This window comes from Lissotriton vulgaris, chromosome 11, assembly GCF_964263255.1.
Source record: "Lissotriton vulgaris chromosome 11, aLisVul1.2, whole genome shotgun sequence".
Lineage (NCBI taxonomy): Eukaryota > Metazoa > Chordata > Amphibia > Caudata > Salamandridae > Lissotriton > Lissotriton vulgaris.
Genome location: NC_141699.1, coordinates 621,403,243 through 621,475,331, shown reverse-complemented (window position 1 = coordinate 621,475,331; position 72,089 = coordinate 621,403,243). Strand labels below are relative to the sequence as shown.

The following is a 72,089-nucleotide window of genomic DNA, read 5'->3' as shown; positions in this document are numbered from 1 at the left end:
AGGCTTCAAAATGAATTCAGCCAATTTGAAACTTCTAAGCCTCACCCTGTTAGAAGAGGTTAATAAGCTGAAATCAATCTGCCTCTTTAAAGGGATGACAAATACCTCAGATACTTGGAACTGATGATCACTAGACATATAGACAAAAGGGCCCTAATTTGTAAAGTCTTAGCACAGAGTTTGCATTACTTTTTTAATGCAGACCTGACATAAAGTCTACTGATGGGATTTACAATCCAAAACAAACTATGATTTTCACTGTTAGTCAGTCAGTCAAACCCACTTCATTTGGTTAATAATACCCATAAAAGTAGAACACATACAACATAGAACACCACACAATAAAAACATCTAAAATACAAATCATCAAACAATTTCAGAGTCAGATTTCATAGACACACTAAAAAACATTAATACATTCATAGTGACAAGCAGCTAAGATGAAAATTAAACATTAAAAAACAGCTTGAGAAAAAGTGTCAGCATTAAAACAGAGATCATTTGGTCATACAGGTACAATCGGAGCATATTTCAGGAAATACCGTTTTCTCCTAAGTCTAACAGCAGCGACTAAGTAGATCGCAATGTTAAAAAATTCCCAAGGATAATTCAGCATCTGAAGATAAAGTAAAGAAGGTATAACCCTTATAAAACCTTTTCCCCTTAAGATTGGGATTAAAACCTGCTACGAATAACACTATATTGGTCGCAAAACATTGTAAAGTGCATAGTGTCCTGGGTTGAAAAGTTGACACATGTGAAAGGGCCTAAGTAGCTCACCCTGCTCCAGCCTTGTGAGTTGGCTAGTAAAAAGTGAATCAAATTAAAACAGAATCTAGTTAAAAGTAGGCGATGGAAGGGCTTAGTGACAATAGTCATATAAGGTTCAATCTGGGGAGTGGTTTTTAGCAGAAGATATGCTTTTACTGAAGGTTTCGTTAGCTCAATCGCCTCTCTCTCTACAGACAATAGCTTTAAAAAATGTGTCTTTACCCACACCAGATCCTCTTATCTTATTTTTTCCGGAAAATCAAAGAGATCTGGGCGCCCTAGTTTATATAAAAGTTGCTTAACATGTTGTAACCGCAGGATACAGCTAACTCTCTCCATGGAGACACAATCCCTAATGACTTTATGATTCAGAGTTAGTTCTGAATTAGTCCAGGCCTTAAGCCAATATACCAACGTAGCCAGCCTTATCCAATCTGATACGTAGCTAATGCCTAACTCTTGATGTATTTCGAAAGTTGTGGTAGATTGGGGGACCGACAAAGGAGAGTGTAAAAACTTATTTTCAACTGTCTGTAGCCCCTCCATCAATTTATAACACTAGATAGAAGACCCATACCATGCAATGGCTATGCATTTAGACCTGTAAATATTAAGCATAGCTTCGATAGGCCTGGCCCCAAGTCGCTGAGCAAACCATGGACGGCAGCTGTAGACCTAGCCATAACATTTGTTTTTGCTTTCTGTTGGGAGACCAACAAGCCCCTCTTGTCAAATAGTACTCCCAAATAGGTGAAAGAGGTCACCCTGGACAGCTCTACACCTTCACAATAAAAGGTTTTTGGCTTTCTTGGTCTCTGTCCCATGGTCATTGTATGTGATTTAGCTATGTTGACTATTAAGTTCAATGATTGCATAAAGGCCCCAAAAGCCTCTGGTGCCCTACAGCTGTACAGGCCAGGAATACAGTGTCATCTGCATATAGGAGGGCAGGGATAACTCTGTCCTACTTGACGGAATATCTAAGATGGCATAGTCTAAAAACTTTCCTAGGTTATTTATATAAAGGGTAAAAAGCAATGGAGCTAAAATACAGCCCTAATGGACGCCTCTTCCAGTACTAAAGTGCTTTGTGCAAATGCCTTCTTGACTGACTCTCACCCTTGCTGAGAGATCCCTGTGTAAGTCAGCCAAGAAATGAACTAAAAATTGATCTATTCCCATCTCAATAAGAATGGACCATAGCTTTGATCTGTTTACCAGGTCAAAAGCTGAGGAAAGCTGTAATGCCCCCGCCATGGCCTATGTGTATTTCCCTGCTAATAACTGTAAATGTAAACACTGATCCAGTGAACTCATTCCTTTTTTAAAGCCATATTGAAGGTTTGTTAAAAGACCATTCTCATTCAGCCAGTCCATTAACTTAGTTAAAATCACTCTCCCTAATACTTTTACAGCAGAGTCAATTAAAGATATCGGCCTATAGCAACTTGGGTCTCCTCTCTGGCCTTTTTTGAAAACTGGGTGATGATGGAAGATTACCAGGATGTCGGGAAACCCTGTTGACTTGCCACATTGAAAAACTTTTGTCAAAATTTTGGCCCAAAAAAGTGGATTTTGTTTATATAAGTCGGCCGGAACACCGTCCGGACCGGGGGCCTTGCAATTGGTCATTTGCTTTATAGCCAGCTCTACTTCACCTTCATTAAAAACCACTACAGAGGAGTTCCTTTTATGTTCTAAACTAGCAGGGAATCTACAATGGTAGGGGCCTCATATGTAGATTCAAAAAGGGAAAACCATTGTCCTTCTGTGATGCTACATTCTAGGGGGCGTTCTCGATTCCAGAAAAAAAGGTTTATTTACAATAGACCAAAATCTAAAACCATCTTTTAGGACCTCCACTGCTAATAATTCATTACATGCATCCTCTTTAATTTCATTTTTATGGGTATTTAGGGCACACTTCTGCACCTTTCTCAACGAGGCTATATAGAGTTTGTCTCATAGGACCTTTTTTTAAAGCGACTACCAATTTACGGTGTGCTTCAGAGCAATTACTATCGAACCGTCTCTCACCGGTGTGTTGCCGACTTCTACTGGGCAGGGAGAGGCCTAACCCTAATGCCTTCAAAAGCTGCGAGTACCTCAACCCCCCCATTTAGATTGATCAAGGCAGATATCAAACTTCTCATCCCCTTACTCCCAGAGGTTCTGAAAGAAGAGATCCGGGATTACTGTGGTCCATTTTAACCTCCGTCCTTGATCAGTGGGATTTAGGCAGATATCGGTAGGTTGCTTTTCCTGCATACCCTTTAGCTTTGCACTATATTGTAACCCAAAGTAACACAGCTCAGTGTGCTGCCTCTCATTACTTTGCATAAAGGAGGCATTCCATGGGTAGTACATTGGTGTTTCTAGGCAACCATCCATGAGTTGTGAGACAAATCCCTCTGGACAAAGACTTGTAGAGAGGGAGTCCTACCAAAATCCTGCACCTGGTCAAAGCTGGTGAAATGAGGAGAAACATTTTTATTGCCTTAAAGTATATTTTTGTTCAGATAGAGAACCCTTTCTGCACAAAAAAATGCTGATCACAACACAGGCACCCTTGAAGCACGGAGTAAGGGTGTATGTCCTGGATTATGGCTGCCCAAAGTGTGCCAGGGCATGAAGAGAGCAGAACTGCACCACTTCTTACTAGATACGAAGGAGTTCTGCTCTCTCCCAATCATACAACGAAGTGCAGTATTTCTACTTGTTGTACTGTTTTGCGTGAACTGTTTGTAACAGTGTAAAGTGAATTGGGTAGAGTTAAGGAATGAGATTAATAAAGACCTGAACTCCTGGAACCATAATTATATATACTAGAGTGACAGATTAGTGCCACCAATATAACATTTTGCCTTGATTGCTGTGATTTTCCAAACCCCACATGTTACCATATCAGAGGGAGAGTTATGATCTTTGCAATGAACTATAACCTCCTTCATTTGGGTGGAAAAAGAGACAGAATAATCACAATATTGCTGAGAGGCTTTCAACACCCCAATAGTGTGACCTATTACAGAGTAGTCCATGTGTGAGTGATTGTGGCATGGACTGCGGTAAAGAGTGAGATTAAATGTAAATGAATGGGTGGCGAAGTGTTAGGGAGGTCACTTAATGAGCTTCTCTGGTTACCAAAATCTCAGGAACCCCAGAATGCTTATTTCGTCCTGCAGGTTAAAGCAGGTATTGAGGTCTGGGACATATTCTCAAGAGAATGGAAAGGGGCGACCATTCGGTCCCCCCGAACGTATGGTGGAGTACCTCGATCCCCCCGGGAAGCCATCTTGGGCGGGAGGCGAGTCTCGGCTGGTATGCCCGAAGCGGCGTAGCCGGGGCGCGCCTTTTTCCCGCCCTAGAGTGGGCTGGCCTAGACACCGACGCGGCCGGCCACGCCCTCGGAGGCAGGCGGGGGCGGGTTCACGCCCACCCTGAAGACGGATAAAAGGAGCGGAAGCCAAGAAAGCATCCTCTTGTTCCTGTGCTCTGAAGCTGCACCTCCCCGCTGCACGTGAGCTCGAGACGGAACGAAGAGCCAATTTTGAGCGTTGTAATCTCTCTTTTTGTCTTACAGATATCCCGTCTGAGAATGCCCAAGAAAGTCGGAAAGCGGGTCGGTACCGAGGAGATGCTCCGCATACTCATGAAGGAGATAGCCGATCTAAAGAAAAAGGTTGAGGCTAAGGACGGGGAGGGAGGACCGAAACGGCCTTTACAGGGAACAATCCCCGGTGGAAAAAGCAAGAGGCCCAGAAGGGGAGCACTTGGGGGAGAGACCCCGGTTCCCGAAACCCTTCGAGAGGAGCCAACCCCGGTGCCGAAAGAAGGGAATCCAATCCCTGTGGTGGTCACCCCCGTGAACAGGGAGGATATGCCCCCCGAGTTAGCGGCACAATTGGCAGCGTGGTTGGGAAACGATAGCGAGGGCGCCACGGCTGACGACGCCCGGGCAGTGATGAGGCAACTGCGGGAATCTAGGGTGGCTGCGAAGGCGCCATCTTCTGTTCCCCCACAGGTTCCGGCGGCTGGAAGTACAGCAGGCCCAAGTTCGGCGACAAGCGTGGGGTCTACTTCAGGTAAGCGGCCATTGCCGATTGCGGGGGAGGGGTCTGTACCTTCTAGAAAGGAGAAGATTGCCCAGCACGTCCCACAAGAAATCAAGGAATTGATTTGGGCGGATAAATATGTAAACATGTTTTCATTGCTTACCGACCATTACGAGATCGAGCATGTGAAGAGTCAAAAGGAGCTCATGCATCCGAGTGTTTGGCGCGCAAAAATGGCCGCCTTTAAGGTCGACGAGACCATTGGTACTTGGGGCAGAGCGTGGGGCATTTTTACTTCCATTATGGGTGAGCGCAGGCCTGAGTTGTTGACCGAGTTACCCATTTATCAGTCGCGTATTATGGAGTATTCTGTGGCATATGGGGGCAATCAGTGGTTCTGCTATGATAATCTGTTTAGAAAAGCTAAAGAACACAACCCATTGTTGTCTTGGGATTGTTACGACTCCGTGTCTTGGCAAAAAATGGAGAGTACGGGGATGTTGAAGGTGCCATTGGTAGGGAGTAACGGGGGGGAATCCTCCCGCCAAAACTCTGGGACACCCTTTCGGACGGGTGCAGGTAACGAGTACCACTCAAAGCCGAGTGGCAACACAGGTAAAAGGGGGATCTGTTGGAATTTTAACAGAGGCAAATGTACCAGGCCCCAGGGGTCATGCAAATTCAGACATGAGTGTGGTGGGTGCGGGCAGCCATCCCATCCTGAGTCCATGTGCAGAGCCAAAACGGGTGATAACGGTGGTAAGGGAGGCGCCAAACAGGTCTAATATAGTCCGAGGGGCGCCTTTACCGACCCCGATTGATACCATGGCAATGATTCCTTGGCTCAGCGAATACCCGGATCATGCTTCCGCTGGGGTGTTACGGAACGGGTTTTCATATGGTTTCCGCATCCCAGTGGGGGATTTTCAGGGGGTACCAAACTGTAAGAATCAAATGTCGGTCTTACAGCACACGGCGGTGGTGCAGGTAAAGATTGGGAAAGAGGTGACTCGAGGTCGTGTCGCCGGTCCATTCGATTTGCCACCGGTTGCTAATTTTGTGTGTTCTCCTCTAGGGGTGGTCCCCAAGAAGGACCCGGGTGAGTTTCGGCTGATACATAATTTGTCAGCCCCACGTGGTCTTTCCGTGAATGACGCGATAGACCCGGAAGTATGTTCGGTGCGGTACGCATCTTTCGATGAGGCCGTTGCCATGTTGAATCGCCTGGGGCCCGGGACGCTGATGGCCAAATCGGACATCGAGTCAGCGTTCCGGTTGCTCCCGGTACACCCAGACGATCAGCGTCTACTTGGTTTTCAGTTTCAGGGTCGCTATTACATGGATAGATGTATGCCAATGGGATGCTCGATTTCATGTGCCTATTTCGAGAAGTTCAGTTGTTTTCTGCAGTGGGTATTCACGAGGAAGACAGGTTTTCAACATGTGATGCACTATCTCAATGACTTTCTGTTTTTGGGGGCAGCCGGGGATTCTGAGTGTGGACAGGCTTTACATGAATTTTGTGTCCTAATGAATCAATTCGGTGTGCCTTTGGCGCCAGGTAAGACTGTGGGTCCCTTGACCTTGATCGAGTTTCTGGGGATCGAGCTCGACTCGGTGGAAGGTTGTTTTCGATTACCCAAGGAAAAAGTGTTAAAATTCAGGTTATCCCTTGAGACATGTATTCGTGCAACGAAAATAAACCTGCATCAATTGCAACAGGTGGTGGGTCAGTTGAATTTTGCCCTAAGAGTAGTGCCGATGGCGCGCCCTTTTTCTCGCTCGATTGCACAATCCATGGTCGGCTTGAAGGAAGGACATCATCGCACGAGACTCTCGGCAGAGGTTCGCCAGGACATGCGCATTTGGATTGCATTCCTGGCGGATTTCAATGGTCGAATTGTCTGGAACAAACCAGCGGTGTCTTCCGAGGAGTTGGGGCTTTGGACAGACTCGGCGGGGAGTATGGGTTTTGGCGCCATATTGGGTACACAATGGTCGGCTCAAAAATGGCCGTCATGGTGGCATGAGTGCGGGTTGACGAGTAACATTGCTTTTCTCGAACTGTTCCCTATTCTGGTGGCTTTGAAAACATGGCCAGAAGGGTTTAGGGATCACTCTGTGGTGTTCTGGTCTGATAACATGACCGTGGTTGAGTGTATCAATAGTCAGGCAGCACGATGCAAATTGATTCTGAGACTGCTCAAGGAAATTGTGTTGTTGTGCATGCAACTGAATGTACTGTTTAGGGCGCGACACGTGCCGGGGGTGATGAACCAAGCGGCTGATGCGCTTTCTCGTTTCCGTATGCAGGCCTTCTGGGGTTTTCTGCCCACAGCGGACCCGGTGGCGGCACCCTTTCCCGAAGCTCTCTGGTCTCTCGGTGCCCCGAACTACAAGACCTCGTGGGAGAGAGTTTAGCACCCAGGACGAGGAAGGCATATGAAGGGGCGTTCCGTTCCTATTGGGCCTTTTTGGGTACTGCCGGGGGGGAACTTTGGGGTCAGGAAGAGTTTGTAGTAAGATTCCTGCTCTCTTTACATCAGGCAGGCAAGTCAGTAGCTACGGCCCAGAGGCATCAGGCCGCCATTTCCTTTATGGCAAGGGCTCATGGGATCCAGGACCCGACAGCGTCTTTCGTTGTGCAGAAAGCGCTACGTGGGTGGCATCGCCTTGAGGGTCGCAGAGTAGACGATAGGCACCCGATAGGTCTGGATAGGTTGGCCCTGTTATTGTCCGTGCTACCGGTAACATGTTCATCCCAGTACGAAGCAGTGTTGTTCCGAGCCGCATTTGCATTAGCATTCCATGGGGCTATGCGGGTAAGCGAATTAGTGGCAAAGAACAAGCAGGATACGATGGGGGGACTGTGCCGGGAACACATTCAGGTCAGGGAGGAGACAATGACGGTCTCGTTTGTCAGGTCCAAATCCGATCAGGGTGCAATCGGGGACTGCGTAATCATCCAGAGGATCCCCGGGTCTTCCATGTGCCCTGTTGTGTGCGTAGAGGAATATTTAGCGCAGAGGGTGGCAGCATGGGGGGGGACCTTGTTAAGACACGCTGACGCCACCCCACTGACGAGGTTTCAGTTTCAGCGGGTGCTTGCGATGTCGATTTCGGCCGTGGGCTTGAACCCCGGCGACTTTGGGACCCATTCCTTTCGGATAGGGGCTGCTACGGAGGCTACAGCCAGGGGTCTGAATGTTGAACAAGTAAAACGTGTGGGGCGTTGGTCCTCGAACTGTTATAAGAGGTATGTGCGGTTGCACATGTTGTGAAGCTGTAATGATGTACTCACGCTTCTTGTTTTTGTTTGATTTTCAGTTGCGCAAGCCTACGAGGCGGGGCGGACTGTGCAGTCGACCCGACACCGGGAGGCCAGCGGTCAGACATTACCGGCTGTGAAAAAGGAGGTGTGGGTCGTGGGCCACTCATACGTGAGGCGTGCCGCGGACGTATTCAAAGCAGGTGACATGATTCATGTGGCTGGGGAATACGGGTACAGTGTGTCCTTCTACGGAAAGGGCGGGCTCGGTATTGACCAGTTTCGATCATTTTTCGAGGGTTTGTTAGGGCGGACGAGGTCACCGCCGTCTGTAGTCATAGTACATCTTGGGGGCAATGATTTGGTGACCACTGGTAGACGACTTCTTCTTGAGGCGATGCTTTCCACGGTAAGTTGGTTGGCGAGAAGAGTTCCAGGGTGCACAATTGCATGGTCCCATATGATCCCACGAAAAGTGTGGCGGGGGGCTATTTCTATTTCTGCTCTGAATCATTCAGTAAGGAAAATTAATAATAAAGTGAGTAGATTGTTCCGTTCAAGTACACTGCATTCTATTTCGCATGGTTGTATTAAAGGGGACAGTATGTATTTGGGGGATGGTGTTCATTTGTCCCGGATGGGGAACGAGTTACTCATAGGAGACCTGATAGCCTGGCTAAAGACTTTATGACATGACCTTTAGGCAGGAGTGTTGTGGGGGGTCCGGATAGCCGGTCAACTATCCGGCCTGTGGCGGTAAGGTCATGATCGGTGAGCAGTAATTCGAAGATCCCTATGAGGGGGCGTCACCCATTACGGATGGGAGCGCGTGGGGGAGGTGGCCAATTGGCCCCTCAACGGGGAGGCGGTCCTGTCTAAGGAGAGGCCGCCGGAAGGAAAGGAAAGGTGGTCAAGGCCCCTTCCTGGATAGGAGGGGCTACGGCCCCTCCTGGGGAATTTCCCGGGGCCAGGACATCTGCGACGGCAGATGGGTAAGTTGTGTGGGGTGCGGGAGGGGGTTTACGCTACCTTTTAGACACCTCACACGAGTCCTCGAACGACCGTTAAATGGCGTCGAGTTTATTGGGGCCCCCGTCAAGTACAAAGGGAAATTGGTAGATGCACTTGAGGTACGCCTCTGTGCGGTCACTCCTCTCACAATTGAGGGGGGTATTTCTGGTTTAGGGATCTGACACCGGTTACGACCTTGCCGTTGGCCCTTAACGTTAGGATGTACAATTTCAAGTCAAATGTTTTGTAGGATGTTAGTTCGGCTAGGAGAACCTTTGTATTAGAGATCTGTTAAGGTTAGCCAAACATCGTAATGTGGAAATGAAATTGTACATAATATGAAACTCTTATTTTAATGTTTTAATTTTGTTTCATATTTTAAATAAATACGGCCGGGAAGGGTGACTCCCTTCCCGCCTTCCAAAAGTTCAAGAACGGTTTCCGGTTTCCCAATTCTTGGGGATTGTGTTGAGAGGGTGTGGCGGGTATCTCAGCCATATGGAAAGGGGCGACCATTCGGTCCCCCCGAACGTATGGTGGAGTACCTCGATCCCCCTGGGAAGCCATCTTGGGCGGGAGGCGAGTCTCGGCTGGTATGCCCGAAGCGGCGTAGCCGGGGCGCGCCTTTTTCCCGCCCTAGAGTGGGCTGGCCTAGACACCGACGCGGCCGGCCACGCCCTCGGAGGCAGGCGGGGGGGCGGGTTCACGCCCACCCTGAAGACGGATAAAAGGAGCGGAAGCCAAGAAAGCATCCTCTTGTTCCTGTGCTCTGAAGCTGCACCTCCCCGCTGCACGTGAGCTCGAGACGGAACGAAGAGCCAATTTTGACCCACCCACCAGCCCCTGAGGACAGCGATTCGTTGTGAATACAGTTGATATAGTATCTTTTGTTTTCTCTGTTTTCTTACAGGTTGTGATGATATCTGAAATTTCTTAAGATGCAATAAAGATTGGTTATTTTCAGTATATTTTGCAAATAAAGTTTTGGAGCAAGGATTGAACAGTATTCACGCTTGGTAATAAGTGATGTTTGCTTTGAAATCTTAATAGCTTAGTTAGACTTGTCGTATTTATTTTGGTCGGGCGGTAAGGTCATGATCGGTGAGCAGTAATTCGAAGATCCCTATGAGGGGGCGTCACCCATTACGGATGGGAGCGCGCGGGGGAGGTGGCCAATTGGCCCCTCAACGGGGAGGCGGTCCTGTCTAAGGAGAGGCCGCCGGAAGGAAAGGAAAGGTGGTCAAGGCCCCTTCCTGGATAGGAGGGGCTACGGCCCCTCCTGGGGAATTTCCTGGGGCCAGGACATCTGCGACGGCAGATGGGTAAGTTGTGTGGGGTGCGGGAGGGGGTTTACGCTACCTTTTAGACACCTCACACGAGTCCTCGAACGACAGTTAAATGGCGTCGAGTTTATTGGGGCCCCCGTCAAGTACAAAGGGAAATTGGTAGATGCACTTGAGGTACGCCTCTGTGCGGTCACTCCTCTCACAAGTGAGGGGGGTATTTCTGGTTTAGGGATCTGACACCGGTTACGACCTTGCCGTTGGCCCTTAACGTTAGGATGTACAATTTCAAGTCAAATGTTTTGTAGGATGTTAGTTCGGCTAGGAGAACCTTTGTATTAGAGATCTGTTAAGGTTAGCCAAACATCGTAATGTGGAAATGAAATTGTACATAATATGAAACTGTTATTTTAATGTTTTAATTTTGTTTCATATTTTAAATAAATACGGCCGGGAAGGGTGACTCCCTTCCCGCCTTCCAAAAGTTCAAGAACGGTTTCCGGTTTCCCAATTCTTGGGGATTGTGTTGAGAGGGGGTGGCGGGTATCTCAGCCATATAGAGGATAATCAGATTACCTTCCCCAAATACCCCTTTCCATGCCAACATGAAATTCACATCTGCTGTATGTGGAGAGAAGTTCAAACACCAGGGGGATGCAGGATGTCGAGTCATATCTGACATATTTAACCAAGGTCGTGTCAAATCATTTGATCAATGTAAAAATGAATTTGTCATCTCTGAATTTGATAAATTGCAAGAATTTCAGATACAGCACAGGGTAATCATTCCTCCATAAGACATATAGCCTGCAGAGAACTTATTCTGAGGGAAAGGTTTGAGGACTCACCTATATACCTGAGGGATGGTCTCAACCTTAAATAATATCCCAGCAAGATGTCCCTAAGAAGACTATTTGTGGCTTTCACACTAGGTAGGCAAAAGCACGCCTCTATGAGATCTCAAATGAGACTTGGAAATAAACTTGACTAAACTGTTGCAAAATCTGCAAGAGTCCTTCTTCAAAAATTGACCTAAACGTTTTTATGTCAATGATATATGACATCTGATTGGTTCACACAGATCTACTGAGAAGTGACTGGCATCTGTTGTTTGTGCTCAGATATCCATCATCCATATCCGATGGGAATGTTCTACCTTTTGGAAAGAAGTCTTAAGCCACTTAAAAGGGGACCTGGACTACGAAAATGCAGCTGACCCAGGGGTGACTATAATTGGACTAGATGAGGAGGGCCCAGGAACCCAGTAGCCACCGCCTGGCCCAAATATGGCATATGTTGAGGGCAGCCTAATTCTTAAAACAGCTACACCGAAGGAAAAAGATTCCACCAACCATTGCACAAGGGTTGAAGAAACAATAGCAGCTGGTAAGCATGGGCGAATTTTGCGAATCTCGCATTCGCGAATTTTGCGGATTTGCGAACTCGCAATCCGCAAAATCCGCGAATTCTCGCGAATTTGCAGATTTTTTTTTTTTTTTGTGTTTGCCACTCTCTGTCACCACTGCCACTCTCTGACTACTCATGCCACCCTCTGGCCCACCCATGCCACCCTCTGTTTCATCACAGCACCCTCTGGTTGTCCAGTCAGTGTACATTATTGTGGCAACCTTCCCTGCCTCAAGTGACCTGAATTAATTTGGGGCTGATTAATGTGTCACAGAATTTTTTTTTAGCTGGCACCTGCTTCCTTAGTGCTTCCTGATTAGTGATCTTTTGCACTTGCTAAGTGCTTTCATTGTTGCAAAATTAGTTACAACACCTGCCCTGCCCCAACTGACAATAATGAATTAGGGGCTGATTAATGGATTTGAACTTCCAGCCTGGCTCCTGCTTGTCTCCCTTAGCTGTAATTCAGGACCTTTGTGGCATATGTGTAACTATTCTGAGGTTCAGAGCAGGGTCACATAATAGTTGCAACTGGCAACTGAACTCTGGAGGGGCCCCTCAGGAAGCACTACTAATGATGAGCCTGAACTTTTGAACCTGGTAAGTAGTTTCAGTTTTGCTAAGATCATATTTCTGCAATTTAGCGCTTATTCGCGGGGCGCGAAGTTGTACTGGGAAGCCGCGAACTCACGCGAACAGTGCGAGCAAGCCATAAAATCCGCTGCTCGCGGATTTGCGGATTTTGCGGGAGATTCGCGAATCTCACGGATTGCGAATTTACCGAAAATCCGCAAAATCCGCGAGCGAAATGGATTTTCCGCCCATGCTTAACAGCTAGCAGCTTTGAAGAAACATTAAGCACACAGAGAAGAAATGTACTTGAATATATTCATTCCCGTTGACATATATGTCCAGGCTTAAATTTTTTACTGCCAAGTAAGTATGAGCGCAAAATCCATTCCGCTCGCGGATTTTGCGAATTTTCGGTAAATTCGCGATCCGCGAACTCCCGCGAATTTAACGCGAATTCGCAAATCCACGAGCGGCGGATTCCGGGGGCAAAAGTTGAAGCCTGGCTGGCCTGTCAACTTGTAACTATTTTAGGATGGCGCCGGCAAGCTGCCAGCGCCATCCTAAAATAGTTACTAAGTTAGCTTCAACAGGAACCTCTAATAGATAAAATAAAGCAGGTGCTCGCACCTGCTTTATTTTATTTATTAGAGCTTTCTGTTGAAGCTAATTTAGTAAGTATTTTAGGATGGCGCTGGCAGCTTGCCGGCGCCATCCTAAAATAGTTACAACATGCCCTTCCTGTGAGCCCAAAAACAATTGTGAGCGTCGTCGAGGCAGGTGTGCCTTCTTCACAAATCAGCTGTGATGCTGGATAGAGGCTTTTGCATCCTTGACTTTCACGAGCGCAATACCCGTGCTGTTTCTGTGACCAGGAGCTTATTTCTCTTCATCTGCTGAACTGATCTTTCTCTGACCTTTTATACACACAAGAAGCATGTGTGAACTCGCATGGTAGCCCTGCCCGTTTGGCCCCGCCCACACACTCGCGGTTTGCACCGTCTGCCCGCCATTCACCCACTATGATGGACAGCTCACTCAAGGGACCCCTGCGCCCGTCGGGGCGATTGCATAGTAACACACACATGGTCGCTCAAACTAGTTGATGCTCAAATTCAGTGACTGCACTCGCATGGAAGCCCCGCCCCAAATCCGCGGATCTGCAAATCCGCAAAATCCGCGGATTTTGCGGATCCACGATCCGCAAATCCGCAAATCTGCAAATCCGCAAAATCCGCGGATCGTGGATCCGCAAAATCCGCCCATGCTTACTGCCAAGGCTGAGAGCCTTGCAGATGTCCACTGCTCAGAGGCAGCTGTTGGTACTATCTCGCTGTATATTGTTGTGGTCCAATAAATAGCCTTTTTTTTAAAGGGGAGTGGGGAGGCAGGACTCATTTCTTTGCCCATCTACATCCTGTTTTGTACGACTCAATGCCTATGAACCTGCACATCACACCTCCCTGGGATTCTTTGTGTTGCATCAGATGCCTACTGAGGACACTTAGTTATAGAAAGAGTGTTACTCTGTAATGGATCATTATTCTCCATTTTGACTGTGGAAAGACAACTGTGTTTAAAAAAAGAAGTGGTCCTAAGATCTGGACATGGTGTTACATCGTCAAGGATACCCCTAACTGTTAATTAACATCCTATTAAATTCATTACTGACATTTCTTTGACTCACACACTATGATGTAGATAGATCACCTTAGCACAAAGGCTATATATTAATGGAAGGCAATGCTATTCTATTCAGCCCCGCAACAGCCTGACTGAATTCTCTTTTTGTGCTTTAAATTAAAACAGCAAATTGTTTGCATATCAATTGCCAGTTTAGGGCCATATGTATCAAAATCCTCTTTTGCGATTCTCAAATAGCGATTTTTTGCGAATCGCTATTTGAGAATCGCAAAATGCTATGTATGTAGGATTTGCAATAAATTTTGTGAATCCTACATATTTCTTAATTGCGAATCTCAAATTGAGATTTGCCATTAAGGAATATCTCCCCATTCATTCCTATGGGCCTAGAGGCCCATAGGAATGAATGGGAAGATATTCTCAATTATCGATTAGCAATTAGAGAATCGCAAATTGAGAATGCAATTTCAAGGGTGCAAGTGTGTCAAAAGGACACCCTGTTGCACTCCTGAAATAAGCATGGGTGCACATGTGGCGCACATACATGCCCTCTAAGGGCATGTATGTGCTTCACATTGCACTTTGAAAAATGCAAAAATTTGCATTTTTCAAGGAAATCGCAAATTACCACCAACTTGAAGTTGGTGGTAATTTGTGATTCCTTAAGGCCAAATTACACTTTTTTGGTGCTTTTTACATTGCATGTAAGAAATTGCAAAATGTGCGATTCCTTAAATGCAATTGCAAAAGAAGGAATTGCAAATTTTGTGATTCCTTTTTTTTGCACGCAGATTTGCCTTCATACATACCATTTAGCAAAATTGCGATCGCAAATGCCGAAATTCTGCGAAATTCAGCGTTTGCGATTGCAAATTTGCTTGATAAATATGGCCCAAAATAATTTACGTCAGAAGCTAATTTTGCCTATAAGGTGCAATAATTCTTTATTTTTATTATGTCCCTGATATAGTAAAGATTTCAAAGGGATATTTCATCACTGAAAGATGGTTTCTAATATGACTTGCTTTTGATTTAAATACGGCTATTTTAAATTATTCTAATATGGCTCACCAGCAGGAGTGGGCCAGTAACATATGCAATACGGTGCCCAAACATTTCTGTAATTGAGAGTAGCCTCTTAAATGTTTGTCACCTAAGAATGAAGGGAAGGTACAGTATTTAAATGAATTGCACAATGCAGCAAGAACTCTTTTTCTTTACCTTGTCAATTTGCTTTATGGGCTTGAAGTTGCATAGCGCAAGTTGTGTATGTCTGGTATTATTTTCACATAGATGACACTGGAAATGTAAGTTCCTAGTTGACAAAATAGTGTATTAAACTACGTTTTACCCTTGATCACATAACGGTACTTTGGTATAGAGAACCTTTAAATACTCATTTTTTTAAATTTGTGGCTAAGCACACCACGTGATTAATGGAAAGTGAAAACACACTTTTAAAAAAAATATATATAGGGTAAGTGGCTATTTCATTAATTTTAAAGCACATTATGTAATATATTTCTTTTTAAACCTTTGTTGTCTTAAGCTTATACACATAATAACAGCATAAATGCATTTGTGGTAAACCTGGACTCAATATATATAAATTTACATGAATCAATTAATTTGGCACATGTTATTACATTGTAAATATTCTAAAATGGAAATCTAAAACCATTTACTATGTACATCTTAAAAACTGTATAAAAATATATATATCTATATACAAAATTTATACTATTTCTAGAAAAATATATGCACATCTATTACACACAATTATAAATAATTATGAATTCTAACAGCATGAATGCTATTTTAAATATGTGCAAAATAATGCCATTCTGTAAACTTCACTATTTTGTATTCTGTAGTGCTCTGCCCAGTACTACCTTTTGTGCAAATCTCCTGCGTAAATGCAGTTACCCATGTGCAAATAAGCAAAAAATGTGCAAAAATATACATATACATATATCCATGTGCAAAACATTACTAGATTTAAATATCTTAAATTCCTAACAACTGGTCCCAGTTGTTATAAATCGCTCACTTCAATTCCTATATCAAATAAAGTGCTGTACAAAAAAAGGTAAGTTGATGCTAAAATATACAGTATTAAAAATTCATACATGTATAGAATATAGCTGATTGTGCGATTTATTATGCCTTATCTATAATCCATCAAAATAAACATATATTCAAAAACACATTATCTATAAGAAGTGAACAAAGAGAGCTAAAAAATGGATATCTACATATCACTTGTAAGGCCTCTATCCTTATGATCTCAGTCATTTTTATGTGACTCATTTCCTCAGTTTTATCCAGGTCAATCAAAGTTCTGCAATCCTGCTGAACAAGTCGTGTAGTTTGTATGGATATGTAAGAACTTGATATTGTTTACTGTCTTTTCCTCTCTTTTCTCTTTTTTAATTTTCTTTTACACTGGATTTTCCAGAATTTCTAAAAAGAGTAAAATTGTAAATATAAAGAGAAGGTGGTAGTCACAAGGCTGTAAGTCCAGAAACAAATAAATACAAAAATACAGGACTAAAAAGACAAATTGTTTTACAGAAATGTGTGTAAATCCTCTGTATTATTGAGGCCCTGGGGAAACTTAGAATTAGGATTCAGAATATATTTGTTCTCTAGTTGTCGCAAGAGAGTTTCCCTGTCACCTCCCTTCCTGGGCATAAGGACGTGATCAATTACAAAGTACTTTAGGCAGTTAATGTCCTTATTATGCACAGATTTAAAATGCCGTGCTACCGGATAAGCCGGATCACAATTGATAATAGCTCTTATGTGTTGCAAGATTCTCACGTGCACTTGTTTCTTCGTACTGCCCACATACCTGAGCCCACAAGTGCACGTGAGAACATACACAGCATAATCAGTGCGGCAATTAAAGTTACCTCTAATTTTAAGTTCTTGTTCCCTGAATGGGGTGCTGTATTTCGAAGTGTTGACCCCAAAGTTACACGCTCTGCAGGTTGCACACTTAAAAAACCCTTGCTTTTCTGGTAACCAAGTTTTAACCGAGGTCCCTTCTCCCATGGATTTAGATAAATGTGCTTCCATGGTTTTGCATCTTCGAAATGTCACAGTTGGTTTATCAGGTAATCTGTATTTTAAGACATTATCTGTTAGTACTATGGGCCAATTCTTAGTTAAAATTGCCTTAATCTTGCGTTCCTGCATACTATAGGTGGTCACTAATCTTGGGGTTACGGGTCCGCGCACCGTACGCATACTGTACGCGTACGTGCACGTACCCTTACGTGCGCGAGAGCGATCCTGATTGGCTGGCAGTCGACTGTCAGCATTACAAACTGTCCAAACCAGGAAGAGTTGGCCACCATCTTGTTTCTCAGGAGAACTGAGGCACAAGAGAGCCCAAAACAAGAGTGGGAAACACGAAAAGGGGGCAGGGTAGAGACCCCCCAACCCTCTAGCCCTTCTCAGGGGGCCCCAGAAGGACCCCCAAGGGCAAAAAACAAACAAAAAAAAATCACGGGGTGCGCGCACAGTACGCGTACAGGTCCGCGTACGAACGCGTACCGTGCGCTTACCTTGCGATTGGGGGTCCTTCTGGGACAACCTGAGAAGGGCTAGGGGGTCAGGGGGTCTCTACCCTGCCCCCTTTTTGCGTTTTCCACTCTTGTTTTGTGCTCTCTTGTGCCTCAGTTCTACTGAGAAATGAGATGGCTGCTCAGGTGGTACCAGAAGTATATTAACATATAAAAACGTTATTCGCTAATAGAATTTGCATTTACAAAACCTTTGAAGTTTTTTGAAAAAAAAATAGGTTTCAGGCCATATATAGTTAGGAATTAGCATTTAAAAAACCTTTCAAATTCACTTAAAAAACCATAGGTTTCAGGCCTTATGCGATTTTATAAAAAAAAAATTATAATAATTTTGCCCTTGGGGGTCTTTCTGGGACAACCTGAGAAGGGCTAGGGGGTCAGGGGGTCTCTACCCTGCCCCCCTTTCTGGGTTTTCCACTCTTGTTTTGTACTCTCTTGTGACTCACTTCTCCTGAGAAACAAGATGGCTGCTCCGGTGGTCCTAGAAGGATAATAACATATATAAACGTTATCCGCTAATAGAATTAGCATTTACAAAACCTTTGAAATGTATTGAAAAAAAATATAGGTTTCACGCCTGATATAGTTAGGAATTAGCATTTAAAAAACCTTGCAAATTCACTTAAAAACCATAGGTTTCAGGCCTTATATAGTTAGGAATTAGCCTTTAAAAATCCTTGCAAATTCACTTAAAAACTATAGGTTTCAGGCCTTATATAGTTAGGAATTAGCATTTAAAAAACCTTGCATATTCACTTGAAAAACCATAGGTTTCAGGCCTTATGTAGTTAGGAATTAGCCTTTAAAAAACCTTGCAAATACACTTAAAAAACCATAGGTTTCAGGCCTTATATAGTTAGGAATTAGCATTTAAAAAACCTTGCAAATTCACTTAAAAAACCATAGGTTTCAGGCCTTATATAGTTAGGAATTAGCATTTAAAAAACCTTGCAAAATTACTGAAAAAACCATAGGTTTCAGGCCTTGTATAGTTAGGAATTAGCTTTAAAAAAAACTTTGAAATTCACTCAAATTGCTCCTATATAGTTAGTTGGACTAACTATATTTCGCGCACCCGCAATGCACTGCTGATGATGTCACATATTAGATCATTCTTGACATGGTCAGTGGCATCACTGATGACATCTCAAATGACATCACTGATGGCATCATCCAGTGAATTTGGTTTGCTTCTTTATTTAAATATGCATTATATATATAGCAATTTGCAGGGGCCCTGCTCGTACCTCTGACTCGGTCCACAAGTGCTCCTCATTGATTCTATCTTTTTTTGTCTCAGTGAGTTCATAGTTTAGCTTCTATGGAAACAAGGAAGACTAAACCTGAGGTTACCACTCCACAACACAGACTACCACACCACATATTTACTTTTCATAACACACAATCCTACTCTACACAATTCCTATACACTAAATACCACATACTTTCTATCCACATAATTTCCCTGCAGGACATACTAAAGAATTCCACTACACACAACGTACATCCACTCCACTCCAAAAAACATTAATAAAAAACGTTTGCATTTACAACGCCAATAGCTCTAATTCTTGCAAATGCGAAACCTATTACAATGCAAACACTTCTTTAACTAGTAGTCACGTCTGCAGAGTGGTGGAGAAAGGGTACTGGGCCTCCGACCAGTGCTCAGGAATTCCTCTGCGTAGGGCTTACAGGAGGTACCAGTAGGGTTTCTTGGCCCTCCAAAGTCCTTCAGGAGTAAATTGGACTTCATCCCCCATCCCGTAGTCTGCCAGGAGGTGCGTTTGCAGAGTGGAGGAGAAATGGGGGGCATGGCCTCCGCCTGTAGAGCCAATAGATAAAGCCATGGATGACCAACCGTGTTAAGGGAATCCAATATACCCGTACGTCTATCGGAGGAGTGAACAGCAGGGCAGGGAGAGGCTTAGGAGCGGCAACTATCATCTCTATCCGCACATGCGGAACGTCAAATGGGCCATGTATTCAAAGATATGCCTGAGAACTTTGAGCAGCTCTATAATGTAACTCCAAATCGGGAGCACCCAGTCCCCCCCATCGAGTACGGCAATGTCAGTATTTGCCAGCCGACACACGCCTGCTTGCCTGACCAGGCCAGGTGTACCATTAGGGACTGGAGGCACTGGAAGAATACACGGGGCAATACCAGGGGATTATTCGTAAAGAGGGAGAGAAAGTGCGACAGCACAATCATTTTCATGAAGGGCACTCTGCCCATCAACGACAAAGGGAGGCTCACCCATCTGGTAAAATCCTCTTCTAACTTGGAAATAGCTACCCCATAGATCTCCCTGAGGACCACCTCAGAGTCAGTGTGCAGTTTAATTCCCAAGTACTGCACCGCCTCTGTAGACCACTGCAGTGGATATCCAGACTCGAAGGCCGCCGTGGCAGGGGTTAAGGGGAACATAATAGATTTGTTCCAGTTTACCCTGAGGCCAGACAAGGAGCCAAAGAGCACTACCTCTCGTAAGTCCGGGGAGAGATTGGTCTCAGGGTCTCTGACATAAAGCAGTGTGTCATCCGCATAGGTGGAGACAATCAAGCGGTAGATGCCTCTATAGCTATGGTACTCCAGTAGGGCACCTGCCAAAGGCTCTGCAATCAGTGTGTAGAGAATTGGAGATAAAGTGCAGCCCTGTCTCTTGCCCCTGTATATTCGTGTAGGGTTGGTGACCATTGAGCCTATTTTGACACGCGCTGTGGGAGAGAAATACAGTATGACGAGGAGTTGTAGAAACACCTCTCCAACCCCGATGCAGCTGAGGACTTGCCTCAGGAAGGGCCATTCAACCGAATCAAATGCCTTCTCCATGTCTAAGAAGACTGCAATAGCCGGCACTTCCGGTCTCGTATGCTGAAGGGCAGTAAAGACCATACACAGATTGTATGTATGGAACAAATCCGGCTTGCTCCGGGACCCCCAAAGTCATGACCAGTGGTGCCAAACGATTCATCAGCAGTTTGGCAAAAATGTTGGTGCCCACATTCATCTAGGACAGAGGTCAATACGAGGCACATTCGCCTGGAGGCTTTCCCGGTTGGAGGATGGCCACTATGATCGCCTCCCGCATAGATGGGGGCATCTCGCCTGTGATACACATGTCCTCAAACAACATGAGCCGGTGTGGTACCAAAAGATAAAGGAACGCCTTATAAAAGGCAACAGTGAGGCCATTCCTCCCGGCACGCTTCCCGCCCTCATGCCAGAGAGAGACAGAACTATTTCATCCCTTTCAATCGGCCTCATCAGGAACTCTAGAAGTCTGGTTGGTCATAATTAGGTCCATAAACGTTTAAGAGAAGCAACTCCATTCCCTTACCGCAACATTTGGTGAGGACAAACCGGCCCTCCCTATCCGTCTCCAAGGGCGACAGTCGGAACGCCGTCTTTGGTTTAACCCACGTCAGGACCCCCCTAGCATGCGTGGTGAAGTCTGCCGCATGAAAGTTGCCTAAGAGCCCTTTAGTGCGCAAGATGGGACTATCTAGAGGAAGGTGTGTCTCCTGCAGTAGTGCAACATCGGTATTGTGCCTATATAGGTAACTCAAAAATTTCCAGACTTTCCTATAGTCATTAAGCCCACACACAATTCACGTAAGTACTGCGACCGATTCCGGAGGGATTTGAGCACGTGTCTCAGCCCTATCTGTCATGAGGGAGTAGCCAGCTCAGGGTCCACTGTGCCGGCCCTGCCGTGCCCACACAGCCATTGTGTCACAATTTGTAAGTTGTCACAGCAGATATTATGTCAAAAGTCAGTCTCAATACAGTCCCATCCTGACCCACGCCAGGCCTATCCCAACAGGGCCCGTACAATTCAAACCCCCATAGCTTGCAGTGCAATACAGAGAAACCACCTCATCAATCATGCCAAACATCAATGTGCATCTCCAACCCCACCCTCCCCCACCCACGTCACCCCCTCCCTAACTTGGCCTCGGAAGCAACCTTCCCTCCAGTTGAACTGCCCTACCCACATCCCAACAGAAAGAACACTCCCCACTGTAATTCACTGCAGAGTGGATGTAGCTCGACAAACAAATAGAAAGATTCTGACCATGTAAGGCCGTACTCCAAATACCGCCAAGTGCACACTATGCAACTGGTTTTCATTATGTACCACCAGATCCCAGGAGTGACCCCCAGAACTTTACAGTAATGGTGACCAAAACCCTATGAATTACCATGTCGGCAGTTAAACATGAGGTGTTGCAGAAGGAAGTTAACATCCCAGCTGAGCGATAGCCACTATTATCACCATGTCCGCCTACCCCAGGCAAAAAGGCTGAGCTTGTCCCATACAGGCAGTGGAGTTTACCAGTGAGAAAGACATTAAAACATAGGCATCATGAGGGGAGGTGGAAGAGACACAGCCCCACACCCAGGGCCCCTCGCAGTCGCATCCTTAAAACATAGGCATCATGAGGGGAGGTGGAAGAGACACAGCCCCACACCCAGGGCCCCCCGCAGTCGCATCCTCCCCCATCTGGGAACCTTCAGGGCGCACATATCTAACAATATCCCCAATGCGCGGCTAGTTCTGTTCCTCCATCAGGCCCCCGGTCGCTTCATCGTGCAGGTGCTTCTCCGGGCTACGTTGCCTCTCCTTCAACCAGTCTTTCAGCACCACCTGCAGAGCCTTTGGGTCCGTGAAAATGTGGTAACGGCCCTGCCTGTTAAAGCGAAGTTTAGCTGGATACAGCATTGCATAATCCACCCCCAGGTCTCGGAGCTGTCTCTTCATGGGCACGAACATGTGCCGTGCTTCTTTGACCCGGATCGTGAAGTCCGGGAACAGGGAGACCGTGGACCACTCAAACCACAGTGGTCGTTTCTCACGGGCCAGCTTCAACGCCACATCCTGGTCCCGGTAGTTGAGTAACTTTGCTATGATAGTCCTAGGGGCAACTCCCGGGGCCGGCCTCGGGCCCAGAGAGCCGTGTGCCCTATCCACAACAAACATGTTGGAGAATGAGTCATCACCAAGCAGGGTCTTCAGAAGCTTTTTCTGTACAGGGTGGTCTGTGCTTCCTCCATTTCCGTGAGCCTGTGCTCTGACATATCAAGTCTCTCTGCATGCTTATCTAGCTTTTCAGCCATACGGTCCATCCTATAGGACAGCACATCCATCTTGGTGCCAAGAGATGTGATACCCCCTTGTAGGTTCTTCTCCATCGCCAGAAGCAGGCCGCAGATGTCCTGGCTGGAGTCTGCAGCAGGTTGATTCTGCTCCCCGGCTCCATCCTCGATGGAAACATCAGTGGACTTAGACCTCTTCTGGTCAAACAACAGTTTTGGTTCCGCTCTGGCCACTCGGCCCATCCTGAGCCCCCACAGGTGTCCACACACCCACTTCACCGTACCTGTGCGCAAAGGCAGCTGCAACGACCTGCCCGCAAGGGCAGTAGCAACTACAATGCTTCGCCTTCATAAGGGGTATAGTGGGTGACTCCTAGTGGCAGAACCAAGACTCTCCCAGACAGGGCATTCACTGCTAGGCCTTCGTCTCACCTGTCTCCCACAATAAGTGCCTCACCTCATACTTCCAGGCACAGTCAGCACAACACGGTATAGCAGCGCCCACCGCAAGCACCATAGTGGGCCCCCCTGTGTCTCAGGCCCTGAAGGGCAGCAATACCCCACTTCCCGGCAGGTAGATTCTTCAGCTCACAAGGGGAGAAACACCACAACGGTCTAGTCAGCCAGGACCCACACCAGCTGCCACCCGGGTTCAGAGGCAGTAAGCAGCATGCACTGGATTGGCGCCAGGATCCTAGCAAGGAAACAGCATGAGTCTCCCCCGGCTGTCGACAGCATTCAGTTAAGGCTGTCTACAGGGGGGTCAGCGCCCAGCCATCCAGCTGGTCCTCTACCACATCAAGGAGCAGTAAGAAGGCCCATCCACCCCGCTCCAATGTGCAGCGTAATGTCAGCCAAGTATCTCTCAGGGGTCTCGGTAAACGTCCATTAGGCAAATCCCACGCCTCCTCCTAGCACAGCCAGTAAACCTGGCTGCCGGCACAAAACAAAATGGCAGCAGTTGTCAAGCTGATCCACCAGGGTGATTCAGGGCCACTTCATTCTAACCGACAGAGCTCCTGTATGTCCAGGCACAGCGGCAGGGGCACAGAGGGTCACAAGCCTCGGGTCACCCAATTGCGCACTTCTCCGTCAGCACAGCCCCGCTCACCAAGGCCAAACGCAGCACAGTCCTGCAGCCTGTGTGAGGTACGCCGATCCTCATGGGATCCAGCAGCTTCAGGTGTCCCTCTGCTTGACCGATCCCAGCAGGGCCCTGCATCCGCAGTCTACTCTCCTCAACTCGCCTCCACCGTAGCCCACCGGGAGCTCGACGGTCTCAGTTGGAACGAGGGCCAGCAGGATCCGCTTGTCACAGCCTTCACCGTTGACTTTTCGACCCTAGAGTGCCCCAGTTGGTGGTCACGGCGGGTCTTTATCAAGACAGCTCGAACCTGCTGCATTCAATGACAGACGGCGCTCGGTGCATTCAGAGACAACGCTCTCCTTCCGATCCAGGGATAGACCTCAGGCTTCCGTCCAGGCTGTGATAACTACCTCCTGTGATTTCAGACCCCCTTGTCCTTCCCCCTTCCCTGTCTTGATAAAGACCCGCCGTGACCACCAACTGGGGCACTCTAGGGTCGAAACGTCAACGCTTTTCATTGGTCAAAAAACCTCCGGGAACAGGCGCAATAATCATCTGTGTCCTTGGAGTATTTACTCAGAACTCTGACCTCCTAAACTACAACTTTGCCCCCCCACCTACCTATGTACAATACTGTATAAATTTGTAAATGATTGTCACTGAATTTGTTTCACTATTCACTTTGTTCACCAACAGTCACTCTTCACATGTTTTTAACAGTTATTGAGTTTAAAAAGGAATGAAGAAATTCCAGTGTATTACAATGGTGACTTTTTCTTACATAAAAATCTTGAACTAAATCTGTTCTCAGAGAGGTGTATTTGAATGTAATTAACCATCATTCTTCTGCATAATGTATGAGCTACCATATCTTCACTTAAAGTAATTTGTTCAACCACCCGACAGAACCATTTTTTGGATTCATTTTAAAGCCTAACACTCTCCTAAATTCCCACAATATATCAACCACTGCTGGCAAAGATGTCCTAGGTTTCAAGAGAATCATTAAAGCATTGTCCACAGGCAAGATTTATATGGCACTATCCTAATTGTTATCTCCTGAGCCTCTCTATTTTCCCTCACTAAAAATACAAGGCGTTGAACTGCTAGATTGAAGAGGAGATTGTATAGATAGCACACTCCCTTTTGACTCCTTCGGACTGGAATGAATGTTATGGGACATGATTAAGTCAAATTCTTGCCTCTGGATCTTTATAATTAGTCATGATCATGCCCAACATATTTAAATGAAACTCTATTTTGAGTAAGAATACTTCAGGGTACTTTTAGCCCACCCTATCAAATATTTTTTCAGTACTAAGACTCAGTATGACAGCTGGTATATTTGTGTGTGTGACTTTCTTGACCAGATGACAACTCTCTGGACATTGTCATTTCCCTGTCTTTTTGCCACAAACCCCACCTGTTTAGCATCCACCAGGACTGGCATATATCCCACCAGTCTATCTGCCAGGACCTTGTAAATATTTTTAAGTCAATGTTGTGAGGAGCAATCGGCAAATAGGCTGCACAGGATTTATGGTCCTTTCCAAACGCATGTATGTTATGTTATGTTATTTTATGGGTGTCTTTTATAGCGCTCGGCTACTCTGAAGAGTGTCCCGGCGCTTTCTAACCCACAACAAACTGCAGAGGGCAAGCACAAAGGAGAAAAAGAGCGAGCAAATTACTGACCAAAGAGCCACATCTTCAGACCCTTTCTGAAGGCCAGCAGATTAGATGTACTGCGGAGCGGCAAAGGAAGGGCATTCCAAAGCTGGGGCACCAAGAGTTTAAAGGAACGTCCCCCCACCCTTGCTTTCCTGACAGCAGAGACAACGGCAAGACAGAGAGATTCCGATCTTAAGGCTCTAGCCGGTTTGTAGAAGGCAAGCCGTTTCTGGATATATTCACCTCCCACAACATGAAATGCCTTATGCGCTAACGTAAGTGCTTTAAAAACAATCCGCTTCCGAATAGGCAGCCAGTGTAAAGAATGTAAAAGGTCCGAAGCTCTCGCTCGGCGATGTAGGCCAAAAATGGCCTGTGCCGCCGAGTTCTGGACCACCTGTAGTCTTTGGAGAAGGTATTCGGGCAGACCCAAATATAAGACGTTCGAATAGTCCAGCCTTGAACCAATAAGGGCCTGGACTGTGATCTTCCTATGCACCAGCGGGAGCAGGGGAAGGAACTTGCGTAGCATTTTAAGGAGGCCATAACAGGTGCCGGCCAATCCAACGATCTGGGACTTTAGCGTCAAGCCATTGTCAATCTTGACCCCTAAGTTCTTGGCAATCAGAGAAGATGACGCGGGAGGGAACATATTCACCGGCCACCACTCCTGCCAGCTCGGGTCAGACTGATACCCGAAGAAGAGCACCTCCGATTTATCTGGGTTGCACTTGAGGCTTTTTCGCTGAAACCATTCGAAAACCGCCCAAGACACCCACGGATGCTCTCTCCGTCAAACTCAGCCCCCTTCCCACAAGTGAAAAGGAGCTGGGTGTCATCGGCGCATGACACGATCTGAGCCCCAAAAGACTCCGCCAGCACCGCCAGAGGGGTCATAAAGATATTAAAGAGAGTCGGGCTCAGCACCGAGCCCTGCGGGACTCCGACCTCCAAATGCGGTATTTCGGCCGAGTACGGAGGGGCCCAGACCACCTGCCGGCGACCAGCCAAATAAGATCGAAACCAGCTCAACACCGTCCCTCTCAGACCGATCTCATGGAGCCTGCTGAGGAGACCCTCATGAGGGACGGTGTCGAAGGCCGCCGGCAGGTCTAACATTACCAACATGGCTCTTCTTCCTGCATCCAGCACTTCCTTGATGGCCTCATTGACCTCCAATAGCGCCGTCTCAGTGCTTAGGTTGGTCCGGAAGCCAGACTGGGTGGAGTGCAGCAAACTGTGGGTTTCAAGGAAAGTAGAGAGCAAAGTGTGCACATGCTTCTCAACTATCTTTGAGAGAGCAGGCAGGAGGGAAATCAGCCTATAATTGACATGTAGCTCAGGGTCCAGACCAGACTTTTTAAGTAGTGGGACAACCGTAGCCTGCTTCCAAACCGCGGGAACCACACCCCTAGTCAGTGACAGATTGAGGATGGGATTAACCAGCGGATTCATAACCTCCGCTATCCTAGCCAAAAATTTTGCAGGGCAAGGGTCTAAAGGTGAACCCGACATAAGCTTGATCAGGAAATCCTGAGATGCGGAGTCATAGAGAGATGGAAACTCCGAGAGAATGGGTCCAGAACCAGCTGTCAGATTCAGCTGGTCCCCCGGGCTGATGACATCACTCGGGCCCAAAGAAGAAAATGAGTCCTGAATCCGCTTGATCTTGGTGGTAAAAAAGCTAGCTAGTGAGATCATCCACGACTCAGAGAACTCATGATGTGACGCATTTGCATTAGGGGTCATAAACTCCTTCACAATAGTGAAAATTTCCCTGCAGGAGTTCTAAGCTGTCTCAATTCTCGCAGAATGTCAGCATGATAGGCCAGCGCTGGGATGCTTACGGGTTACTACGCGCTCTACAAAACCCTAATAATAATAGCCGCCCTATAGACTGCCTTGGCCCCAGTATCATACTGCTGGCGCCAGAGCCTCTCTGCTACCTTACAATTGCGCCGTGACAGAGCCAAAGCCTCCGTATACCAAGGAGCAGAGGTCCATCTAGATGTTTTCCGGGGCACAATCTCAGGAGCTAATTCGTCCAATCGCTCCACTAACCACCCCTGCAGCAGGTCGAGATCCCTCTCTAGGTCTCCTGACAGAGGACAGGGATGATCCAAACAGGCCTGGGTCAAACTTTCTGGGGTCACCCGATGGTATGCCCGACAGGTCTGCCTAGGATGACTCGACGTTACACAAGATGATTTACTGATATCAGGGATATGTCTCTGCACTGAATGGATGGCATGATGCTCAGATCATGTCAATGGAGTTAAACAATGCGGTCAAGGGCTGATTGAGACATAGCTTTTGTAAAATGACACTCACTCCATTGGGCCATGGTTTTTTACCTGACCTCCATCAACCTCACTGCTTTTTGAACAGCAGAGGGGTCTTTGGGCAGTTTCAGGTTTCGATTTATGGGGAAACAGTGTAGTGACCTGGGCATTTTGCAAAAAATGTATTATTGCTTCACTGTTTTGGGGACCTTGCATGTATAAGTGTTAGAAGAATTGTCTAAATGTCTCCAACTTGTAAGTCTCACTTTGGATGATCCCTCCATTTGGGTTCTGCATCCTACCTAATCGATTGCATAGCCAGTTGGACATGTTATTGGTTTGCTAATATGATGCTCACTTTATTACCCAGTCATAGAACATACATCCCAACCTCAGTAACGCTGCTCTGCTCTGTTAGTCTGGAGAATGTTCAGCTTACTGAGCAGCAACCCCAGCTGTCCTGAAAGACGGTTGTTTCCTGTCTGGTTGTTTTAGGGCTGTTACTTCCACAGTCAGTTTATCCTCTTGCAGTTGGGATTCTCTCCTTTTGATCACCGTCATCAGGATGGCCTCACCGCTCAACGTGGCATTAAAAGCATCCCATCTAATGGCTTAGGTGGTATCACCTTCTTTACTCATCTTAAAAAAGTAATGTTTCTTCTGAGCCTTTTCCCTCCTCGTTGCTGGGTCTATAAGTAAGTTCTGCGAGGAATTACCATAAAAGCCTTGGCGAGGCCCGGGACTCCTTATTCCACATTACTTCAACATGGATGTGATCCAGTATCAAAATCAATACCTAGAACTTAAAGATAAAATTAAAATTAAAAATGGAGGGTAGCCTGCAAGTCAGTTCAGTTTCTGGTATTTATTAGTTGTCAGTTTTAAAAAAATACATTACACATTGAACCCAGTTTAAAAAAAATTCATTTACACATTGAACCCACAAAGGGAATACATAAAATACAGTCAAAACACAATTAAAAAAGTTTACACAATTACAATTAAAGAAATAAAATTAAAATCAACAGGTGGCACAATGTTACTCGACAGGCGTTTCGGCGACCAGCGCCTTCTTCGGGAGGAGCCACGTACTTTCTAAAAAGGTAAGTCATGTAGGAAGATTTTAATGTTACATAATCAATTACATTCTCTATTTTAAGATTAAAAAGACAATTTAATCAAATAGAAATTACAATTCTCTGAACTTTTGACCAGTAGCCATATTTACACCTCCATCGTTAACATAAGTTCAATGATGCAAATAAAAATTCATTTCATTTCCTCGTATATTGTCAACCATCTTGGGGAAACATGCCACTAATAATATAGTAAACAGGAAAAGGACAGGTAGATGGTTACATTTTCAAGTTCTTGGATATAGCAACCAACGTGTTGGGAATCAATATTATTGGTCACAAGAAGGGGGATTCATTAGAATAGAGAGCACAAGAGTCAATTACTGTATATAACCAAACTTCACTCCTATTGGATGGCATAGAGTGGTTTAGTTGTAACCTAGGATTGATGTATTAAATTTAGTTAATACTTACACTCACTGGAGTAGTTTAGGGTATGTTTTTAAGGACAGTGCGTCATTTGCTCAATTCCTTTTTTCAGTTTGAAGGTTAAAAAGCCCACATCTCTAGTAGCTGAAATATGTTTCAGTCAATATTCCTGTTTTTAAGTCAAAATGATTCCTGTATATCTTCATATCCAGGATTTACTTACATCTATTTAGACACGCAGAGATGTGTTAGGGGCCAGTGTAAAAGGAACAATTATTTTCCTCGAATTGGTATTCTTTTTTTCTCAAGTGCAAACACTGAAAAAACATTAATGACACAGTTATTTTATCCCTCTATTGATTTCAAGACATGTGCAAGGTTCATGCAACCGCTATTCTGTTAGAGTTAGGATACTACTCTAAACGTTTTACCTAATATCGGTCTTCAATGTGACCAGAAAGCGTTGCCTCTTTTCAATTGCGGTAGCTTCACTCTATGTTAACTGATTCCGTTCCTATATTGGGAAAGACATCATGTTTGCTACAAGGTTTGTGCAAAGTTTATAGTGAATAGAAAACTCAAGATTCACTAATTACCTTAACTGATATTGGCAAGGGATCATATACTATGAGGCGAATAAACAGCGGGTAAGATGGCCCCGAAGATTTCAAGCTGAATGAGAGAAATAATATACACTCAACCAATATTCAATATATATATGTTTTTGTTTCAACATTGCATTTATATTGATCGGTGGACTTATCTATCATGAATAGTACATATGTCTCCATTAATGCTTCTAGCAAGTATTAACATAGAGGTAACTATACTTAATAGCAATATGTACCTTATACAAAAGGAGATGACCTGAGAAAATGTCCTCGCCGCCCAGAGTATCAATATATCTGGAGATACGACAAACTGCATAGTGGAGAGAGGGACATAATAAGGAAGGTAGTAAGGAAATGCTTCCCTCAGTTTCCCTTCGTGCATATCAAAACTTTAAAGAGAAAACGTATTATCCAAAGGCTCACCTTTAGTGTCGTATTAATAACGATCGACATACAAGACTTCCACCTGATGTGGGGAATCCTCTGTTAATGTGATTTCTATGCCAAACGAAACAAATAGTAACTTTTAAAATGGCGAGCAGTCTCTTGGGAGAGAGAAAGTTCAAAGCAGCATAATGCGATGACTAGCTTATACCTCAAAGAAATTATGCTTCCTTTTGCTCCGGCGGCGAGAATTCTAGCTTCTATCCTTAACACGATAGTGTTACCAGATGAGCAATAGACTTGCGCGGACTTTTAAATACCGCGTTGGGAGGCTTTAATAGGAACCAGGTGTGTTTGATCTTCGTATGGCAGTAAATGCGAGCGAGGAAGGACTAACGCGTCTTACCCAGTTACTTAACATAGAAGACGGACCTTCCGAAACCCGGCAGTACTAAAAATAAACTACGGACCAGTTTCCGACAATTGAAATGGATAGAGATGGTTTGCACGCAGCCGAATTCTATGTCAGGGAGCGGAGGCGAGGATTTTGCTAGTCCTTTCTCTATTTTATTGGACAGCAAGTTAGTAGTAAAAGAAAAAACATCACATCCAGGACTACCCAAACCAACATGGCAGCGGTAGCCCTGGTAACCTAACAACCAATCAGAGTCCAACAGTTCGTATATATGGAGTCCCAGCTGTTAGTCCTTCCTCTTTCTCCATTGCTGCCTCGGCAAGATAAGTCACGCTCTTCATATCTTTGTCGTGGCAGTTCTTTGTGTGATTGTTGACAGCTTTATTTTATAGCGATTGTTTGTATTTGACTTTGCCTTATTGTAGGCTGTGTTTCTATAACGCGGTAGGCTTTCAGCCCGAGCGTTCATTCTTCGCGCGTGCGCGATCTTGGTGTCGGCTTCTGACGCCGATCAGCTGTTCGCGCTTGAGTAGAAACGCGCTGAGGCACTGCGCTTCTGTCATTTTTCAGCCTCTTCCCTCACACTGACGCCGTTTTAGACGGCAAGAAGTATTTTTCTGACTGAAATTTTTTGAAATTAATTATAATTTCTGTCAGAATTTTGGTTTCAGGTTTTCTATTGTGTTAACCTGCCTGGTACCTGTGTGAAGGGATTTCCCCTTGTATTTAGTTGGGGTGTTTGTGTATGGGTACCAGTTTTTCTGCTAATATGCAGTCCGGTCCTTCAACTGTTGAGGTGGTGGCTCCTAATGTTCAGCCACAACTGACCCCTTTACACCCTCCTGCAGAGGTTGACAGGCTTCTCTCTTCGGCGATAGCCCAAGCTCTGGCACCTCTGCAGGACAGTGTAAACAGACTGTCAGCCCATGTGTTTAAGAATGATACTGGTGTTTTTGGGGACAGTGGGGCAGGGCCCAGTGGTGTTCCGTGTGCTCTACCACGTACGGCCAGGAAGCGTGACGCGGGGCACCTGGAGGGCTTCAGTAAATTATCTGAGGTGTTCCGTAAGAGTGCGCGCACGCTTAGAAGCGCACCCTATCGGGGGGAAGACTCACCCGGAGAGACTGGTGGTTTTGCCACCCAGGACCTTGACCCGGAGGGAGGGTTCCCCATTGAGGGAGATGATGAGGAGGACGAATACGTAGATGAGGATGAGGATGCTTCCTCAGAGGATTTTTCTGATGTGAGCAGGTCCTGGCGCCCTAAGCCCAGTGCTCCTAGTCTTACGGAGGGTGATCTTGCGCCTCCTAATATGTTTGACCCATCTACTATTGTAAGACCTAGGTCATCGGAGTGGTTTCCTGAGCAGTCTACTGCTGATTATGTCGCAGCTAAGCTTCGACAGCCTTTACCTCAGGATGTCCGACTCCGTCTACGCTCTGAGTGCCCTCGCCCTTCCCTTCCCTTTAGAGTGGCATGCACCCCTGAGATTGACCCCAAGTTGTGTACCTTCTTTGCAAAATATATCAAGGATCCCAAAAAGGGTATTGATAGGTCATGGAAAGCCTGTCAGGATAAACTCCTAGATGTGGTGGGCCCTCTCACTAAAATTATTGAGACGGCCCAACGTTCTAAGGAGTCGGGCTTACCGATGTCTGTTGATGACGTTGCTGGTTGGTCGCAACGGGCATTGTGCCTTCTTGGCAATGCCAATTGCGCGCTTTCTGCAGAACGGCGACGTTCCTTACTGCTTAAGATTGACCCGAAATTAGGGGAGTTGTCGTCTTCGGAGGCAGGCCCTGTTGCACAGGGTGCTTTGTTTGGTGACCCCTTTGTTAAGGAGTTAGGGAAGTTTGTGGCAACTTTTTCGGCTCTGGACAAGGCTCAGGCTTCGATGAAAAAATTCTTCCCCAGAAAGGTTTTTGGCGGGGCCGGCAGAGGCAGGGGTCGCTCTTCCGGCCGTCAGGTCCAGCAAGGCCCCAATAGAGGCCAGTACAAACGAAATAACGGCTGGAATGATGGACGACAGGGTACCTTTTACCCCTCCAGAGGAGGCAGAGGCCAAGGCAAAGGACGTGGTGGATTCCAGTCCAACTCCAGAGGATTTAATGGTAAGATTTCGAATCATCTCTCTGGTTCAAATGGGGGGAAGGTTAGCGTTGTTTCCCCAGGCCTGGGCGTCAATAACTTCAGATCCTTGGGTGCTGGAGACGGTTCAGGGGTTTCACATCGAATTCTACGGTTCCCCTGTTCAGCTTTCTCGTCCTCGTCCTCTGGTGTTTTCTGTCTCAGACCAAGAACTTGTCGATTTAGAGGTTCGGGCGATGTTACAAAAAGGCGCCATTATCCCCTCGGCGCTTCACCCAAACGGTTTCCTCAGCAACATCTTCCTGGTGGAAAAGAAAGGCAAAGGGTTCAGACCAGTAATCAACCTCCGCTCCTTCAACGAGTGGTTGGTTTACAGACACTTCAAGATGGAGGGCATCCATCTTCTGAGGGACCTTTTGTTACAGAACGATTGGCTGGTTCGCTTGGACCTGAAAGATGCTTATCTTTCGGTTCCAATCTTTCCTCCTCATCGTCGATTCCTTCAGTTTCTGTGGAGGAATCAGGTTTACGAATTTCTTACGCTTCCCTTTGGTCTTTCCTCAGCACCTTGGTGCTTTACCAAACTCCTGCGCCCAGTGGTAGAACATCTCCGGACCCTAGGGATTCGTCTGATTGTTTACCTGGACGACATTCTTTTAATGTGTCAGTCCAGGGACCTCCTTCTTCATCATCTTCAGGTCACTATAACCCTCCTTCAGTCTCTGGGTTTCATCATCAATGCCCAGAAGTCGAACCTCTTTCCCCAACAGGAAATGACTTTCCTTGGCTTTCTGATCATAACTACGGATGCGACTCTTCACCTTCCTTCCGAAAAGATCTCCAAGATCAAGAAGGAGATTCGCAAGGTTCTTCGGCGGGATCGAGTATCCCTCCGCCAACTGGCCAGGATTGTGGGCTTACTCTCCTCATCGATCCAGGCCATTTTTCCAGGCCATCTCCATTACAGGGCTCTTCAGAGACTGAAGGCATTTCACCTCCGCAAGGGTCTTACTTACTCGGAACTGATTTCCTTGAATCTGGAAGCCCGATCGGAACTCCTCTGGTGGTTAGATCACATGGATGCCTGGAACGGGAAGGTGATTTTCGGTTCCCGTCCGGATCTGGTGATCGAGTCAGACGCCAGTCGCCAGGGTTGGGGCGCCCGTTGCGGCTCCCTCTCGGTGGGCGGCAGATGGACGGAGGAGGAACTTCACCTCCATATCAACTGTCTGGAGCTCCTTGCGGGCTCGTTCGCGATCCGCTCCTTCACCTCGACCAAAGTTTCGTGTTGTGTGCTTCTTCGGATGGACAACACAACGGCGGTCAGGTACATCAATCGGTTGGGAGGCACGCACTCCAAGGTTCTAGCGGACCTTGCGAAAGACTTTTGGAACTATTGCCTTCTTCGCCAGATCTCTGTCACGGCGGAGTATCTCCCAGGCGATCTGAACACTGTTGCGGATTGGCAATCCAGGAATTTCCGGGATGCCAGCGACTGGAGACTGGATCCTTCAGTATTTCAGAGAATTTCGGACCTTTGGGGTCTTCCAGTAATGGACTTATTTGCGTCCAGATGGAACGCCCAGCTTCCCCGTTTCTACAGCTGGAAACCGGATCCGGGGGCGGAAGCAGTGGATGCCTTCCTTCAGGACTGGTCCCTGTTTCCAGCTTATGCGTTTCCCCCCTTCCTTTTCATTCAAAGGGTGGCGGCTCAAGTCCGCAGGCAGAGAGCTTCTCTGATTCTGATCACGCCAATCTGGAGAGCTCAATGCTGGTTCCCTTCTCTTTTGGAACTATCCTGGGACAAGCCTCTTCGGCTTCCGTTGTTCGACCACATTCTGACGGATCCATTGGGTCACCCGCATCCGCTGGTTCTCCAGGGCCATCTACGTCTCATGGCGTGGAGGATTTCAGGGGACGTTGGTCTTGTGACTCTCTTTCGAGAGACGCTGAGCTCCTCATTCGAGGAGCCTGGGCTACTAACACCACTAAGCGGTATAGATCAGCATGGAACAGATGGGTTCGTTGGTGTGTGGGAAAACACCTGGATCCCATGGGCTCCTCTGTCACCGACGTGATTAACTTCCTCGCTGATCTTTTCAAAAAGAAATTGGCGTATAGCACCATTAATTCTTTCAGGTCGGCAATTTCTGCTGGGCATGCCCTTGTTGATGGCTCTCCAGTTGGTGAGCACCCTTGGGTTTGTAAACTCCTTAAAGGTATTCGCCTTTCGTGCCCCCCAGAACCTCGTTATTCAGGTTTGTGGGATGTTAATGTGGTCTTGAATTTTCTAAAGTCCTGGCAGGATAATCAATACCTGTCCCGCAAGGAGCTTTCGGCCAAATTAGCGATTCTCCTCTGCTTGATTTCATGTAAACGTGCTTCAGATGTTCGTGCACTGGACGTGTCAGCCAGGGTTTTTACCCCAGAAGGGGTTACATTTACTGTTTCAAGAAGAACTAAATGTAATACCAGGTCAGTAACCTACCCGGCTTTCCCAGATTCGCCAAAGCTCTGTGTTGTTCGTTGCCTTAAGACATATGAGGATGTTACCCTTGAGCTCCGCCCTCCGGGCGAAAGACAATTACTTATAGCGGTTAAGAAACCGTTCAAGGCAGTTTCCTCTCCCACCATTGCCAGATGGGTCAGGTGGATAATGTCTGAAGCTGGAATTAGCGTCACTGACTTTGGGGCTCATTCCACTATAGGTGCAATGGCTTCCAAGGCTATTCAGGTAGGTGGACGCCTGGAGGATATCATGAATGCAGCGGATTGGTCCTCAGATTCGACTTTCAAAAAGTTCTACTTTAAGCCAATCCATGAGGCTGCTTCGTTGGTGGTGAGTAGGCTCTGAACAAGCAAAATCCTCGCCTCTGCTCCCTGACATAGAATTAGAAATTTCCTAGTTACCACAAAGGAAAGTTTCAATTCTATTAAGGAGGCGGAGGCGAGGATTTTCCCACCCAGGCTTATCGAGCCTGCCCTCCCGTAACTGGACTATGATTTGTTACTTCGTCTAAGGGAGTATACCTTTTTCTGAGTTTTAATGTTTTCATTGATAAGCTGTGCAATGTTGATTAAGTTCTATCTGCATTTAGTTCTGTTACTCCATTGCAATGTTCTTGAATTCTTCGACATTGTTCTGGACGAGATATTATTATTTTGTTCTCTTCCCTAGGCTCCGATCAAAAGACGGACTAGTGGTTGGATGACTTCTTCCCTGCGGCAGCTCCCACGAAAGAGGAAGGACTAACAGCTGGGACTCCATATATACGAACTGTTGGACTCTGATTGGTTGTTAGGTTACCAGGGCTACCGCTGCCATGTTGGTTTGGGTAGTCCTGGATGTGATGTTTTTTCTTTTACTACTAACTTGCTGTCCAATAAAATGGAGAAAGGACTAGCAAAATCCTCGCCTCCGCCTCCTTAATAGAATTGAAACTTTCCTTTGTGGTAACTAGGAAATTTCTCATTATCATGTAAATGTCGTGAAGTCAATATTCGATCACAATTTTAATTCGTAGAATAAACATTAGATGACATAGGCCTCAGAGAAGATGGATTATTTATATTTTCTCAGTTTCCCTTATTAGATAATATAATCCCCCAAAAAAGGGGAAGAAAGAGAAGGCAGACTATTTGATAGATATTAATATATTCAAAAATATGTTGGGCAATTAAATTCTTGATAGGGGAACATAATTATCAGGTCTATATTATATTGAGGTCAGCCATAATCCTGACGTGCATCAATTGTTCACTAACTACTATTATGGTCACCGCACTGGGAACATAACATAAGAAATAAAGAGAACATTAGTATTCACAAGGAGGCATTAATCAAGAATATCACTGCTATTTTTGATCTAATTTAGGATAATTTTATGTTGCCTAATTAAATAACTATGTTTTGGCATAACGACAAATACCCACCAAGTTCGATGGTTATCGTCAATAGGGGGGTAATTCAATATGTCTGGAAGATCCGTTAACAAATAGCGTCTCCCATGTAATTTCACTATTTAAACCGTGGCGAAAGGTATCGGAGATGAAGATCCAAAACACCTCTCTTTTCTTTCTAATAATTCCTCCTCCTTTGGAGTCTGGTGTTTGGATCCTCTCTAAGATACGCCACTTCAAGTCTTCCGGACAGTGATTCTTTTCCATGAAGTGTTTCACCATGGGAGCAACAGTTTTTTTAGTTCTCACCGCAGAGCGGTGTTCAGTCAGGCGAGTCTGAATCATTCACGATGTTTCTCCTACGTAGCCAAGCAGACATGGACACTGTATAAAATAGATCACATTTGATGATCTGCAATTCCACATCTCCTTGGCTACAGTTTTATGTCCATTATAGATAAATTCATCATCTCTAAGTATATTCTTGCAGGAGGTACATGTAGAGCAAGGGAAGGTCCCTTTGATCGGGTTATTTGTGACAATTGATCTTTGCATTGGGCTATGACTATTTGTTGCTGGTTTGATACGGGAGTGCACTATATATTCTTTGATGTTTTTATTTCATTTATGGGCGAATAATGGCTTTGCTAACTTCTGTTCGTTTGTACAGTTACTGTTGAGAATATGCCAGTTCGAACTGATAATTTGTTTTATCTTGGCGTTCACTGTAGAGTGTTTAGTTATGCAAACTACCTGTTCAGTTGGTTTAGGGGCTTTAACCTGCAAGAGACAATCTCGGTCATAGTAGCGTGCCCTCTTGTATGAGTGTCTCACCAGCCGGTGAGGGTAGCCCCTTTCAATAAACTTGGATCTCATAATTAATGCTTGTCTGTCAAAGTCAGCAAGGTCTGTACAATTGCGTCTGACTCGCAGAAATTGAGAAAAGGGGATACTGTCTTTCTGTTTTCCAGGGTGAAAGCTCTTGTAATGCAGTAGGGTGTTTCGAGCTGTAGATTTAACATGGAGGACTACTTTAAGTACTCCTTCACAGTTCATAATGACAATGTTGAGAAACTCAACTCTGTCTGCACTAATATGTGAAGTAAAGTGTAGATTTTGATCTGCTGCATTTATCCATGCAATGAACTCTTCAAGAGTGTCTCTCCCATCGGTCCAGACAAAAAATATATCATCGATATATCTGGACCAATGGGAGATAGAATCGTAAAAGGGAGCAATTTCATTCTGGATAAATTTATCCTCAAATGCGGCCATAAATATATTAGCAATTGATGGGGGCTACAGAGGCACCCATGCTTACTTCCTTAGTCTGTCGGTAAGCTAGTGATCCAAATCCGAAAATGTTCTCAGTGAGAACAATTTCTAGACAGGCAAGGAGAAAAGTTTTTGGGCATGGGATATTCTGTTCTTCAATAAACCAGGCAGTGGTTTTCATCGCATCTGCTAATGGGATGTTGCTATAAAGGGACTCCACATCCATAGTTACTAATAAATCCTGGTTGGGGTTAAAAGCCAGTCCTTCAGTTTTCCTAATCATATCGCCTGTATCGCGAACATATGACTTGATTTTAGGTATAAACGGACGCAGATAGTTATCCACATATTTGGATAAAGGTTCAGTTATTGTTCCAATTGTGGAAACTATTGGGCGATATGGAGTGTCACATTGGTTCTTGTGTATTTTAAGAAGTCCATATATGCATGCCAACTTGCCCTGGTTATGGTTCAAAAACTCAAATTCCTTGCTGGTAATGTGACCATCTTCTAGGGCCGTTGTAGTCAAGGATTGGATTTTTCTAGATAAAGTCAAAGTCGAGTATGTTTTGACTGGGCTATAAAATGTTGGATCATCTAACATCTTAATCATATTAGTTTCATATTGGGCTGTGTCAATAATGACTATCCCTCCCCCTTTGTCACACCCCTTTATAGTTACCTCTTCATTAGAGGAGAGAGAAAGTAGAGCTTGATGTTCCTCTTTATCTAAGTTATATGCAGGTTTAGGGATGAAGCGTAGGGCCTGATCCAATTTCTTTAACACTACCAATTCAAATATGGCTACTTCAGGGCCTAGCTGTTCTAGCGAGGGACTGAAAGTGGACGGAAGGCTATGGAATCCTAAAGAAGTAGTATCTTCATCTAATTGAGGGATCGAAGCAAATTATTTTTTCAATCAAATTTTTCGAAAGAAGGAAATGATGATGTCGCAATACAATTCGAAAAGATTAAGGTTCGAATGGGGGACATATGACAAGCCTCTGGACAATACTTTAGTACTGGGTTCATCCAGTTCTATCTTTGCTAAATTAAAGATAGGGATTACATGCCTGGTTTCCAGTATTGTCTGTTTCTGGTTTCCATGATGAATTGTGGGTCCTCTTGCTGGTGATGGTGCTGGGGCTTGTAATTCCCTCGAGGTTGACCTTCAAAATGGACCTTCGGACGTCCCCGCCCTGTCCCTCGGTTCCCTAAAAAAGGCTGCCTACGGTTCCCTCTTCCTTGGTTAGGGTTGTAGTTGGTATCAGGTTCATAGTAGCCATCATTTTTTTCATTTTCAGAGTCTGAGGTCTCTGAAAAGGTATTAACTCACTGTTGTTTATCTCTATTGTCTTCCGTGTAGTGGTTCTGTTTATAAAAATCAGCCTTTAAATAAGGGTAGGTATTTTCAATGGTGGCAAACCGTTTATCTTTTAACAGTTTATCGTTTTTCTTTTTATCTAAATAACTGATCAATGATTCCAGTTCCTTATTACATTCCTCAATTTTTTTCATTTCATCATCTATATTGCCCAACTTTTTTATTTTATCTTCTAGTTCTTCAATTTCTGACCTGACTTCTGCTGCTAGTTCTTTTGCAGTCTCTACGATTAGCATCATTAAGTCTCGTGAGCACCTGCTTGCAATTCTACTCCATTTATCTAGGAATGCTTTGTAGTGTACAAAGAGACCAGGAATGTTGCGTACACGGAGACCCATGGGTATAATGCCTAACCGAAGGTAGGCTAACATGAATTCTCCGTGGGCTTCTATACGTTTAAGCTTCTTTTTAAGTTCTATAAGTTTCTTCATATCGTCATTATGACGACTGGATTCACTAGAAGTATTATTAAAGGAGCTAGACGTACCTACAAGAGTCTCAAATTCTTCATCAGTGAAGCAAAACGTTTTTTGTAGGGCCATGTCAGTGATGCTAGAGAATGGGGCGGGTGCAAAAGTTAACTGATTTTGGTACCTATGGTTTAAGGACAACCAAGGAGAGTGAAGAGGGTACAAAAACCAACAAACTGTGGTATCTGTGGTTGAAGACAAACAAGGAAATGAAAAACAGTTAACTTGATGTATACAATTGAAAATACATAAGGAATTGATTTTAACAAGAAATAGCCCTGCACAGACTAGCTGTGGGAAAATCGACGTGTATTTAACATACAAGTAAAATGTTAAGTGTTTGACTTCTGGGTGAAGCTTGAACCATATATCCTCCAGCCCCCCCATTCAACCATCAGTACCCATAGAGACTATATACATTGTGTGGCTCACAGCCAACTGCCTGTGTAGCTTAGAATCCCATGCTAGAACATAGTTCCATCCAGATTTACATTTTTGATTGTACCGTCCATTAGTATGTCTATGGGGGTTTTAAAGGGTTTTAAGCTATTGTTTTTGCCCAGTGTTAGGGGTGTATAGGTTCATATATCTTATGGATCTGTGACCCCTCTGGATGTGCTCTTTCAAACAGATTCTCTCCATATCTTTCACCACCCTTCCCTCACCTACATTAGGGTGCTTTCCCCCAGGATCATGACCCCCTCTGTTTTATAGTAACTCCCTGCCCAATAGCAGATATACCTAATAGTAAAAAAAAGTCCTGGTGCTGGTATTCTTGGAGTGATAGTGCCACGTAAGCAATTCCAAAATTGACACCTCTTGGAGAAGGAATTCATCCCCCTAATGTTAAGTGAAATAAGTTTAAGCATGCCAGTTTAGGTGATGTAAGCTTGTGATGTTAGCTAAGTCCTACGTGGAGGGAGAAGACGTGTCTTCCAGCTAGGAAATGCCCCAACAAACCCAGCAAGAAATGTAAAACAACCAAAATAACCTCTTAGTTTGCACAACCTGTTCTATCAGGAGCATGTCATATTGCCCACCTCCATAATAGTGCATCAGTTCACTCCTCATTATGTTTACATCAATCAAATTTCCTGTGCTTGTTGCTACTGCTTCATGGATCAGCGGATCACTCCCGGAGGAGGGTGATGACTAATTCTCACTCACTATATATACCCTGTCTGGAGGGCCTGTCTAGGCCACGCTGATGTCTGAGATGCATACTGTTCACTTAATAATGCAACCTCAGGTAGCTGAAGGATTTGGTTGTTGTCTCGGAGAAAACAGCTTTGATACTGTTTGTCTTTCTAGGAGAAAATCAAACTAAAGGTGTGCTCCCACCTATAAAGTATTTTTTCATTTTTATGAGTAGAGAAATTCTGTGGCTTTCTTAAAGGATACTCTCTTTTGCAGTGTAGTTGATGAAAACCCCTCAAATGTAATGTAGTCTTTCTCTTGGGCAGCTGTCTTGATTTTCTCTTTAAGTATGAAGCTGTGCCCTGAAGCCAATGGGTGAGATCCAGCTAAAATGTCACAGAGTTTTCCAACTCTAGGATTTGTACATATTTACTAATGTCCTGGTCCTCTGACACCAATGGAATTCTACTAATGCATTTGCTATTCGGTCATATTTAGTTTTCATAGTTCTCCAGTTTCGCTTGAAGATGAATTTGCTGTTCTTGGAAAGCCATTAGGTCTTGTTTCCAAAACTCCTGTTCCTCACTTATGTTGTCTGCAGACTCAGCCAAAAAGAAAAAAACCTAGATCACATGTCTCATAGTTCTGTTTTGAACTCTAATTTGAAAGTATTAAAGTCATCTTTGACACTTTGGATGAGGTCGTCCAGGAATCATCTCATGACTGTGGCCTCTGATTGTTTAGGAGGTGGTGAGTGAGGTAGGTCTATTTGTTGCTTTTGGGTTGCTTGGTTGGCCCCCCATCAAGGAGTATTGAGTGGACTGTTAAACAAGAAGGTCCCTTATTGAACCCTTCATCTTCTCCTTTGCCTCTATATGTTTCCGGTTGAAAGTTCCCCTTAGCCCCACTGCTGGTAGGATTCTCTGACAGTTGCAGCGCCTTTGCGTTTCTGCCACCATGATGGGCACAAGCTTTTCCTTCCCTTGTTAGATCACTTTGGTGCAACAGAAATACCATGTGTTCGGTGTGTCATCAAGCAAAGTCACTGACGACGAGGGCTCCTCTATGGTTTACACACTGTACTCAGCTCTCTTTGCCTTGAGGGAATAGAAAGGTACATTTCGTTCCACTGATACCTTGTGTTGGTAGGCGTGATGGCAAACAATTCCCAACAGATTCTGGATGGGCCTTTGACATTTCTCTGCCAAGATTTTGGCAGGCTGTGTACTTGATCAAGCCCTTCCTTTTCTTATGTTAGAGTGTCGGTAGTGCAGTCTTTCATACATCCTTCTCGCAGGGGCCCTATGGAAGCTAGAGTGTTTCAAGACCATGGAGAGATTCTACCTGCTCCACTTGCTCCTATTCTCACAACAGTCACCCATCCTCCTTCCAAGTACCTCAGGGGGCATGGACACTTATGAGAGTCTGTATTCCCTCTCTCTTTCTGTTTTGACCATGGCCCTGAGGGAGCACCACTGATCTTCATTTCAATTGCTTCCCCCTGGGCACCCTCGCATGTCTTGCCACTACCATAAAGACATGTCCACTCACCTCACACAACTAGGCCCAATCAGGGGGTGCTAAATCGCCCTGGGCACGTCTGCTTCACCACTCTTCCTGGGTTCTCATCCTGTTCAATGCCGAGCCTTCTCCTCAGAGCAAGGTCCACTGCCAGGCTAGCACTACACCAACCAGTGCACTAGAGAGACCACCGTGTTAGGTAGAACGACTATCTTCAGCATCCCTCTCCCCTGTAAGGGAGCCAGACTCTTGTGTGAGCGAGAGAGCAGGTTTTTTAATTAGACTCCCTTCTAATTGGTGGAGAGTGCTGTTGATTGGGCTGCCTGGGCAGGAGGGGAGTAAAGAGCATCTTACTCTGCCACCGTCTGCACCACACTCTCCAAAAATTATAATTGTTAATTAATATTGATTTAATTTAATTTACCAAAATGAAACTTTAATCAATAGTAATTATTAATTACTTGCTGTTCCTCTTTCCTGTAGATCTGCAATTTGCCATATATTTTTTTTTATAATTTTCGGCAGATTGTTATTACCACAAAAGTGGTTTATTTTGGAGTGTAATATTTTTTTGATTTTTCTGGAAATATATCCGAAACATGATTGAACAGATGAATTAGCATGGCAAAATGTCCAACTATAATATTCGTCTACAAAGTCCATTTCCACATGTGGAAACCTCATTTTGGGGATGATTCCCCTTCCATCTACCACCTACCATGTGAGCTGTCTTTCAATCATGTGAAATCATTTAGTTGTTTCCACTGGCAATAATAAAAAGGAAATAAGAGTATGTCAGAAAGTCTGAATTAAATATGGCACATTTTCTGAGCTAATGTGATTGGATTTCCAATGTAGTTGGGCTGTTGATCAAAGGCTTCCCCCAGTAGAGCCAGCGAGGCTCTGACAGAAACTTGATGGTTTGCCTGATTCTAAATAGAGAGCAAAACAGGATCTTGTGGACAGCATAGTTCACCGCGATTGTGGCAGAGTAGTTTGTCTGCCAAACTCTAAATAAGCCTCAAAAATCTTGAAATAAAAACATTTGATGGGACATTTGAAAAAAAGGTTATTTGCCCTGCATCTGTACAGAGCTGTTAATTGAAGGGAAAAGTCTAAGAAAGGGGCAGGAAGTGCATTTAATTAATCTAGGACAATGGGAACTGTTCAACAAATCGCAATTACATAATTTGATGGTTGCAGTCTGAATCTTGACTTGGGAGGAAACTAAGGGCCTGATTATGATGGTGGTCGAACTGACCGCTGTCCTCTGTTGGCACAGTCAGGAGAGCGCCGACTGCGCATTATGATCTGACCCCTGTGCTGGTGGTCGGAAAGTGCTTCATACCATGGCAACGTGTGCTGCAGCCAAGGAAAAGGGCTGCAGCACAGGTGCAAAATCTATGCTTGACCTGACGCACAGATATTTGGTCTATGGTGCAAAGGTGTGTGCATTAGTGCAAGGTAGCCCAAGGTATGCCTGTACTAGCGGAAAATGTACCGGCGCCATATCAGTGAATCTCCACCCATAGGAGTAAATATTCCAACAGAAACTTGCAAGTAAATAAATGCATGTACAAATGTGAAACTAATATATTGTAAAAATGGCTTTGAACTCCTAAACTCCTAAACCAGGCCATTTACCCATGTAAGCTTAATATGCATGTGAAAACAGTTTTAATAAGGAGGTCCACTATATTTAAATGTATGTTCATGTTGTTCATGAAACATGAGTAAGGTACACCTCTTTTTCCAGATACAGATTTTAAGAGTATAGAGCTGTGCCCAAGATGAGTGACCTTATTATGGCATTATGATGAGAATTAAAGATTAAATATTTCATTTCATTTCTTGATAGAACAAAACGAGTATACTTGCTGCAAGATTATCCGTTTTTTTGACAGAGACTAAATTATTTATTTTAAGTTTTTTTTCATTTTTGCAGTGCATACTGATCTGTCCTCTTCCTTGACCTTCACAAGGCAAAGGCACCTGTTCAATTCTGGCACAGGAAAAACTCAATCTCATATCTACAAAAGCTGTTTCTGAATCATCAGCTTTTATTTAACTGTGCTTAACAAGCAAGAGTCTGTATGTTGGAAATTGATGCTATTTCCTGATAGTAGAGATGGAAATGTTATTTTGTTCTTGTGCTCCTCAGGGTATCAGATCAATGCAGTTTTCTTCTTCAATGGAATTTAGAGCACCCTGAAGGACTACATAAATAAATGCTGTTTGACTCTAGATTGGTCACTGTGGTGTATGTGTAGTTTGGGTTCATTCAGTGCACCACTAAAAATGGAGCACTCTTACAGACAACATTCACATGCTCACATCCAACAGCCAGGAGCATTTGGCACAGTTGTAGGCTACTTTATTGCGTAAGAAACAAAAAGAGAGCAAGGACTAGGAACGGGATACGTCCGTTCGAGGTCCCAATAAATCCTCAGCAGGTTTGAAGGGCAGGGGGCAAGCCTTGGTGAATGTTTGACTACAGGCACCACTCCTTCTGGGATCTGTGAAAGCTACAGCAAACACGTAGCTTGTGTTTTAAAGGTCTCACCACTGAATGCAGAGCACACCTTAGCGCGCATGCTGATAAATACACACACGTGCCTCAGTCTCGCCCCAGCACTTTGTTTCACAGTTTTTGGCCCTGAAGAAAGCCTCCAAACTATTTTCTGCGGCTGAAAACATGTCGACCAGCACTTAATGGATAATGAAGACCAATTGCTAGTCTTCACTTTATCCCACTGTTTTGTTTTAATTATGTCCTGGGCCGCTGGGAATACAAAATTTATCAGCAAGGAGCCCCAGAGGAATTTTTGACCTCACCACTTTTTGAGCACCAGCCACACAAAAACGCAACCTGCTCCACTGTGAGTCAGGTGTCGAAGCACTTCTGGGCTGCGTTCGGCTGCCTAGCTAGGAACCCAATGATCAGGCATGCCACCAACTAGGTTGATGGGTGAGGGTTCATTTAAAAAACCCTAGTGGTTCCCGGCACCCCTAGATCTTCAGTAGAAGAAGTCCTTGACCTATAATTCACCAGTGGGTCCATCCACATTGTTTTTGAGGCTACTTTATTGCACCTGAAATATCATTAGGCAGACATATTTTCACCATAGTATCAACTCCAAAATATGAAGAAAAGTTTATATGTAAGCAATAATATCCACATTGGAAAACACTCCCTTCCCTACCCCAGTTAATGACTACTTGGAAGTGTCATCCCCTTTGGATCAATCGCTCAATCAATCAGGATTTGTAAAGTCTAGCTGCATCACCTGTGAGGGTCTCGAGGTGCTAGGAGAACATGCTGCCTGTTCTCCTATTGGTTGGCCATCTAGGTCTTGAGTCCTTCCTGAACTGCTGGAGTGATGGTGAGGCTCTGAGGTGCAGGTGGAGGTTATTCCAGGTCGCCAGATGAGAGAGGAGTGGCTTCTATTGTTTGTCCGGCAGGTGCGTCGGGTGGCCGTCAGGGAGAGAGGTTCAAAGCAGAGTTTCCTAGTAGGTTGGTGGAAATTAATTCAGTTGTTGAGGTGCACTGGTCCTTTATTGTGTAGTGCCTTGTGAACATGGGTGAGCAGCTTGAACTGGCATCTCTCTGTGACTGGTAGCTAGTGAAGCTTCCTGAGGTGAAGTGTGATGTGAGTCCATCTGGGGAGGTTGAAGATCAGTCTGGCCGCCCGGTTATGGATAAACTGGAGTTTTGCAATACAATTAATTGGTTATTTCTATGTAGAGGTAGTTGCCATAGTCTAGTCTCTTGTTGACTACAGATTGTGTGACTGTTTGACTGGTGTTGGGTGAGGGCCCTCTGAAGACCTTCCCGAGCTTTCGGAGCATGAGGAAGCAATCGGACAGATGGTGCTGACCTACTTTTTAATGGATAGCTGGCTGTCAAGGATGATGCCAAGGTTGTGGGCATATTTCTTGAGTTTGGGAGTTGTGCTTTGCTCAGGTGGCCACCATTTGTTGTTCCAGAGGGTATCCTTGCCTTTCCTGAAGATGAGTACTTCTGTCTTGGTGTTGAGTTTGAGACAGTTGTTGTTCATTCAGGAGACCACCTTTTTCATGTTCCTTTCGAACTTGCACTTGGTGGTCGTTGGGTCATTAGTCAGGGAGAGGATGAGTTGGGTGTTGTTGGCGTAGGAGAGGATGTTAAGCCCATGGCTCTTGAAGATGTTTGCCAGGGGTGTCATTTATACGTTGCAGAGGGTTGCGATGAGGGATGAGCCTTGAGATAAACAATAAGTGATGTTCATAGGGAGCAAGGAGTAGGGTGGGAGGATGACCTTCCTATGAGGTACGATGTGATCCACCTGAGGGCTGCTCCTTGGATTCCAATCTGGTAGAGTCTGTGGCTGTGACAAGGGCTGTCTTTGTGCTGTGGTTAGCTCTGATGCCTGATTGGGAGGGGTCCTGAAGGTTGCAGTTCTCCAGATGTCTAGTCAGCTGGATGTTGAAGGCTTTCTCGATTACCTTTATGGGAAGGGAGATCAGTAGTTCTTAGGTTTCCCTGGGTCTGCAGATGGCTTCTTCAGAAGCGGCTTCACGTCGGCATGTTTCAATTTAGGGGGAAGTGGGCAGTGGTGATTGAGTTGAGGACCTTGGGAGTTCTCTGCTGATGGGTTGATTGCTGAGATTGAATGTTTGGGGTGGGCAGGGCTCTTCTGGGGCTCTGGAGTGGATGAATCCTATGATGGATGCCATTTCCTTCTCATAGAGGATGTTCCACGAGGGGAGGTGATGTGGGTGATGTGGGTGTACTTCAGTCGGCGTGAAGCAGTTGATGCTGTCCTCGGCAGGAGTTGGGTGCAAAGTCGTGGTAGATGGTGGTGATTTTTTTGTGAAAAATGTCTGCAAGGGAGTCACAGAGAGCTTGCGAAGGTTTGATGCTGTTTTAAGTTGCTGAGGGATAATGTTGCTATTGTAAATCAGACCCTTACAATTTGGGGTGCCTTTCACATAATTTTTGGTTAAATGGTCTTTTTTTCAGAGGACTATTCTGGCTGAAACTTACAAGAAGCGTATCTGGTAGATATTTTGGGGCAATAAGTCTTTGCCTTTTTCTGTCCTGAAATGCATTGTTGTGAGTGTTTAATTTGAGGGCACAAAATGTGTGCTCATGAGAAACTCTTTTGTCCGGGAATTGGGACACCAATTAAAGTGTCCTTGCATAGGGTGGACAAGCCCTGCCAGTAATACAGATTCAATTGCTTTTCTGGAATAACAATTTAATACTATAAGCAGTGGAAAGTCATTCTCCACTTGGACTGCATGTTACCCCTCCTCCTTTGGTTGCTGTTTTCTTTTAAGATACTGTCACAATTGGAATAGTCTTCTTATCCTATTGACAACAAGTTTTGATGTTACTGATTTACTTCATTTGATTATTGCCTTGCAGAAGTCCATTTTGGTGCTGGACAAAATGCATTGGCTGGTGCAAAGAGCATCAAAAAGAAGAACATCATATAACTTGTGAAATTCATTGTTATCATCATTCATAACTTTTGTGATCATTTAAAGAAAATCCTTTGCTTGTATGTGGTGCACGTCTAACTGTGACATTTGATAGGTTTTCCTTTGGTGAGGGCAACATCCTTTAGGGCAGAGGATGCACATAGAGGAGTGCACACAATGTGATGTTTACATAACATGTGTATCTTGGCGCTGAATGATAGATGTTTATTGTTACCCAACTCAATGGTACTCATTTTATCAAAATCAGATGGATGAAAGTCTGAGTGGGACGAGTGGGATTTGAACCTGTGACCATGAGGTCAAACACAGGCCCCTGCAGTGCATGAGGAGTCCACTGAGCCACCAGACCCGGTTTGCTATATTTACGGTCTCAATTGACTTAAACTAGGGTTATTATGGTGTGGGTGCAGCAATTGTTGAAGGTCCACTGCCCTCTCTGGTCTAGCATGTTCATTATGTTTTGTTCTGGGTATAACCCCCAGCAGACACATATTGGATCTATCCCTAGTGCTTTCCCCATTGAGTCAGCTATTTACTGCACCACCGTGCTCCAGAACACTGCAATTTCTGGGCATGACCATAACATATTCTGAAAGTCAGCATAACATTCTACATTCAAGACAAATAGAAAGCACACAAGAACACTATGATGCTGAAATTAGAACTGTGGTACTAAAATCATTTCTCACTGAAGAGACTTCAGTAAATTGGTAAAATAAGGCAGGCATGGCTTTGAGCATCAAGATGGCGGTAACACGTTAAGAGTGCTCGGGACCCCTCCGTCATCTGCTCTCATCCACTCCCATCAGGCTCCTGCTACTAAATCCTGGACTTCCCACTGGTGGCATCCCAGACTACCCCGTCATTCAAACCAGACTGTGAGCGGGGGTGGAGGAACTGTCATATGGTGAAGAGGCCATCTCTCCCAACATGGCGGGTACTGAAACATACTGAAGGCCTCTGAGGGTTGTCTCTTCCCTTCGCTGAACTGGAGTGGCTTGGTCAGGCCTCCATTGGCTGCTATCTGCCTCCACCATGGGCTGCACAACGTAGAAGCCGGACACGGAGATCAGAGAATTGCCTGGCTCCAGAAGGGGATGAGAAGACGTGGTCTTATCTGCTGCAAAGGGGAGTTGAGGGAGGCCTCCTCCCCCCACTGCTGGAGTGAACAGGAGTGCCCAGAGTGCCCTGAGTGCCCCACCGGATCTCCGCTGGAGGCCTCCATCCTCTGGTAATCCCCAGGCCCTTTGCTGGGCTGGGGTGGCTTTGCCCAGCCCCCGCCAACCGTTATCTGCTTCCCCCTTGGCTGGACGACGCGAGAGCCTGCCGCAAAGATAAGAAAATTGCCTGGCTCCTGAGGAGGATGAAGGGATGTGCTTTGGCCTGGCAAAGAGCGGAGGTGAGTGAGGCCCCCTCCCACCATCACTGGTGTGAGCCGGAGTGCCCTGCCCACCCCACTGGCTGTCTGCTGAGGATGTCCATCCTCTGGTGCTCCCTGCGGCTGCCATAAATGGGGCTGGGTGAGGTACCTGGCTTGCAGCATGCCTGGCTTCCTAGACCGACTCTGTGCTCCCACACCACAGCTTCATACTCATCACACTGATCAGGGGCCTACCCGGCAGACCCTGAAGTGGGCTGACAGTTGTGGAGGGACGTGCAAGGGACTCCTCCTCCCCTCCTGGACTGCGCTGCAAATAGACTCCTGCTGCATACATTCCCTAAGATTGGCACCCTGTCAATGTTGGGCTCCGAAGGCAGAATATATACATATAACTTGATCCTGTGGTTAGGTGGCTGGGTACTGGACACACATATTCAAGGAACTGCAGCAAATGACAAATCTCACAATCAGTCCGACTCCTCTGTTGGCGTTACTGAGTTACACAGTGGAGATCCCCAAGGCAATGCGTGGACTGGTAGGCATAGCGCACCTCATTTGTGAAAGAGAACTAGCTATCCACTGGGGGTGAAGCAGTGTACCAACTATAGAACACTGGCTTAAAAGCTTAATGTACTGTGATACCTACAGCGAGGCGTTTGCAGAGCTACATTCAATTGCATCCAGGCCTAAAGAGATTTGGCAACCACTGAAAGACTATCTGACTACAAGGAAGCAGGACAACAGTAACAAATGAGCATTGTGTGCTGGATGGCGGGTCAGGGAGTGAATAGGGGTACTGGGGGGAAAGATGAGGATTAGGCTTGTCGGAAACATTTTGTATCAGCAGCCACTGGGGAAGAAACTGGTTATGGTAATGATAATGTATTGCATGTCGAAACTCATGAACATAACTATATATTTCAGCGCTGTTATTTATTTGAAAATACTTTAATGATGTTGTAGGGAATAATGTGACTATGGTACTGCTGCACTGTTGCCTGTGCTCCAAATCTTACAAAAAAAAAAGATTGTCACCCTGAGGGCCAATGCTCCCAACCCCTCCTGTGGTACCGGGGGTGGGGAAAGTGAAAGCTGTGGATTATTTCACAGACCCGGTGATCTGTTTATCCTGCCACAGAGAGGTGAAGGAAATCTCGAGAATACTGGGGCCCCTCCAACTGCTCCAATGGGCATACTGCTGCATAGCTGGAGGGGGCTGCAGCATAATAGGACTGGCAGTGGCGCTGCACCTTTGGTATAAACCTCAACTTTAGTACTTGTCCTCTGGACGCTGATTGAGCAGGGTGGGCCCTCCACTACACCACCTTCAAGAATTGTGTTGATCTCCCTCATAGTCCTGAGGCCCTTAGCCTCTACTGCGCTCCACAGTCATTGCAACTTGACTGCAGCTACTGTCTAAAGTGAGTACTACAGGATGAATAGAAGAAGAATGGCTCACTTGGGGCGCTGAGTAGGTCAACTCATAGTGCTGTGCGATATCCTGGGGTGCACTGACACCTTCGTTGGGGGATCCTGTTTGACTGAAGTGTAGTGCCTTGGGGCCAGGAGATACCCGGCTGCCCCGTTGCCACTCTCACTACAAAGGGACCGACCGGATGCTACAGCGAGGGACTGGAAGTGCTTTGCTTCAAATCAAATACTAGGTTAGCCCCTTCACCCAGGGGTAGGAATGAACGTAAACACAACTGAGACACCTATCCTCGCACCGCTCTTAAAACCATACCGTGAAGTGGTGCTGTGACTCACGCCATCACCGACAACTGCCCTGGATGCCCTAACTGCCATCCCCAGACATTTGACTGTTAGTGCTGCCCCCGTCAGACACAGGAGACCTGGGCCTGGGGCCCATCAGCCTTCATCAACCACCCTCCAGACAAGGGGAAAGACAAAATAGTCAGGCCTCATCTCTCCCAACCATGCATTGGCCAATTCACAACAATGCCTGGAGCAACAGGGGAGGTGACACCTCGGACAAAGCTAACCTGCGGGGAGGAGACCTGCATTAGATTCCCCCAAGCAATCCACGAATCACAAACCGAAGTGGAGTCAAAATTAGGTGAGGTGCAGGTAGATGTCACTCTTCTCCACCAGGACTTACAAATTGCTACCAGCCGCATCACAGAGTTGGAAGGCCATCTCTCAACGGTCAAAGATGAAGTCACAAACCTCAAAACCACTGTCTTCTCACTCGCACTATTGAACTCTGTTGGACTTGGCCCTTAAGGCAGGTTCACCCCTAATCTTTTTTGCTTTTAGTCTGTGATCTATGTGGTTGATTTTCTGGTCCGTGCGCACTTTTTCCCTGTGTCCCAGAGTAAAGTGCGTGCATGTAGTTAGGCTGGCCTGCTCTCCCATAGGAATGCATGGGGAATGTCTGTGTCCCTAGTAGTTCCTGATGTGTGGGGAGTGCATGCTCGAATTTGGTATGTGCGAGTTCGTGGGAATGAATGCTTCGCAATGATGTAAGTTGCGTGAGTGTGGCATGTGTAGAAATGTCATTTCTAGGACTTGGCATATTACTGTAAAATATGCCTGCAGTGTGATTGGCTGGAGCTGGCTGGTGAGCCTGGCTCCAGGAAGGCTGGATGGGTCTGCCCGGTGGTGAGTGTGAGATTAGCATGCTTGATGGCTTGGGAGGAGTGCACCTGGTCCCTGATGGGCCTGGACTTTCCCCAGACAATGCTGGCTCCACCCCCTGTAGTGCGACTGATGTCCCTAGCCCTGCCAGTGAATAGAGAGGGTGGTTGAGGTAAGCAGAATACTTCAAAACCAGCTGCGACTGGTTTTTCCCCCACCCTGCACCCTGAGACAAAGGGATTTTGCTGCATAAGAAGGGGCTGTGTCCCCATACAATTTGTTCTTTAGTTCTCTTCCAGGATCCTTGCCAGAGGGGGCTGTGGCTGCTGCTGGGGCCAGGAGGACCGCCACTTGGACTGTCTCCCTGCCTGGAGACCCAGTGTGCTGGCTCTGGCCCTGCCTTGCCCCTCTGCCTGCCTCCAGACCCTGCTGGAGCTGTTGCTGTGCCTGGAAGCGCTTCTACTTGATTTATAGCTCTAGGAGCGCTTTCCTTGTGCCCCCAGCGCTCAATAGCGCTTTGCTTATAATTCTGGCGCTTGAGAGCGCTGTGCTTGGCTCCTAGCGCTGTGAGCGCTTTATTTTGTCCTGTGGCGCTGGGGAGCGCTTTTTGGGCAGCCGGTGCCCACCCGGCATCTGCCGTTTTATTTTGCCGATTTTCGGCATAGCGAGTGCCCACCTCGCTTTATATTTTCATTAGGAGCCGGTGCCCACCCGGCATTGCCCCGTTCTTGGAATTTTATTGATCACGAGGGAGCCCACTCCTCGGATACTGAGCCCCCGCCTGCCTGCCTGCCTAAAACGGGCCGCCGCGCTGCCCACGACGACCCGGAAGCAGTGGGCCGGCTGACCAATTGCAGCGCGGCCCCGAGACCAGCAACCCGGAAGTCCCGCCCTGCCGCCGCCGAGCGAGAAGGAACCCAGCGTCGGATCCTCGGCGACACTCTCCAGAGGGAGAGAGCCCCGCCCGCTGCCCGGCCTTCTGAAGAGGCGCCCCGGCGAAAGGAGACCGGGAGAGAGTGCTTCGCCGCCCCCGCAGCTCCAGCGAGAACCCGGTGAGTGAGAGGCAGCTGCATTGTGCGCAGAGCGGCCCCGGTTGGCAGCGGGCCGCTCCGCAGGAGAGAGGGGCAATTCTTTGTTAAGAGCCCAGAGGGGCTCATGGCACACAGTGATTTTGCGAGCCCAGAGAGGGCTCAGGGGGGCATAATTATTCTCGAGCCCCAGAGGGGGCTCCAACGACCCCGCATGTGATGATAGAGCCCAGAGAGGCTTCAGGGGCACATCTGCGTTTTCGAGCCCACGAGGCTCCGAGCGCCCCATTGTCCTGTGAGCCCAGAGAGAGGCTCATCACCTGTGTTTAGAGCGCTGAAGCTCTTTTAGTGCTTATTTCTTTTAGAGCCCTGAGAGAGGCTCTGAGGCATTTCATTGATTTAGAGCGCTGAGCTCTACGGTGCCACATTTGCCTTGCGAGCCCCTGAGAGGCTCCTTGCCCACCTTTGTTCTTGAGCCCACCTGGCTCCAACGTTGCCCAGTCCTGTTCAACAACTGTCCAGCACTTAGTGGACAGTTGCTACGTTTAGGCTTGGTGTTTGTGCTGCCTGCGCAGACCCCCTGACATTGAGACTCAGGGCATTCCGCCCCTTTCAAGGCCAGTTGGCCTGAGGGACATTGTGAGTGTTGTGCTACGTGCACCCCGCGCATTGTAATTTCTGTGTATGTGATTCTTGCGCAAAATGTTCTAATCTGCACCTCTGTGTTTTAATATCTCATGTGCAATTGTTGATGTCCCACTTTATGTTTATCCCCTTTGCTAAATGTGACCTGCATAGAGGATTGTTGATGTCCGCTTACCTTTTCTAAAAGTGACCTGATTAGGTATTTTATGTTTATCCCCTTTGTTAGGTGTGACCTGCATAGAGGGTTGTTGATGTCCCATTTTATGTTTAGGTTTCCTTCCCTTTGCTAAGAGTGAACTGCTTAGGTGTTGGTATTCCTTCCTTAGGTCCTGATGATAAGGTCCTAGTTCCCTGCGTGATTTCCCTACAGTGTTTAGGGTGGGGTAGGAGGTATTTACTCTTTTCCAGTGATTACTGGATGTGTGTTGCATTTACAATTTTGGTGCTAATCATTATATGTTTATGTGCTAAGTGTATACCTACCAGTATTATTTTTAACAAGTGCCTACCCCTGACAGTGGTCCATGTGGCCCTGTCCTGTACATAATTCCCCTTGTAAATTCTGCCCGTGCCTGTTGGCACATTGTAAATTTTGTGTGTTATCTAATGTGTTTTTATTATAATACAAAGGCTATTTTTATATATAACCTTGTGTGGAGTTTTCTTTGTGGTGGGCCTTGGGTGTTGTTGCTGGGGTGCGTGCGCAGATACTTAACTCATACCGCCTCCAAGTTTAGCCTAGACTGCTCGCGCCACGTTACCTAGAGGGTGAGCTGGGGTTACCTTGGTGTGTGACTCCCTTGCCCTGACCTTAGAAGTGGTGATCCCTGACTGACCTCGACGCGAGTCTTGGCCAGCCAGGGGCCCGTTTCTAACAAACTCCATCATAGGGCCGAAGTTGTGGAGAATTGGTCCAGATGAAATACCTTACGTCTGATGGGCTTCCTAGAGTATGCAGAACACAACTGACTTGCCGAATTTCTCGAAGAATGACTCAAAACATGGAAGCCACAGGATAAACTAACACCCTGGTTTGCAGTGGGATGAGTCCATAGAACACCCTAAATCCCCTCCTGGTGCAGGATGCAGACCTCTAATTGCAAAATTCTTTAACTTTAATGACAGGGACTCCATCCTGAGGGCGGCTAGGCCACACCCATATCTTCAATATCAAAACTCCAAAAATCTTAAATTTCCCAGACTACACAAAGGAAGTGCAGGCCTGTCGTAGATCCTATGAATCATTCAAACAAAAGCTGTGGGCTTTGCATCTTTACTACCCACTTTTATTCCTTGTGCGCCAAAAAGTGATATTTAAACACAAGATTCACTTTTTTGACGCCCCTGAAGCTTCATGGTGTGAGAAGTTGGCCTGGCATATGCTGTCCACTATTCTAGTGGGCACCTTGCACCAGTCCAAAGGACCCTTATTGATGGTAGGTTTAAAAACAACCTATATAGAAAGCTATCCTGGTGGTAGCTGTGGAAAGCAGCCTTCAGGCTAGGTCTTGAAGGAATGTAAAGCAGCTTGTTTTACCAGTCTATAATCTCATGTAATGACCAAATGAAAGGAGAACCACACCAGGTATATACATAAAATATAGGACACAGTAAAGTAGCACAATATATGATTATCCCTAGGGGCGTCACAAACCATATACTAAGTAAGTGGTATAAGAACCACGACTGACATAGATACAAGGCCTAGAACCTTTAGAACCGCTGGGGCTACCAGGAACCACCCAAGGTAGTGACACATGGAACCAACAGAGGACACGTGCAGTGTCTAAACACAGCCGCGAATCACCATTACCTTCTAAGGGGAAAGTCGCAGTTGGAACATTACAGATTAAGGACACTTGGGAGTGGACTAGGAACAAACCCCTTCAGAACTGGACAGTTCGAGAGTCAAGACCCACGGGAGCACTGGAGTACTCGTGTTACTCACCCAGGGAAGCCGGTGCATAGGTATTTTCGCGTCGAGTTTCGCCGTCGTTTCCTATGGCAAGCTGCGAAGAAGTGCTGCAGGCGACCAAGTGGAAAGTGTCCGGAGGGATCCAAGGGTGGATCAGAGATCTGCAGAACCTGAAAGCAGAGGGAACAGAGTCTTGGTCACTAGCCAGTGACCAGGAAGGCAAGGAGACGATGCCAACCAATGTTGGGTGATTTCAGGTGAAGAAGGTGAAGCTTGACTCTTCAGCCATGAGGACCAGGAGGTATTGAGGCAGACGAGAAGCTGGATTCGAGTTGTCCCACAAAGGATGTCGAGTGCTGTGGTGTTGGTTTCTGGATTGGACCCAACAAGCCTTGGCAACAGCAACCCACACAGAAAGCAAAGATTGGCTTTGGTGCAGACCAGCAAAGTCTGAGGGACTCACCCTTTGGAGGGGAGTCATAGCACGTTCGGAGCAACCAGGAAAGCCCAAGAAACAAAAGTGTTACCTTCATGGGGACCCAACAGTCGACGGACCAGGGATCACGAAGGAGTCTCAAGTGGGAATGGTAGAAGCGGGCCCATGGAACACTCGTGGAGGGTAGGCCCACAATCTTCAATGCAGATGGTCTCGGGGCTCGGACTACAAGTAGCCCAATGTACAACTTCGGGAAAGCTCAGGAAGTTGATACACTTGCAAAAGTGCACAGTGTCCAGGGATTCTGGTCTCATGTGTCTCGTGATGGCTACAGGACTCAGCTTTGCTGTGATTTTGTGTCGGCCTCGGAGATGTCTGGAAGTCTGTGTCCTGTGTCACCGAAAACCTTTGGGTTTCAGCGGGAGCCTTGGAAATGCAGACTGGCAAGATGCTTCTTTGGTGCCTGTTTGAACAGAGGAGTCACTCCTTGACCCCAAGGGAGATTCTTCCGTCTTCTAGTCGAAATAGAATGTTGAAGGTCCAGAATATATGTTGCGGAGTTTTGTCCAGGGTAATCTGAATTCCTAATAACTGAGATCCTACACTTACAATAAGTTTAGGGGTTGGACTAACTCTAGGGTTCCACCTATGGGAGGACCCAGGTTGGGGGGGGTTACATCCCTTCCCTTTGTCCAGTTTCGCACCAGAGCAGGGGCTGAGTGCCCCTGCAACCAGTTTTAACTGGGGTATGCACAGGTACACCAAGTGTGCCCCCAGCACAGTGTGAAAAGCATTCTCAGAATGCACCCACCCAGCCCCAAAACACTAAAGTCTGTCTGGGGAGGTGGTTACAACTCCCTGTGACAGGAAACCTATTGTCCAGGCCTCCCCTGCCGGAGTTTCGTCCAGCAGCAGTAGGTCAGACTTGTGTCTGTGGCTGCATCATACAGTTTGTGATGCTGGGGCTCTTTTAAACCATTACCAGTTAGGTAAGTGTGTACATGCCTTCCCCCTCCAGAAAGGTGGAATTCTACCCCCGCCGCCAGAACTGGCAGTGGGGGTAGGATTCCAAAGTGTTTGACACCAAACATGACATGTTTCCATGCAGCCATTCCAAAGTTAGCATTAACTGCGAGGTTATAATGCATTTACGAGTGTATGATCTGGCTGCATCACAGAATAGCTTCAGAGGAGTGATTCCGAAAGCTGCAGAGGGGTCCTGCTAATGCATGGGCACCCTCTCACACAAAACCAAGCACTCTGCCTTCAGGATTGTCTAGGCCTGCCATAGAAGTGACTTATAGGTTTATATGTTCTAGTGATATAAGGTAGATATAAGTAGGATATATCTTAGTAAGGGGTGCATGCACCACCTTACCCAGGCTGCAGTAGCAGACCTGTGGTGCCATTTTGGAAGGCTTCCCAGGGGTGGCATAATACATGCTTCAGCCCCTGGTACGCCTCTGGGGTACCTTTGCCCTTGGTACCTAAGGTACCATCGACTAGGGACTCACAAGGGTAACCCAGTAACCAATCTGGAGTGTACCTAATGTACATGCAATCAATTTAGAGAGAAAGCAGCTAGGCTGGGGTCCTGATTAGCAGGGCCCCCGCCAGACTAAAGTCGAAAAACAGTGAAACACAAGCAAAAAGTGGGGGTAACCATAGTAAGCAGATCCTACTCTTCTACACCACCCCCCCCAAATCACAAGGATATTAAACTAACCTTGACCAGTTGAGTCTTCATGTTCTAAGTGGAAATATTTGGATGGTCCTTCTGCATTGGCATTGTTATTCCCTGGTCTATGTTCCACTGTATAGTCCATCCCCTTTAAGCAAATGGACCACCTCAAAAGTTGAGGGTTTTTACCTTTCATCTGTTTTAGCCATAAGAGGGGCATATGGTCAGTCTGAACAGTTAAGTGAGTGGCAAACAAGTATGGCCTCAGCTTCTTCAGAGCCAAACCACAGCAAAGCCCTCCCTGTCAATAGCTGACCAACGTTTCTCTCTAGGGGTCTGCATTTTGCTAATAAAAGCTACTGGCTGGTCCTGACCTTCATCATTCAATTGTCACAGCACAGCCCCTACCCCCAACTCAGATGCATCTGTTGGGACAATGAATTCTCTGGAGTAATTAGGGATTTGCAGAATTGGTGCAATGCAAATGTCCTGCACCAATTCATCAAATGCCTTTTGCCAGCTAACTGTCCACTGAACTGTCTCAGGCATTCTTTTAGAAGTTAAGTCATTGAGGGGTGTCACTATGGAACCATACCCCTTGACAAATCTTCTGTAGTACCCAGTCAGGCCCAGGAGAGCTCTGACCTGAGTCTGGGTAGTGGGAGCAACCCAGTCCATGATGGTCTGGATTTTGCTTTGCAATGGTTGAACCTGGCCTCCACCTACAAGGTGGCCCACGCACACAACCTGACTTTGCCCTATCTGGCACTTAGTAGCTTTGATAGTTAATACTTTCTTGTGCAGGGCCTCCAAAATATTTCTCAGGTGGACCAGGTGATCCACCCAGGAGGAGCTAAAGACAGCAATATCATCTAGATATGCTGCACTAAAGTCTTCAGGCCTGTTTGGACGTTATTCACCAACCTTTGAAACGTGGCAGGTGCATTCTTCAGACCAAAGGGAATTACTACAAATTTATAAAGTCCACTCGGGGTTGAGAATGCTGTTTTTGGCTTTGCATCATCAGCTAATCTGATCTGCCAGTAGCCAGCTGTAAGATTAAATGTCCTCAGAAATGTGGAAAAGGCAAACATATCTATAAGCTCATTTGCTCTTGGAGTTGGATGGGCATCAGTCAGTCCTATTGACTTCATTGAGATCTCCATAGTCAACACAAAACCTCATCTCTCTCTTACCACCCTGGGTGTGAGGCTTTTGGTACCAAGACCACTGGACTAGCCCAAGGGCTATCTGAGGGTTCAATAACTCCCAAATCCAACATTTTCTGGACTTCAGTCCTGATACAGTCCCTGACATGATCAGGTTGCCTGTAAATCTTATTTTTAACAGACAGACTGTCCCCAGTGTCCGCGTCATGAGTGTACCAGGTAGTCTGACTTAGAGTCAGAGAAAACATATTTCTGAACTGTTGGAGAACTTGTCTGTAATCAGTTTGCTGCTGATCAGTGAGGCTGCCTGACAAGGCTACTCCATCTACTGATCCATCATCAGGGTTCTGAGAGAGCAGGTCTGGGAGAGGGTCACTCTCTTCCTCCTGTCCTTCATCAGTAGCCATGAGCAAGTCCATGTTTGCCCTGTCAACAGTCTGTTGACATGAAGCACCCTATGGGGGCTCCTGGGAGTTCTAATATCTACCAAATAGGTAACCTCTCCCTTCTGTTCAACAATAGTGTGGGTTCCACTCCACTTATTTTGGAGAACTGCTGGGGCCACAGGCTCCAACACCCACACTTTCTGTCCTGGCTGGTAGACAGTCAGTACAGCCTTTTGGTCATGCCAGGCTTTCTGTAATTCCTGGCTAGCCTCAAGGTTTTTAGTTGCCTTTTTCATATACTCAGCCATCTTGGAGCAGAGACCAAGAACATAGTGTATTATGTCCTGGTTAGGGGGTTTGAGAGGTAACTCCCATCCCTCCCTCACCAGACACAATGGGCCTCTTACAGGATGCTCAAACAGAAGTTCAAAAGGGCTGTAACCAACCCCCTTCTGAGGACCCTCCCTGAATGCAAATAAAAGGCAGGGTAGCAGGATGTCCCATCTCCGCCTAAGCTTTGTTGGGAGACCCTTGATCATACCCTTTAAGGTTTTGTTGAATCTTTCAACTAAACCATTGCATTGTGGGTGATAGGGTGTGGTGAATTTGCAATTCACTCCACACTCCTTCCACATTGCAGTCAAGTAGCTAGACATAAAGTTTGCATCTCTGTCAGACACTACCTCCTAAGGGAACGCCCAAGAGGGATCTTGCCAGAACAGGTGCTGTAGTGGTCCTAAGGGGAATTGCCTCTTGGTACCTAGTGGCATGGTCCACCACCACTAGTGTAAACCTGTGCCCAGATGCTGTATTAGGATCCATTGGTCCAACAATATCAATTCCCTACTCTCTCAAAGGGAACCCCCACCACAGGTAGTGGTATCATGTGGGCCTTTGTGGTGCCACCTGCCTTACCACTGGCTTTACAGGTTACACAGGAGCGAAAAAACTCCTTTGTGTCTTCAGACATGTAGGGCCAGTGAAAGTGAGGGTCAATTTTGTCCTAAGTCTTGTTCTGGCCCAGGTGTCCTGCTAAAGGAATATCATGGGTTAGTGTCAATAGGAAGCCCTTGAACTTTAGAGGTATAACCAACCTCCTGGCTGCACCAGGCTTAGGGTCTTCACTCTCTGAGTACAGGAGTCCATCATCCCAATAAATCTTATGGGTGCCACTAGCATTCCCAGCAGCCTCAGCAGCAGCGTGCTGTCTGAGGGGTTCCAGAGAAGGGCAGATTAGCTGCTCCTGACTCAGATCTGCCCTGGAAGGGCCCCCTGTCCCCAAGAACTCAACCTGATCAGGCTTAATCTCCTCTAGGACAGTTCCTTTTTCAGGAGGACAATCATCTCCACCAAGAGACTGATCATCACTCTGAGCCAGGGGTAGAGTACTACCTTAACCCTACGGCTCCTTTTCGTGGAAGGCACCTGGTCCATTGTTCCAGAATCCAAGGCCTGTTCAGTGTTAGACTTTCTGACTTGTGACCTAGTCACAACAAACAAATGTGCAGGGATCCCTAACATTTCTGCATGGGTCCTTAACTCCACTTCAGACCAGGTTGAGGTGTCCAAATCATTTCCAAACAAGCATTCTACAGGGAGGTCTGCACTTACCACAACTTTCTTAAGGCCAGTTACCCCCCCCCCCAGGAGAAATTAACAACTGCCAGTGCATGGTTGGTCCTGACATTGCTAGCATTGGTTACTTAGTAAGTCTCACCACGTATAATTTGTCCAGGGTCGACAAAGTCTGGTGTCACAGTGGTGACACTTGCCCCTATGTCCCTGTAGGCCAAAGCCTCTCTTTCAATAATTAAAGGCTGTTGTCTGTACGTGCTCAGATTACTGAGTCTTACAGAGGAGGACATATCTATGCCTCCATCACAGCCTAACACAGCCAGAGTTGGAACTCTGACTAGGCCAGAGCCCATCTCTGTACCCAGGGTTAACACTACTACACCCTTCTGCTGAGTACCACCACTTGAAGCTGAACTAGGGGGAACAGTTGCCTTAGGGGCAATGGTGGCTGGAGTTGCATCTTTCTTGGTGCAATCACTAGTCCAATGTCTATTCTGTTTACAGATTTTACACCATGGTTTCTTTTGGCCTTTTCCTTTCTTAGAAGATTGGGACTCCCCACCTGTAGAATATTTTTGGGGACCTTGTGAAGACTTCTGGTCTTTACCCTTCTCCCCACCCTTATTAGGATCTTGCTTCTTCTGGTCACCGCCTTGGTTCTGTACCTTCTGCTTCACCCTGGTTATGACCCTAGTTCTGACCCATCTTAGTAAAGGGTGCATGCACCAACTTACCCAGGCTGTAGTAGCAGACCTGTGGTGCCATTTTGGAAGGCTTCCCAGGGGTGACATAACACATGCTTCAGCCCCTTGTAGGCCTCTGGGGTTTCTATGTCCTTAGTACCTAATGTACCATATACTAGGGGCTCACAAGGGTAACCCAGTAGTCTGGAGTGTACCTAATGCACATGCAATCAATTTAGAGAGGAAGCAGCTAGGCTGGGGTCCTGGTTAGCAGGGCCCCCAGCCAGACTAAAGTCGAAAAACAGTGAAACACAGGCAAAAAGTGGCAGTAACCATTGTAAGCAGATCCTGCTCTCCTACACATGGGAATGGCTTACAGAAGAACAATGGATGCCACATCCAAATAGACTGTCCCCGTCCTCTTCTGGGTGTGCCTCTGGGGCAGCCTTGGCTGGGAACACTCACCAAGCAGGGATGAACTGTCACACAGTCCCACCGTGGGAGACCCAACATGAGGAATGTCTTTCCTTCCGGCAGCTCAGATTCCTTTGTGCAACCCGTCGCACAGAAATTTGGTCAACCCCTTCAGATGACAGATCACCCAGAGGTTGGCCCAAGTAACACTGAGAGACTAAACTGAACTCCTTCTCCAATCTAAATGCTTGGGATCAGGACAAGATGCTCCACAGACTTGCTACCGGAATATATAATGGCAACAAGGCAAAACAAAACATTGGCCGGTAACCAGATGCCAGACGATAATTTCCACTGATCTGAATACTTGGAAGGGTAGGCCACTCCACGTCTACAGCCAGGATTCACTTTTCAGCTTAAGATGCTGTTTGGGGTTACAGATGCTTCTGGGGAAAGTATGGGGAGGGGGATGCCGGTGGATAAAGGGGAGGCCTCTGTGTTCTAAGGCAGCCTTATGTTCTTCCTTGATTGTTGGTTTGTCTTTCCCTTCTAGGTTGTCTTTAGATCCCAGCACCATCACCATTCATATAGCTACACTACACCATATATCGCTCCCACCACTGCTGGTGCTTTACTCTATTCCTAGTAAGGAAGGGCTTTTGATGATTGCCCTTCATCGATTTCCTATCCAATCAGGGTCCCGTATGATGTATTATCTTAGACTTGATCAAACATACTACTGTACTATGCAATGTTCAACGTTTTTCCTCTTCAATCCTGATCCTTCAGGAGATACATCTGATGGGCTCTAATTGTCAATTTCTGATGGAGTGTGGGTTTGACAGTGTCTATCATGCAGGATATACCTGAGGGTCTCGTTGGGTGGAAATTCTTCTACGACGCTCCTTCCCTCTCTCTAGTGGTGACAAAAACATGGGTCGATGCACAAAGCCACTACCGGGCTATTACAGGGATAATTGAAGGTAGCCCAGTTAACTTCCTTTGCATCTATGCTCCCCCTACAGCACGTGAAGCATTCTTCACCATGCTTCTCCAACTTGTGTCACAGATCCCGCACGGTTTTAATATTTTTGGAAGTGACTTCAACGCTGTCATGGATCTGACGTGGGATACTATGGGTCCCTCCCTCTAAGTCCAGGCAGCGAGGGGCAGCATCTTAGCAAATATGGGCCTCCACCTTAGGTGCATGAGACATATGGAGAACCTGGCACCCTAGAGTGAAACAATACACACACACTTCGGCTGCACACCACTCTCACTCATGCATCGATTTGCTGTTACTGCAACCACAGACGTCCTCTCAGTCTCGCACATAAAGATGTTAGCAAGGGGTATTTCTAAGCATGCCCCTCTACTCTTCCAAATTGCCATAACACATGCCACCTGATGCCCAATGTGGAGGCTCAATGCCTGGCACCTTCAAGAGGAATAACATACCCTAGCAGTCAAAAAAGTGTCTTACTTTCACAACAACTCGGCCTCTGTATCATCCTCAAGCACTCTTTGACTGGCCTGCAAGGCAACTTTATGAGGACATGCTAAGGCCCACCTTCGGAAAAAGGAAAAAAATCAACTTGACCACATCACTGACCTTGAGGAGTGAGCTTTGCAGCTGGAGATGCAGCTTTCTGGGTCTGACCGTGGAGTTGTACTCAGGGAGTTGACCGTCCTCCGGGATGAAATATGAGACCACTCTCTCGACTAGGCTTCCAACGCATGAAGAAATGGCTGGGGTGACAAAAATAGTAAACTCTTAAATTGGCTAGCCTCTAGACCCTTGATGGGATGGATTGTGCCCGGTATAAGGGATTCCCAAGGCGTTATACACAGATCTACCGTGGCTATTTCTCAGACTTTTGATGACTAAGGGCCAGATGTAGGAGCCGAAATACTGGTCGGTAACGGCCGATTTCGGCCGTTACCGACCGGTATTTGGTAAATGGCATGTAGGGTCCCTATTTTACCGATTTGGTAAATGTACCGAATCTGTAAATTTACAGAATCGGTAAATTTACCGAATCGTTAAAATACCGAATCAGTATTTTTTCCGATTCGGTAACTTCCTAATGTAGGTGGGACTCTTCTGAGTCCCAATGGCCTTACAGATTCGGTATTTTACCACCCAATCCAATTGGGTGGTAAAATACTGAATCCAGGTGTGCATGCACATGTGTGCATGCGCACCTATGCCATGTGACAAACCCTCAGGGCATGTCTGTGTGCCACATGGCACACATGCCAGTATTTGGGGTGCTACGATTCGGTAATGCCCATTGATTCCTATGGGCTTCAATGCCCATAGGAGTCAATGGGCATTACCGAATCGGTATTTACTGATTCGGTAAATACCGATCGTTACAGAATCGGTAATTCAATTACCGAATTCACCTACATCTCCTCCCTTCTATTTTACCGATTCATAAATACCAAATCGGTAAAATTCGGTATTTATGAATCGGTAAAATAGTCCCCAAGGTGAACAGCTCTCTCCTCTTCTAAATGAAATACAGCAGCTCTATTTTCCATAGCTGACAGTCGTGCCTGCACAAGCCACTCACTCTCAAGGAGATTAGTGACATAATCGCAGAGATTGCCTCTGGGAAGACACCTGGACCTCATGGGTACTCAACGGAGTACTATTCTAAATACAAGGAACTCCTGACTCTGCACCTCTTGGCGCTTTACCAGGATGAAGCCAGAGGGGCCTTTATCCTTAGAAGATTTACCAAACTACAATTGTGATCATACCAAAACAAATCGAACATCTCTCTCCTGTGTGGAATATCGACCTATATCTCTTATCAACAGTGAGGTGAAGATACTGGAAATGGTATTGGCCACTCACTTGCAGTCTGTCATCTGCTCCTTAATACACCCTGACCAGTGTCCTTTCATGCCAACCAGAAGCACTAGGCACTGCCTGAGACGGGTGCATGTTGCATTAACCCACTGACCACAATTATCAAACCCACTAGCCTTTTTACTAATTGACTTCAAAAAAGCATTTGATAACATAGACTGGACCTATTTGATAAGACTCCTGAAAAGAATGGGATTTGGTCGCCGATTTGGTAGACTAGTACACGTCCTTCACTCCAATCCAACGCACTGAGTACAGATTAACGGGGTTTTATTGGATGACTTCCCGATTGGTTGTTGTACCAGACAAGGATGTTCTCTTTCTCCTTCCTGTTTGTGTTCGAGCCCTTGGCCTGTCTTATATGACGTGACACATAGGTTGCTGGGTGGCGTGGGGACTTGGGACACGAAGTCCGCATTGTGCTTTACGCAGAGGATGTACTGTCGTATCTTTCAAATTCTTGTGAGAGTGGCCCCTGTTGTCTCCAGATCCTAAACCTGTTGTTGAAGTGTCAGGTTTGACAATTACCTCAGCTAATTCGATTCCTGTCCAACTCACAATCTCGAGGGACTGCATAGCTTGGGAGACAACATTTTCTATATGTAGGCTAAGTTTTTGATATTTGAGTATCCACATGGTGTTGGACCCCTCTTTGTCTTGGTCACCACAACATTACTCTCCTCACTCGCAAATTAACATTAGACCTCAAGAAATGGCAAACCTTACTTCTGAATGTTATGGGATGCAGAGCACTTTATAAGATGCTGTTACCCAGATTTTTATATCTTTTTCAAAACTTCCCCACGTCTTTTCTCGGCACTGGTTTTGAGAGATGGACACGCAGGCAACCTCCTTCCTTCGTCATGGTTCTCGGCCCCGTCTTGACCCCTATGATGGAGGGCTCGTTATCTCTAACCTCTATTTATGCTATCTGGTGTCTCAACTCCTGATTGTTAACAAATTGCTTAGTGGAGGGTGGTCGGATCAAGCTACAGATATGAGCTCGCAATAATTGGCTTCCCCCAGATTGTAGATTGGCTCTATGGGTGTGCAGACCCCTGAACGCTTCCCAGAATAACCTGTCAGGTATTCTTGGTTTGGAGGAAAACGGTTACTCAACAGACCCCCCCATGGCATGGTAGGTGGCTGAGGGATGTGGCGGTCCTCACAGGGTAAGCATTTTGGGGCGTCGTTGGTGTCACTCTACTGTGTGATGTCTGGTCTGCATCCCACATGGTCTTCTTTCAGGAGTTACAGCAGACATATAAGTTATCCCAAACCCAATTCTCCTAATTTCTACAGCGGCATCATGTCTTACAGATTCACGTTCCCCGTGCCACCACTGTCCCAGAATGTAATCACATTGAAGCCAAATTATTGATTGTAGCCCTGGGAAAGGGAGGTGTCTCCCATATATACTGCACTCCAATCATCACTGCTCCCAGAACACTTCAACATTTAAGAGCACAATGGGAGACCTGGCTAGGGGCCCTAGATGATGAATACTGGCGGGATGCATTGATGGCCCCTAAGGCCCTCACAATCTCCTCCAAACATTAATTGATTCAAATACATTATTTACACTGTACCTATCTCACCCCAGCGACCCAATCCTTATTGGGACTGTGCCAATATTCCCCTGCAGACTTTATCATATGGTAAGGACCTTCCTGGTTGTAGAACGGTACTGGGAGAAAGACATGGCAGAGATCTCAGAAATTTTAGATCTGTCAATAGAACTTCCTCCCCATTTGGCTTTGCTGAGGGTGGATTATGGAATGGGCAATAGGCAATACTGTGCAGATAAAGATTTCCTGGACACTGCTTTGTTTGTAGCTAAAAGGGAAATTGCCTCTCATTGGAAGGCGAATGCGGCAAAAAAGTTGTCGAAATGGAGAAATGAGGTGGACTGGAGCACCCAACAAGAGAAAGTGATTTATGAGGCATGGGAAGGCACAATACGTATATGAAAATCTGGGGCAAGTGGCTTGGGGGGTTGGTGGCGGGTGCTGAGGTATTGGTATGCTAATTTGAATGGGGATTCATTGATGTTCTATACTGTACTGGCTTGTTTCTTGCACTGGTCTTATCCTAATGATCTGTGATGTAGTGGCTTATGTACTGGATTATACATGTGACTTGTTTTTCAGCATCTAAAATAATAACATTGATTATTCATAAAAGGGGGGGTCTTTTACCATAGAGAGTGTGTGGCTAATCCTCTAGATATCTAACATTTTTGAAAGTTGGGCATGCTTAGTTAAACATACTCTTCCAACAACAGCATCAGTCAGTCAGTTCACTCTCCATTTTTCTACTGTAACTTCACCACCCAACAAACAATGAAAGTTCTGTAATTCCATTTTCAACACATTGATGTAGATGCTAATAAATGTAAAGCCTTTTCTGTGGAGCAGGCTAAAGTGTCAATGCAAATAGGTTTTCGACTCATTTAAGGTAGAATATATATTTTAAGGGGCTAAAAATAGTTGAGAGAAAGATATGCCTAAGTCCTGCATCCTCTTTCCACATATGTTCCCTTAGGCTACCCATCTTATTTGTCACTTAATAGCACCCTAATTTTAAAGTAATATTTTAATAGACATTAAAGGATTGTTTAATCTTCTATTTAAATGAGTGTTGGTAGAAATATTTAGAGGTGAAACTATTTACAAAAGTCTCTCATGCTACAAAATGAATAGATTTTTGCACAAATGGGTCATGAGATCCTCCAAAACAGTTGCTGTTTTAACATTTAGCTTTTTTTCTACTTTCTCTCTCTTTCTCCTGCCAGTAATTGCATCTACCTGCATGATTATGCACTGAGTTCAAAATCAATTTAATGAGAATTAAATGTAAGGAAAAGATCACATACTTTTTAAATATACATTTATATCTATGAAACATGTTGCTATGAGTAATTTATAAATTACTGCATTCAGTTTGGGGAAAATGGCCGCCTTGACCTAGAGCTTCACCACACGCCGCTGCTATCCACTGATGTTGCTCTAACTAGGGGATAATCGAAGCAAATTTGACAAATTTGAACAGGGCAACAAAAGGGACAACTATGGGGCCTCTTGGGAAAAGAGCATTACCAAAAAAGTAATTAAACGTGATAAAGGACCAAAAAAGAGCAATACTATACATGAGGATGTTGTGGAAAAAAACACTCAACTAATATTATGGGAACTGGTGGAGGATATATTTAGCCCACGTATGGAATCTATATTTACAAGCATTGCAAAAGATATAGTTGAAACTTTGAATACTTGTGTGACGGGTATTTTGAAGAAATGTGAATGTATTGATTCTTTTTTAAGGGACTCGAAAATCTCATTAGATACCCCTAATTTAACTACAATACCCCAGGTCCAAAGAGAGTCTACAACACCCCAGGACCAAAGGGAGTCCAGATTTCATATAGGTGAGGATCGTCCTGATGCCCAATCTCAATTGCAACCTCTGGCTAGAACAAGACCTAGCCATTTGAATAGGACAGGAGTAGCCCAGGCGACTCACGCAGGAGGAAGAACTCCAACTATGACATGCAGAACCAAGGTATACAAAAGAGGAACACTAGAACAAATAGCTGGAGGCTTTATCTTCCCCCAGAAGCGACTCCTCTGGTGGCTGTTCTTATAGGGGTACCTCCACTTGGAGACCATGATAATGAATCCACCCCGTTTTTGCTGCGGAAAACCAAATATTGATGTGACCAAAAATGTAATTGGCAATTCCGAGGTTTCATCTCATATTATAATGGTTAGACGTGTGGGATGGGTTGAAAACTGCCGAAAACAGGCTGAAGGTGATTGTATTATTGTTGATTTCGATAAATGGGATATTGCTGTCCGGTTGTTTGGGGACAGTTCTGTGATGGAGAGGGGGTATCAGAGCTATGCCCCTGGGTTTCTTTTACCCACCAATAAAAGGAACAAAAGTATTAGGTAGACCTTTAAGATCCCCTAGTGAGGCATGCCCATTGATGAATTATCTGAATGGTGATTGTCCTTCATGAAATATAGAACCAGAGACCCGTTCCGATAGGTCGAGCTGGAGACCGGTAACAGTCCCACAGTCATCTTCCCTGTTGGCCGTGTATGGAGGGGATGGTCTAGCTTTAAGAAATAGATTTCTTTCACTGTCCCAGCTATATGTGAATGACTGACTGGAGGTGTCCAATGAGAGCTCCCTTGGAGACATCAAAAATGACCAGGCTATAGATGTAGACACAGCCCCTAAATGCAAGATCATCAGCTGGAATATAGCAGGTTTTAGAAATAAAAGAGATAATTCTAGTTGGCTGAGTGTTTTAAAGTAACATTATGTAATCGGTCGCCAGGAGACGTGGGATAAGGCGGACACTTTTTGGATGGATGGGTATAAATTGTATAGCTCCCCTGCACACTGCACTCCGGCAGGTAGAGCAAAGGGGGGCCTCCTAATGCTTTTCTCGCTAAATCTGAAAGGGTCCCTCAGGAGGCTGGAGGCGGGTTCCCATAATTGCTTGATAGTAGAAATGTTAACCCTTAACTCCCCCCAAAATATTATTTGTTAATTTTTATAACTCTGGGGAAAGTGATTTTTTTAAATTAACATTTATGTTACATGAAATGTTTTTGGGAAGAATATAGGTTGAAGTAAACCACTGTTTATCACATTGTACTTATGGGTGATTTTAACATTCATATTTGTGAATTGAACTGTTATGTTGATGATCACTTAGGGCCAGCTCATTCTGCGACACCCCACTTTGAGCATACACAACGGGGGGAAGCTTTTGAGGACCTTCTGGCTGGTGCAGATCTTTTTGAACCTAGTTTTAATGGCCCAATTGATCGGGTCCCCACTTTTAAAGCTAGGGAGAGGGATACTGTTATTGATTACATATTTATTTCCCCCCCATGTTAGCTCTGGTAGTGCTTTACAACGCCAGGCTGTCATCTTTCAGCGACCACAATCCAGTCATTTTAGTGCTAGATAAAGATTGTGGTGTTCTGGGAAAAGTGGTTGAGAAAGTGGGGGTCAGTTCCGTGGTTAAAACCAATCAGGGGAGGAGGTTTAAATGGTCCAAGGTAATTCCAGAAGTCTTTTTATCGAATCTCTGTGAAAAGGTTAAAGATATTATTGCAATATGTGTTGAAAATACCACTCCAGGGGTTGGGGTCCTTAAAGCCTTTGAAGGCATCTGTGGTCAGGTAGCGTTTGATCTGATTATAACAACAAAACCCAGAGAAGCTATGGGTGAAAGGTTGTTTGACAACAACTGCTCACGGGCCCATTGCAACTTGGTTCAAGCCCTGAAAAATATACCTTGAGATAGGGAGCAAATAGTTATGCTAAGGAAACAGTATAAGACCGCTGTCTCCATGTGTAAAAATGAGATCAAAGAGGAGGCCTGGAATGCACTCTTATCTGTTGAAGGTTCAAAGATAGCTCGAAGTTATGGGCCATTGTTAATAAGCCTTTCTTTTCTGGTATAGAAAATGGCATCTTGGAATGTAATATTACAGAGGCCCAGTGTCTCTCCCATTTTGAAGTAATCTATGGACCTAATGTCATTGTGGATTCCCCCATTAGCATGGAAGTGGATAGGATTTTACCTCCTGTGGTTTTTAAGGAGGAGGATGTATAAAGGGCGATAATACAGATGTCTACTATTAAAACACCTGGCCCTGATACCGTCCCTGTTGATTTGTATAAAAGTAACCCAAAATTTTGGGCCAAGATATTAACTAATGTTTTTAATGTCTCAAGTGTACAGGGGTTTCCTGCTTCATGGTCTTTATCCACGATCATACCAGTATTTAAAAAGGGTCAGATAGGGTCTCCACGGTATTACAGACCAATATCTTTAATTGATTCTGCCGTTAAAATTTTAGGCAAAGTGATTCTAGCTAAAGTCACGGATTGGTTGAATGATGATGAGGTCTTATCCAACCTACAATATGGCTTTAGACAAGGAAGAAGCACCATGGACTTGTGCCTTAAACTACACTTAATAATAGGCAAATATACCATAGCCACAGAAGGTATCTTGCAGATGGCTATTATGGACCTTTCTTCGGTGCTCAATCTGGTTAACAAATCAAAGTTGTGGTCTATCCTACTTGAAATGGGCATAAACTTCTGCCTAGTCTATGTTTTGGCAGATTTACACCGGGATCTCTCAGCAACAGGGTCACCCAGGAAGGTAAATGCACAAGACACTTTAAATTAGGTAGAGGAGTCCGTCAGGGGTGTATATTGGTGACATTACTTTTTACCCTCTATATTAATAATTTAGATAAAACCCTAGACCAGGCTAGCTTGAATATTACGCGAGTAGGAGAAAGGAGTGTTCCGGTTCTCCTATACGCGGATGATGCCATGTCATTAGCCCGTACAGCTACAGGCCTCCAGAGGCTACTGGATGCCTTTGGGGCCTAAATGAAGTCCCTGGATTTAGTACTGAATATATCAAAATCTCATGTTATGTCAATTGGCCAAAGAAATAATAAAGCAAAATCCTTTTTACTGTAATGGAGCAGATGTGTCTAGGGTGTCCTTTATTACTTATCTGGGGGTTCTATTAGGTGACAGAGGTACCTGGGTCCCCCAACAAAAAGGCAAAAAAAGTGCAATGGTTAGATCAACAGCAACTGTACAGCGGTTTGCACAGCGCCTGGGGGCTAGGCCCCAGGAAGCCATGCTTAATATTTACAGTCGAAATGCCTGGCTATTGCTATGGATGGCTCTGCCATCTGGGGCTATAAGCCTGTGGAATGGGTGCAGGCAGTAGAAAATAGATTTTTCCGTATCCTTTTGTCAGTACCTCAATCCACCTCAACCTTTGCAATTCATCAAGAATTGGGGCTTGGATACCTGTCAGATTTCTTGAGGTTGGCCCCGGTGGTTTGCTGGCTTAAGACCTGGCTTAATCCAGATTTAACCCTGCATCATAAGATCATCCGGGACTGTGTTACTCAGGATAAAGCTAGTAGTATACCTTGGTTGCACTATGTTAGGTTGGTGCTGTTTAAACTGGGTCACCCATAACTCTTTAACGCTCTGGAAGGGATAAGAAAAGAGGAAGTGAAATGGGTAAAAACCCAACTTTTGAACTTACTGATGACGGAACTTTTGAACTTACTGATGACGGAACGCGAAGAGCAGGAGTTAAAGAAACTCTCAGTCAGGGCTAATTTCTTGATAAAAACTTCCCCACTAATTGAGCCATACCTGAGAATAGTTACTAAGCCTTCCATCGCTGGCTTTTAATCAGGTTTTGTTTTAACCAAATTCACTTCTCGCTGGGTAGTATGCAGGACTGGTGTAAACCAGAGGACATAGGTCCATGTCCCTGTGATAATTTCTCACCACAGGATTCACTGTACT

General features: G+C 45.8%; 1 protein-coding gene across 1 annotated transcript; it reads left to right on the top strand.

Annotated features, from left to right (window-relative positions):
* The first annotated feature begins 31,271 nt into the window (after positions 1–31,271).
* LOC147683246 (uncharacterized) lies at positions 31,272–36,139 on the top strand. The gene is made up of 2 exons (XM_086944813.1): positions 31,272–32,766; positions 35,922–36,139. The coding sequence occupies exons 1-2, from the start codon at positions 31,401–31,403 to the stop codon at positions 35,942–35,944; spliced, it is 1,389 nt and encodes a 462-aa protein (XP_086800939.1). The 5' UTR covers positions 31,272–31,400; the 3' UTR covers positions 35,945–36,139.
* The last annotated feature ends 35,950 nt before the right edge of the window (positions 36,140–72,089 follow it).

Coding starts and splice junctions, on each gene's coding strand:
- LOC147683246 (XM_086944813.1), top strand. CDS start 31,401: ATGGGTACCAGTTTTTCTGCTAATATGCAGTCCGGTCCTTCAACTGTT. Junction 32,767..35,921: donor CAACTCCAGAGGATTTAATG/GTAAGATTTCGA, acceptor TCTCTTCCCTAG/GCTCCGATCAAAAGACGGAC.